The following is a 72,089-nucleotide window of genomic DNA, read 5'->3' as shown; positions in this document are numbered from 1 at the left end:
AGGCAGAGGGACAAGCAGGCTCCATGCAGGACTCAATCCCGGGACTCCAGGAACACGCCCTGGGCCAAAGGCAGGAGCTAAACCTCTGAGCCACCCCGGGATCCCCTAGAATTTACTTTGTAATACCTTTTTATGCACTCAACAAATTTTTAAGAGGCATTCCTTCAGTTCATTAGTTCATTCCCACCAGATAGGTTGTACTAATTCATCTGCTTATGCCAGTAGTCAGCATATACCTATTTCCCTAAAACTTGGTACTTACTGGATGTTAACATATAGCATTTCCAAGCAGGGTTTGATGATTTTAGGAGAGCAGCATGGCCTGGGACAGGATAGGATGTCTGAGTCTTGATCACTGCACTCTCCTAGGATTTTCTTAAGGGATATGTATGATACATTATTGCGTGGAAATAAATGATCATTTGGTTTTACAGCTGTGCAAATACTGGCAAATCTACAATGCAGAGGTTTCTGGCAACAATTGAGTGGGCATGTAGTGCTAGTCATTACATGCTTTGGAAATAATGGCTAAACAAAAATTTTCAAAAATTGTATATCCTGGGACACCTGGTAGCTCAGTAGTTGAGTCTCTGGCTTTAGCTCAGGGCATGATCCGGGAATCCTGGGACTGAGTCCTGCATCAGGTTCCCCTCAGGGACTCTGCTTCTTCCTCTGCCTATGTCTCTACCCCCGTCTCTCTCTGTCTCTCATGAATAAATAAAATTAAAAAAAAAATTGCTGATCCCTTGATATTTATAATGCTCATTTGAAATCTCCAAGAGATTCTATAAAGTAGCTGACACAACTTTTATTTAAATTTTTATTTGGATACAATATTTCAGACTTAGAGAAGGGTTGTAAGAGAGGTACAAATAATTCTTACATTCTCCTCAGTCTGATTTTCCAAATGATAACACCTGCTCCCCCCCCCCCCCCCCGCCTCATGCATGCACACACGCACACACACAGATATTTTCTTATTTTGGGGGAGGTATAGAAATTATTGCAGAATTGTTGCCCTTACAGACTTGAGTGGTCTTAAAATGAGGATATTCTCTGATGTAACCTCTGCATACTTAACAAATAGGAAAATACCATGGATACACTCTTAGCTAATTTTATGGACCTTATACAAATTTCACTAATTGTTCTGAGAGTGTTGTTTATAGAAGAATTCATGATCATTCCTTACATTCAGTTTTCATGTCTCTTTTGCCTTAATCAGCAGAGTTCCTCAGTCATTTTAAATAGTACAAATAGTGGCCATCTATTTGTAGAAATTCTCAATTGTGCTTTTGGCAAGAATCATCATTTCACAAGGTGTGAGGTTGATTTGTTACTGGTGATGTCAACTTTGGTTAATGTAGCATATGTCAGGTTTGTCCATTGAAAAGTTAATGTTTAGGGACGCCTGGGTGGCTCAGAGGTTGAGTGTCTGCCTTTGGCTCAGGGCGTAATCTTGTTTCTGGGGATCAAGTCCCACATTGGGCTCTCTGTAAGGAGCCTGCTTCTCTCTCTACATCTCTGCCTCTCTCTCTCTCTTATTAATAAATAAGTAAATCTTAAGAAAATAAGAAAAAAGAAAAGTTAATGTTTAAAAAAAAGTAAATGTTTTTTTTTCTTTGTGAATAGTGGTGTGATTGAAATATCCCTTTATTCTGCAAAATTCCCTCCATGATTTTTATCATGCATTGATGATTCTTGCTTATATTATTATTAGTATGATTTCCAAATTTTAATTTTCTTCTTCTGTATTAGTTGGTTTTCCACTGTAAGGAAGAGGCTTCCCTCAACTGCAAATGCTGGCTACTCACCTATTAACTGAGTAATCCATTAATGATATTTGAGATATGGGTCCTCATTCTAAGCAATAAATGGTAATCCTTTACTCTGTTTATCAGTGCTCTGTTTCAGACTTGGCAAAGCCAAGCGTTGTAAGAGAGGGGAGAAGGGGAACCTAAGTAGCTCATTGTTATTTAGTCAGTAGGTGGGAGTTAAATGATGCCATTAGAACAATAAACGTATGAGATATTAAAATGTTAAATAAGAGATTAGGACTACACAATAAAAATGGCCTAAGTATGACTTTAACAACTAGAGAGAAATTAGAAACTTTTCTAAATATCCCACACATATTATCACTAGGATAATTGTTCTTCTTTCTTTTTTTTTTTTTTTTTTAAGATTTTATTTATTTATTCATGAGAGACAGAGAGAGAGAGAGAGAGAGAGAGAGAGGCAGAGGGAGAAGCAGGTCCCATACAGGGAGTCCGACGTGGGACTCGATCACGGTTCTCCAGGACATGCCCTGAGCTGAAGGCAGTGCTAAACTGCTAAGCCACCAGGGCTGCCCAATAGTTCTTATTTCTACTGTTAGTTTTATTCATATTTGATCTCATTTCTCTGCTATGTCTTCAACTGCTCTATGTCCCTTGTCTCTAGCTGTGTAACTCATTCCCTAGACTTAAAATTTTCCCATATTAAAAAAATAGGGGAAATCTTTGTTGCTAATGCCTACATATTTTTTTCTGGAAAGTCCCAGATTTGCTTCATATTTACTAGGAAGTACCTGCATGCACGAAATAGGTTAAAGGATGTGTGTGTGCCCATGGCACTGTAGCATTTCAAGAGACAGTACTATAGTAGATAGGACCTTAATTTCCAGAATTAGACTCTCTCAATGTCAATCCTGACATCAGCACTGCAGGATGGTTGATACTAGGCAATTGTGCTTTGTGCTTCTATTTTCTTAAAAAAATGGGACCTATGAGGCCATCATAAAAATAATGCCTGTATTATCACTGTTGTTTTTACTATGACATATCCCACCATATTCTTAGAAGACTTTAATTTTTATATGCACCTTTAGATTAAACCCTTTGAAGAATGTTTCCACATGTTTGCCTTGTCTTTTCATAAGTGAACAAAGAGAGTGGCACAGATAGGTTCAATAGATTTTTTTGGAAAAAATTATTTCATGATTTGACTTGACCAGTCATGGGTGAAATTATGTACTTGTATATATACCATGTAATATGAGAGATCACATATTTCTGTTGGTGTATATTGCTGCTAAAAAGATAGCATTACCCTGTCTCCGTATTAAGATTTATGTGTGTAGGTGGATGGAGCTCATGACAATAGTTTTCAACCAGCTTGATAGAACATTAAAAATTATTCTATATGGTCATAATTAAACTATCCAACATTTTAATAATTTATGCCTTGTAATTTGTATCATATGAAAGAAATATCCCTGAGCTATACTTGTAGTAAATAGTTATTGCTCAAAGTCTTTGTTCAGATTTTTAAAGATTTATCATTGGAATGTGTGACAAAATGATACTGGAACTGAATATATGAATGTCATACTTCTTGCTTTATTTTGAAAGATTATTAGTGTTTAAAACGGCAGTCATCACTAAATGTATTTTTGATTTAGATTTTCATAGAATGCTTGTGTTTCCTACACTGTGATTAGTGTTTTTATGCACTCCCCCCGCCCCTTCTGCACACAATAATTTCCTCATCAGTTTGTGCTTATTTGAACTTGAAAGAAACAGTTGACATCCTTATAATTTTTTCTTCAAATTCAATGGTTTCTAATTCAGCAACATAAAACAAATCTTACATATACTCAGTTTTTTTTTTTTTTTAAATAAGAATCGGGTTTCCTACAAAAAATGTGACAAGTCTTGCATTTCACTAAAAGAACCACTGTTACTAGGTTAGGATAGAAATACTTGACCTGGAAATCAACATTTGCTTCTGAGTTGAAATTCCTGGTTGAGAGAACAGGAAAATATCTTCAGTTATAGGATTCAGAATGTAAACAACCCATGGATATTTAAGGAAAGCTGTTCCTTTAAACATAATAGGTAAAAAGAATTACAGTAAATTGAGAAATGGTTCAGTTAGAGAGGTTAAGATTTGTGAAGTGATGTATTTTTTTTATAAAATAAAAATATAACTATTATAAAGGAAAATAGAACACCATAAAATAAAACGGATTTCAGAATATTTGAATGACTTGATCATTGTAATATGATCATTGCAATATGGATAAAAAATTTAGTTTTATCAAAAATCCATTTGTAAAGACAGAATTATAAGAGGACACGATGAATTAAGTGGGGCTGTGTTACGGGTAGGAAGTAGCAGATAATGCCTCATTCTTCTTGTTGATAATTTATATTCAAATATGCTGTTTAAAGCCTTAAAATTAGCCATCAGGAATTTGGATGTATATATTTCAAATCACCAGAGGAAAAATAAGAACAAAAGTAAAACCATGAAACAAAAGGGAGAACCAAGATAAAAAATATGGAAAGGAAATATCAAAATATTTCTTACTGCTCTGTGGTTTGATTCCCTCTTCCAAGCACCACAGAAGCTGTTTCACAAGTCAAAGAGACAGACCACACTAAGCGAGTGCCCACCCAGCTGTGGGAGCATCCAGTTGTACAATGTATTAAAAATGTTTTTCTTACGGGGTGCCACTGGCTCAGGTGGTAAAACATGAAACTCTTTATCATGGGATCATGAGTGGGAGCCCCACCTTTGGAGTAGAGTTTACTTCAAAATAAGTAAAAATAAAAATATAAATTCCTGAGAAAGTGCAATAACTCACCTGGTCAAAACACTAAATTTTTGCTAGATATGTAAAATTCATTTTTTTTGTCAAAATGTTTTAATTGAAATGAACATACAGAAAGTACACCAGTGGAAGCTAACACCTGTCTCAGGAATGATACCCACACCACTGAGACTGTCCCTGAGCTGCCAGGCATGGGACCATCATGCATGCCAGTTTTCCCCACCATTAGTTGTTTTTCTATTTCTGAATTTTATGTAAATGGAACCACTCAGTATGTACTCTCTTTTCCCCCTCAGTATTATGTTTGTGAGATCTCTCCATGCTATTGGGTGTTACCAATCATTTCCTTCTATTCTTACTGATTTATAGTACTGCAGGACTATGTTGCCAATACCTAATATATTTGTTTCCAGCTTTGGACGATAACAGTACCACACTTCCTCTCTGTGTATAGCATATACCCATAGAATTTTCTGTTGAATTTATACGTCAGAGTAGAATGGCTGAGTCATGGTACATGTAGATATTAAACATTACCAAACAGGTTTTCACAAATATTGGTTTAGGTGAAAACACATGAAATAAATGATTCAACCATTTTGACCCATAAAAATGTCATTTTATGACAAGTCCACATTTGTTCCACATCATCTCCCTCACTTGATATTTTCATTCTTTTTAATTTTAGCTATTTTTCTGATATGTATCACTGTAGGCTTAATTAACTTTTCCCCAATAACTAATGAGATTGAGAACGTTCTTAGATGTTCACTGGCCACTTCTGGCTTCTGTGTCCAATTGTTACGGCATCTTTCCTGCTGTGTTTGGCAAGAGTATTGGTCAGCTCCAAGCCACTACACCTGAGCTGGAAGTGGAAGTCTGCACTCTGGATTTTGGAGCATTGCTACAACTGTTTTTTCCTGTTAAAAAATTTCTTACTAGTGTTGTGTGTTGTTTTTTCTAAAACTTTCCAGTTAAACCAGTCCTCAACATAACATGCGTCCATGAGATGTCAACAACAGATAATTAGTAAATGAATGACTTTCAATTTATTCTTTTTTGTAACATTGTAATCATTTTGTATCATTCCTGTTAAAAAATTTCTTGCTAGTGTTGTGTGTTGTTTTTTCTAAAACTTTCCAGTTAAACCAGTCCTCAACATAACATGCATCCATGAGATGTCAACAACAGATAGTTAGTAAATGTATGACTTTCAATTTATTCTTTTTTGTAACATTGTAATCATTTTGTATCATTTCTGTCCCTTAAAAGCAAACAAAAAACTCAATATTGGTAAATTTATTTCTAGTGATTTTAGGAACAGTTGTAATAACACTAATGGAAGTGATGAGAAAAAGGGGATATTGAAATTATAAAATTGAATAGCCTACCACCTTCTCACTGTAAGCTCCTTAGAACAATCATACCTTTGAAAATGAGCATAAGGGTGACTGAATTGCTTTGTGAATCAAACATTTCTATCAAATCAAATATTTCAGATTAGGCCTTTTAGGGAATATTACATGTTTTAATGCTAGCACTTGAAGAAATCTCTGAGGAATACTGTGAAATATTTGACAGGAAGTTTATGTGAAAATATCCTATATTGTTATTTGAGAGACAGTATAATCTAGATCCTATCTGAGGTGGATTAGTTATTATAACACCAAAAGTAATTCATTATACTGTGTGTTCATTTGTGTGGAGGTTTATAGTTTGTTATTCCAAAATAATGTTGGTAACATTGCAACATTGCAAGTATTTGTCAAAATGACAGGGTTTTTAGTTTTTTATTTTGACAGATAATTTTTATGTGTAGATGATAAAATGTATGTATGAAATTCTGTTTCAGTTTTTCCTACCTTTCTGGGATTTCTTATTTACCCAAGGAAAAAGTCGATATAATTTTTCTCTCATCACTAGTATTTATCTTTACTAAATATGTATTTACCTTTTTATTACTTTGCTGAACTTGACATCAGTTAGAAATTGATGACTTACTAACCTAATTTTCACCTAGGATATATTCTGATTTAATTATGAATCTGTGCTATTCAGAGGGGGAAATTGGCCATTTATGTTGAAACTGATGCCATGACTTCTCAGTACATATTAATATTATGTAAATTTGGGGGCAGCAGTCACTCTGGAAAAGAGTGAGTGGAGATGAGGGGTAAAAGAACCAAAGTTCCATACATTCTAGGTTCTCTGCCTGAATTATTTTATAGTCTTTATCTGCCTTCTCTCATTTAATCCTTATAATGACATTATATTAAAAAAATTCCTGCAATACACATACTACAAATTACGAATTTTATAAATGTTAATTTTTGCATAAGTATGAAGTTGTAGAACCAGAAAAGAAACTTAAATCTGTTTGCCATTATATTGAATTGCTTCACAGTAAAATTTTAAAATATTGGTGTGGTAAAGGAAGAAAATTATTTTTCTTGAAACCTCGAATATTCTTAAAGTATGTACCTCAGTAAATATAACATATACAATTATAAAGTGAAAGAATACTCAATTAAATCTGAAATTTAAGAGATTGTTTTTGGCAACCCCTAAAATAAATGGGAAGCTAATGCTATGTATTTATGAACATTTGCTTTCTGAGATGACAAAAGGATCATAATTTTAGAATTCTTAAATATTTTGAGAAACCAAATATTTGGTTTGAGAACTTAAAACATGCAAATTCTTAAATCTGAAATCAGCCAACAATGTCCTCTTAACTGTGTATGTGCTTGGACTAATCATCATTATATGTCAGATTAAGTGGTGGGTTTGAATAAAAAGCAAACAGCAGTAACTCCAAATTTTAGAATGTTATTGTAGAATTTTATCCTTCAGAAAATAAATTGTCCAGAAATACTTCTTTTGCTAGCTCAGTGACATTAAATAAGGTATTGTGTGTCTCTACTTTCTCAGTGTAAAATATGCTTGAAATGACCTTGTTTGGAAAATCAAATGAGTTAATAAATGTAAATAGATTAGAATTAAACACTTACTGTTCAATATATATTACCTATCAGGATGATGCTGGTAAACTTATTTCAATATGCAACATCTTCTGTTTCATGATTGATTCTAGAACTACTTCCACAAGACTTTTTTTTTTTTTTGTTAAGATGAGCAATTGTAACTCACATTATCATACTATATTGCTTTCAATAGATGTTTTCAACCTTTTAGCTTTGTATGTTTATTTTTTAAAAATTTAATTAATTAATTTTAGCTTTGTATGATTAAAGAAAAGCAGAGTGATTGTGGTGAAACTGGGGTGGGAAGGCCTGAATAGAAACATAAAAACATCTACTTTTCGGAGGGGCTGTTAGTAAATTCTGAGGCTGTTTGGAGAATAGTTTCAAAACAGTTACTACAAGCAATAAAAGAAACTTTGAAGTGAAATCTTGCAATGTCACATAAATTTTCTTAATCTTAAGCACGAATTTTCGTGCTTAGATAGACTGAAGCTTACTGTAAATAGACTGGTAAACCTTAAGAAATTTAGAAATTATAAAAATTAATTGGTGCTATTCAAAACAATTTGTGTAAAAGAGCTTACAAATAGTTGTTACCCTCTCAATAGTATCATAGAAAGTACAAAAATTTAACAACTTTATCCTTTTAAAATACCTCAACTAAAAGATACTTCATTTATCCAGTTATAAAATGTACAGCTAAAAATAATCCATTACTAACCATGCAGAATTAAACTGGATCTAAAAAATAGGTATTTAAGGGGTGCCTGGTTGGCTCAGTAGGTTGAGCGTCCATCTCTTCATGTTAGTTCAGTTAGTTCAGGTCATGATCCTCAGGGTTGTGAGATCCAGTGAGGTGTACAGCTTCCTACTCAACATGGAATCTGCTTGTTCCTCTTCCTGTGCTCCTCCCCACCAACTCGTGTATGTGCATTCTCTTTCTCAAATAAGGTCTTTAAAAATTAGGTATTTGAAATAGGCACTGTCCTATATGAATTGTAACAGTTCAGGTCATAGACTGTTAGAACCCAAGAATTAAACTAGTTTGGAAATCCAAAGTAGCATTTTGGAAGATTGAATTGAAGAACACACCAAAACTACAAAACCCAGGGAAAATTGTTCACATCCCATAGATTTGTATATTTATCATATATTCTGCCAAATGACAACAAAATATCTTTTAACAACAAAGCCTCCATATTGTGACAATTTTATGAGGAAAAATGTCTTGATAAATGAGTACCATTTTGAAATTTGAATGAAAGTAGGGTTGGAAGTGCCTTGCTTTAGGGATTGTGAAGCCAGTTAGTTAATAAACCCATGAACATTGCTTGCTGTATTTGAAGGTGAGGAATAGACTTACCTAATTAAAAATATGGGTTTCTTCTTAAATGATTCCAAATCCTAGAACTCAATATGAAGATCTAATAGGAAAGCTAGAATTAGAAATGTAGAATATGTGGATGAGGAGTGTATGTTGAATAAGCAGAAAAACAAGAATAGGGAAAATAGAAAATTATGAATATTTTTAAAATGGGACTATGGCAAATACTTGTTTAGTAAAATAATTTTTTTTAAATAAAATATTTTTAAATATGGGAATCAAAAAATATATTTGAGGCCTTCTGTTTTCAGAGGAAACATTAAAAGTACTTTTTATTTTTTTTACTGAAGCATTGTTTATCTCTTCTCATAAAAACCTTTTTGTAAAAACCTGCTCAGTGTTTTAAGTATAACTTTTCACTGCCAAAACGAAACAAATGTGTTCTGTCTAAAATAAAACAGGAAGCAAGAGCCTTTTCAGGGAAATTGCAGTGTGCCAGATGACTCGAGTTAATAGAAATATTAAAACAATCCATGCTGACTCCAAACGTTGCCATTTCAACCAATTCCTTCAAATATGACTAGTACATGGAGGGCTTTAGGGAGTCTATGGGAAGAGTAAATGTATTCACAGCACAATAAAAACAGTGTATATTATTATGTGTATGTTTAGAGTTCCTTTCTAGTGTGTTTTATGCAGTTTTAAAATATGGCATCCGGGGATCCCTGGGTGGCTCAGCGGTTTGGCACCTGCCTTTGGCCCAGGGTGCGATCTTGGAGACCTGGGATCGAGTCCCACATTGGGTTCCCTGCGTGGAGCCTGCTTCTCCCTCCTCCTGTGTCTTTGCCTCTCTCTCTCTCTCTATGTCTATCATAAATAAATTAATTAAAAAAAATAAAATATGGCATCCCCATTTATAAAGACTTTATTCCCATCCCATACCCGGATGCTATGTGCTGCAGATCAGAAAAATAGTGAAGGGGTCCAAATTAAATTTTATTCTTAAACCTTGCTTAGTTTGAGTCTCCAAAATATATTTCTCCTTATTTCAAGCCCCTTAGCCACTAATGGGGATGGTATTGTATTGGGTGGTTTGGTGAAACAGTTAATACAAAATGGTACAATACTTGTCAAATATGAGTAGTTTTATTGATGAAACATAACTAATACCTGCTTTGTTTGAATGTGATGAAGGGAATGTTAGAGAATCATTCGAGGGTGCAAAGTATGTGACACAGATGTTGAGACTAATGACTCATTTGACTACACTTGTAGTCACTGTGATTTTCCATAAAGTTAAGCACCTTTTTATACATCTGATAAGACTGGTCTACTACCCGAGGGGGAGAGTTTTCCAAAATGTCACTAGTGTCCTAGACCAGCTTTTAATGTTCTAAACTTATTCTGTGATAAATAGAAATTGACATATTTATTTCGTACTATTTACTACCTCCCAAAGAGTTTCCAGGCTCATTGCTGCTTGTGAAGAGAGAAAAATACAATGTCTTCCAGGGATCTCTATGGACATGGAAAACAAAATATCCTTTTTTTTTTTATTATCTCCTAAATAGGTAGGTCCTTAAAATTCAGCAGTGACGCTTTCCACATGTATGAGCCAACCATCCTTTCAACAATGTTTACTGCCAAAATGAGAATCTATAGAAATTCTTGCCTGAGGCTGAATTTCGTTTGATGATAAAATATCAAAAGGCATTTTTTAGAATAGGAGGGCCTTAGTTTCACGTTTCAATTGCTTCCATAACTTAATTTTTTTTCAATGCTTGAGAACACTGTAAATATTCATCCTATCACTTAAAAATGTGTAGGATGAATCCCTCACCACTTCTCCCCCTTCCATTACTCCCAAACATATCACCAACAGGTGCACATAACTGCCCTGTCCAAATTAAAGCCATTGTGTAAGCTTCAATCGTAATTGGAACTCGGCTATTTTTAAATAAAATATTTTATTGAAATACACAATAGTAAGACAAGTGGCGAATACCAGGAGTTCCTTTATTTTGGCTCTGTGTCCTTTGCAGGATTCCTATCTTTTTATTATTTGAGAACTTCATTACTTTCTGATGCTACAAGATGCCTCAGGTTCCTTTTGTACTTTCCCTATTCCAGTCCTAGAACAAGCTATTTCTTCAAGGAGCCCCTAATCCTTTTATTGGAGAATGGTATTAGCAACCACAATGTGGGTACTGGATTTGCTTGAGATACCACTGTTTCTAGGTCTCTTGAAGAGAAGAGGTAACGTGTGTATGTCTACCTACTTGTATACCCGGATATCTGTAATTGTTTCTGTTTTTCCACCTGTACGCATAGTAAGTAAAACCAGTTTACATTAATATCTTGACTACCTTGTTCCACAGGACTTATCCCAGATTTTTTTTTTTCCTTACATACTGTAACTTCTCTCTCCCAGTGTGAGGATTTCTTTTTTTCTTGGTGGATTTTTTTGGGATTTTTTACACAGATCATGATGACATTACAAATAAGAGGCTCTTATTTTTTTCTCTTTATTTTCCTGCTTTATTGCATTCATTAGGAGATGTTTAGTGAGAGTGGTGAGTGATCTGGCTTGTTTCAGATCTTAGGAGGGAAGCATCAGTCTTTCACTCTTAATTGTGCTTAATAGATTCTCCTCATGCGGTTAAGAAATTCCCCCTCAGCTCCTAGTTGGCTCCTAGAGTTTTGTAAAGCATGGATATTGAATTTTGTCGATGTGTTTCTTGCCTATACTGATACAATCAGAAGTTTTTACATGTAGGTATATTTATATGTTGAACTACAATGACTTATTTTTAATTTTGAAACACATTCATAGGGTGAACCCTGTTATTTTGTCATGATGTTTTATTTTCCTGTATTGCCAAATTGTATAGTGTTTTGCCCATGTTGATGAGAGGTGATTAGGAGTTATAGTTTAAAAATTTTGAATCATTTTGTGTTAAGATAATACTGGTATCATAAAGTGAGTTTGAAAGTATTTCTTCTTGTGTATTTTATGTATTTAAGAGAGAGACAGAGCACAGGTGGGTCCCTGAGATCATGATCTGAGCCGAAGTCAGATGCTTCACTGACTGAGCTACCCAGGTGTATTTTAGAAGAAGTAGGGAAGAATTGGTATTACTTCTTTAAATAGTTGGTGGGATCTACCAGGGAAACTATTTGGGTCAAGAAATTGCTTTATTGGAGATTTGTAACTGCAAATTATATGTTTTATTTATTCGTTGATGAACTTACTTATCATTATTTATTATATATTTGAGAAAGTCTTTATTCTCCTTCATTTTTGGAGCATCCCTTTGCTCCTGGAGGTAAAGACTTTGATAGGAGAAGAGGCTGAGAGGATTTAATAATGACTTCTCTTCCTCTTTCTCTAGCAGGGACCCTGGAGAACTTTCTCCAGTTCTTCCTGTAGAAGCATAGAGAGGCTCTGGAAGAGAAGCCCGTTAAAATGTGAGGTCCTCCATATAACTGTCCTCCCCATGAGCTGGTCATGCTCATCCTACCCACGCTCGGCTTCTAACAATTCATCAAAATAACTATTGATATGTTCCTACTGGCTTATGGCACCTGGTGGCTTCTGGTTTAAGTAAGTGAATCTCTGTTCCTGAATCTCCCTGGATTCACTTGAATTATTAAGTTTTTTTCCTAATAAATATAAAGCTCTTTAAATTATGTTTCATATTGAGTGAGTTGGGGGTACTTTCTATTTCTTGAGGAATTCATCCTTTTCATCTGTGTTGTCAAATTTACATGTATGATGTGTGTGGTGTCACCTTCTTGTCTGCAGTCTCTGATACTATCTCTCTGTTTCACTTTTAAGGTTAGTAATTTGTATCTTTCTTTTTTTTCTTTGTAAGTCTTGCTAGAGATTTGCCTGTTAATCTCAAAAACCAAACTCTGGTTTCATTGATTTTTGTCTATTATTGTTCTGGTTTCAATTTGTGGATTGTTGCTTTAATTTTTATTCATTTCATTTTGCTTGTTTTAGGTTGCATTTATTGTTATTTTTAATATCCTAAGGGAAAAGCTTAGGTTATAAATTTAGATCTTTCTTTTCTTCTAATTTATTTACTTAGTGCTATATACATTTCCTTGTAAGCCCCAATTTATCTGTGTCCCACAAATTTTGATATGCCATATATTTATTTTCATTTAAAACTTTTTTTGGCAATTGCTTAAGACTCTTTGACCCATGTAGTACTTTCTGACTATTGGAAGATTATCAGATGTGTCTGTTACTGCTTTTTGGCTTAATTCATATGTAGTATAAAAGTGTATGTTGCCTGATTTCAATTTTTTAAAAATGAGATTGGTGCCGTGGAACAGAAAATGGTCTATCTGGTTAATGGTCCATGTAATATTGAGAAGAATGCTTATTTTGTTTTGCTAAATGGAGTGCTCTTATTAGGGTCATTTAGGTCAAGGTATTTGAAGTGCTGTTCAGGTCATTTATTACCTTTTCTACTTTTCTCCCCACTTGTTGGATCAGTTATTGAGAAAAGGGTGTTGAACTTTCCAAATAAAGTCATGCATGTGTCTACTTCTCTACTTCAACCCATAAATTCTTGCATACTTTTGAAGCTTTCTTTTAAAGTACATGTGAATGTAAAGTTGTACATTTCTTGAAGAATCAATGCATTTTTATTATGTAATGTCCTTTATCCTGGATAATTTCCCTTGTTCTAAAATCTGCCTTTTCTGAGATTTCTCCTCCAGTTTTCTTTTGGTTAGTTGCATTGGGTTTTCACCATCCATTTACTTCTAACCATCTAAATCCTTATATGTTTAATGTGGGTTTCTTGTACACAGAGTATAGATGGTCTTGCTTTTGTTTCTTTTTTTAAAAAGTATTTTATTTATTTATTCATGAGAGACACAGAGAGAGGCAAGACATAGGCAGAGGGAGAAGCAGGCTCTCTATGAGGAGCCTGATGCGAGACTCGATCCCAGGATCCCTGCGATCGTGACATGAGCCAAAAGCAGACAATCAACCACTAAGCCAGCAAGGCTCCCCTTGCTTTTGTTTCAACTGGACTACCTTTTAACTAGTTTAGAATCTTTATGTCTAAAATGATTATTGATAAAATTGGTTTAAAATCTACCATGTTGCTATTTTTCTGTTCACTGAATCTTTTTTTCTCTTGTCCTCATACATCAGTTTTTTAAAATTGCATTTAATCTATTATCTCTATCTCTTTTTGAAATATTTGAAATGATTGTTAGATTGATGCAATGTCTATTTTTCAATAACTGTGGAACCCCTCCTTACAATCATATACCATGTCCCATGCAGTGAAATGACTTTATAAAGGTATATTCTAATGGTTCCCTTCTAACTCTTCTCCTTTGGTGATCCTATATTTCAGTTTAGATATGCTCAGATGGTCGTGATACTGTAGGTGCTTGTCACTTTCTCTCTATCCCTAGTTCTATCATGAATTAGGAAAATTGATTGATTTTGTTTTTCCTTATTGTATGGGTAGAAGGAAATTTGCAGCCCTCTAGATCTTTAAGCTGAAGCTGGAACATCTTTTATACATATATAAAATCTAACCTATCATGTCATTCTACACTTTGGCTTTATTACCAAAGATCTTGGTGTCTCTCAAATCTTTTTTTTTTTAATCTTCTTTGAAATCCAAATTGGCTATTCTTCATCTCCTTTTGGATATCCCAAGGAAAGACACCATAGGTCCATTATGCTTTAAAATGGAATTCATTGTGTTCTCCATCTTTCTTCTATAAAAACTTCCATATCTCAGTTAATGGTCTTTCCAAATACCCAATGTAACATATTCCTAGACTCTTTGGTATATCTGCATGTAATCATTCATCAAGTACCTCTAAATAGATATCTTTTGATCCCAAGTCCATATTATTACTGTTATAATTAAGGGCATTTTTTTCTCTTCTTCCCTTCAGTGTATTTTAACTCTTCCTCTAGTTTTAAAATATTAAGTTTATTTTTTCTTCTGAAACACAATCTCTTTGTGCCACTTGCTTAACACCACTGAGCTTTTGCTAATGCTACTTTCCTTCCCTAAAATACCCTAACAGTTTTAAGCAGAAATTTCCTTTCTAATAAGCCCCTAAGTTGTTGCTTTGAATGAGTCTACAACTTTCTTCTGATTCATTTTCCTCTGGGAACACTTAGCAAAGCTCCTTGACTAAAGTGAGTGCTGCTCTGGAGTAATCAGAACACCAGATCCATGCCTCTGTCTCAAAGCGAGGCTACACTGTTTCAGAAACCTGTATGTAGGTCCTTTTCCTGACAATAAGTTCAGTCAGGTCAAGCAGTCTTTGTATCTCCAGCATTTGAGGTTTTTTTTTTTTTTTATTTTAATTTTAACCTGAAATTGAAGGGAAAAGAGAGACAGTTGACACTCCTGAGTTCCAACATCATTGCTCCAGAGAATACAATAGGATTTCTCACCGGAATTCATGTACACATGGTCACTGGATTTTGTGGTTTAAGCTTGGGGCTTTTTTAATTGGAATGTTTTTAATGCTTACAATTTCTAACATAGAATGGTATATATGGGCAAAGGAAGTCACTTTTTTCCCCTCACTTCCACATTTCTACGACACCATGGGATGCTGCGGCTCTAACTACCCAAGACGAGTGAAAGCCAGTGGCTGGGCACACTTTACCACCAGGCTCTGTTCTGATCCTGGCAGCTCTGCTTCAGTTCTCTAAACTAATTATGCTGAACTGGGTGGTGGCTGATGGATCCTGACAACTGTCTCCTGGGAGCTTGTGGGGTCAGAGTTTATCCACTGGCAGCTCTACCACACAGACATTTAGCAGGCTTTCCAGGAGCACAGGGGTTCTTACATTATTTATTCTTCGACGATTTCACGTTTATTTAATTTTCCTCTCAGCTTCACACATTGCCATTAAACTTGAACAACCTATTTAGACTTCAGAATCAGAAATGATTTTGGATGGTTAAATAATTTCCTGACATGGCATGATGCTCTTCAAATTATGTAAATAGGAGTCAAATAAAAGAAGTATCACACTGGAGTCAGGTTCTGGGTAGGCAGCAGCTCCACTGTCAATGTGCTTCAGTTGTGACATGCCATTTTTCCAGTTCTGTGTAGCTTTCTTGAGCATAAACTGCCAATACTGTGATTGATCTTGCAAGTGTTGTATCACACAACAGGCACAAATGTAGTCAATCCTTTTTCACAGTTAAAGTTCGTAAGATAAACATCGGTGCCAGTGTCTAAATGTAAGAATAAACTATTCTGCCCACTTGTGCATCTATTGTTTGTCTCTTAATTAATGTTCATGACTCGATCTAAGAAACATTTTAAGTGGCACCGTCTCCCAAAAGTGGCTGCACTTTACCTGTATATGAGCGGAAAACTGATGTCTGACAGGTGATAGGAAAAATACAATCAGGAAGGACATGTGTTTTAAAGATTGCCCAGAAGATATTACAAACATTCTATTTTAACATCAGGTGTATACATTGTGGTTCTCCATGGTTTTAGATAAAAAATAATAATCATACCTGATTTACGGTTCATTTGCTAGATGATATTCAGATTATCTGATACTTGAAGAAAAAGGGAATATAAAACTCATTTCTGATTCAGGCAACTGAGTCACTATTTTAAAATCTCTGGTGCAGTTCATTTCATACCTGGACTGAGATCTTGTGATAGATTCGTTAGTTTCTACGTTACCATGGCAACAAGTCATTATTTCTAAAAGTAATTTGACACATCTCAAGATTTTGGCCCTTCTGTATTCCTATATGGTGCTACAAAGAAAAAGTGTTATTTAACTTTAGAACTATTTCTAGTAGAGGCAGCAAGGGAAAACTACAATATTTTTTTAAAAACTGCTAGCCCTAGAGGAAGCTTAATTGAGATTTTTAGGAAAAGTAGTCTATTGGGCATAAATCATAGTGATACAACATTAATTTTCTTAATCTTGCAGGCTTTGTAAAAAAATGATATATGATTAGCTGCATTTTTCCAGTTAAAGCTAAACACAGTAGAGTCTATAACACAGTAAGAACCATAAACCCATTTAAAACTTCTTCTTGTATATAATGACAAATCATAGTATTGAGTTTTTACTGTGTGAGGAGTCAGTTGTAGGGTTTTACTTATTTGGCATCATCTCATAATCTATTTTTCTCCTTAAAGTTTTAAAAGTAGATAAAGAGCAGAATAAATATCATATAAGGATTGTTTTCATTGGACCCTGTTATGTACACGTGGCAATTATCTTCTAGTTACCAAGGCTCCAAAGATATCCACCATTTTCTTAAGCTTCTTGAAGTAAGGTCACTGGCAAAAATGGAATGTGATATTTAAAGAAATTAATTCACTAATCCCTCCTGAGAAAGGCATTGTACTAGATACTTTATAATATTAATTGAGCCTCATCCATAAAACTATAATATCGATGTTTGCATATCTGTTGTATAAATATGTATATATATGGACTCAGTAAATGATGTAAATTTTCAATCATTAATGAATGACAGAACTAGAGTTTTAACGTGGTTCTTCATGATTCGAGTGTTTGCGTTCTTGCCAAGCTGACAGGTAGCTCCTGTATGCCTTTATTTACTCTAAGTAATTATGTTATCATCTCATCTGATGTTACAAGAATGGAACCCCAGGCAATTATATTTTACTGATTAGAGGAAGAAACAGGGAAAGGTTAAAAAGGAAATATAGGGATAATTCTAGGCGCTCTTCTGTAGAGTGCTCAAATGAAGGTTAATACTGGTCATCAGCCATCAGAGCTAACTGGGCTCTTGAAAAGCAGGCTTTACACAGGGACAAAAGAGATGAGGGAAGAGAGGTTCTGCCCTCAAGAGGGCATTATTTTGAAAGCAATTTGGCCTATTGATAATTTATCAGTGATAAGCACAACTGATTGCATAGTATCATAAATGCTTTTGAACGGTATCACTTAAGTGATGTATATGATGTATGTGGAGATATGTATTTTTTCAACTTAAGAATTATTTTGATATTAACCCAAGTCAGTGCCTTATTAAACAGCATCTTTGCAATGGGGATCAAAATATTTTCATGTGAGAGTATAAGCTTCACAAGGTCATTAAGGCAGCATTCACTTTGATAGTTGTATATGTGCTTGACATATAAGTGGTTCAATGACCTAGTAAATTGCATGAATGGCCAAGTTTCTTTAGTCTTTTTGAAGATTTTATTTATTTAAATTTGGGGGGTAGGGGAGATGGAGCTCTTAAGCAGGCTCCACTTCTAGCATGGAGCCCAATGCAGGGCTTGGTCTCATGACCCCTGAGACAATGACCTGAGCTGAAACTAAGAGTTGGATGTTTAACAGAGCAAGCCACCCAGATGCCCATCTTTGGTCTTTTTGTAGATAATAAGATGTATTGTAGTAGCTAAAGAAAATGAACATAACCATAATAGTGCACACTGGCATGTACCGTATCACATATGCCTTACTCTTGGGCTTTCTCACCCACTGTTGTGAGCTACTTTAGGCAAGGGATAATGTTTATTCTTTGTATTGTCAAAGGCAGGGAAATGGCTTGTCACAGGGAGATTCTAAGAATTTGTTGTATTAATTGATAAATAAATCATTTGTATGGTTTGGAAAAGAAGGAGATATTTTAAATATGAGAAATTACTTATCTCCTATCACAGTTTTCTATTAAGTTTATTCTTTGAGTATTTTATAGAGTGGTGGATAAAACATAACAAATATGAATTAAAGATTGACTAGTTAAGTTGGAAAATATGCCAGTTAATAACAACTGAATATTTCCTTATCAAACTTTAAACATGTCAAATATATAGTACTTCATTCAATAAGAGTAGAAAAGAAACACAAAGACATAAGAAATCTAACAAATGCATAATCAATTCTTAGCTGAATACAACTTGTTTTAAATTAGTTATTGTGAATTCTTCTTTAAACTATATTCTATCATCTATATCTCCATATATAAAACAATAAAACACAGATATTCCTGATTACATAGGTCCTGACAGGCCATGCAATTTAATATTTACCAAACTATAATAGATGAAACTTAGGTGATAATACTTAGGAATAAAATGTATTTTTTTACTTTCCCAAATAATTGCAACCGTAGTATAATGATTTTTAGTTATTGTTTTAAATTTAATATAATTTTGTGAAATTCTTAATGTCTTTCTTTGAGAGACTAGTAATGAATTACTGGATAGTAGTAATGAGTGAATAAGTAGGAAGTTAATAAAATGTTCTTAACTGTTGGTGATATTATTAATACATGAACTATTTCCCATGAATAAAATAGATTTAATTTTCTTTCATTGGATATATTTTATATATAAATGTTTTAATTCTAGTTAACCTACAGTGTAGTATTAGTTTCAGGTATACAATTTAGTGATTCAGCACTTACATACAACACCCGCTGCTCATCACAAGTGCACTGCTTAATCCCCATCACCTATTTAACCCATTCCCCACCCATGTGCCTTCTTGTAACCATCAGTTCTCTACAGCTGAAAGTATATAGAGTAAGTTTCTTTCTTCTTTGCTCATTTGTTTCTTAAATTATACATATGCATGAGTGAAATCATATGGCATTTGTCTTTCTCTGACTTACTTGGCTTAGCATATTACACTCTAGCTCCATCCAGTCTTTGCAAATGGCAAGATTTCACTCTATTTATGGCTGAGTAATATTCCATTCTCTCTCGCTACAGACACACACACACACACACACACATGCATACATATACACACATGCACACACCACATCTTTATCCCTTCATCAGTCAATGGACATTTGGGTTGCTTCTATAATTTCACTATATAAATATGCTGTTATAAACATCCAAGTACATTTATCCCTTTGAATCAGTATTTTTGTATTATTTGGGTAAATACTTAGTAGTGCAATTGTTAAATCATAGGATAGTTCTATTTTAATATTTTGAGGAAACTCTATACTGTTTTACACAGTGGCTCTACCAGTTTGCATTCTGACCAACAATGCATCGGGGTTCTGTTTCTCTGCATCTTTGCCAACACCTGTTGTTTCTTATGTTGTTGATTTTGCCCATTCTGACAGGTGTGAAGTAATAGCTCATTGTAGTTTTGATTTGTATTTCCCTGATAATGAGTTATATTGAGCATCCTTTCATGTGTCTGTTAGCCATCTGGATATTTTCTTTGGAAAAATGTCTATTCATGACTTCTCCCCATTTTTAATTGGATTATTTGTTTTTGGATGTTGAATTTTAAAAGTTCTTTATATATTTTGGATACTAACCCTTTATCAAAATAAAGTGAAGGAAACAATCAACAAAACTAAAAGGCAACCTACAGAATGGGAGAAGATAATTGCAAATTACACATCTGATAAAGGGTTAGTATCCAAAACATGTATCTTTATTACCAAGGAAAAATGTCTGTTTATGAAGCACCCTTTATCAAGGTGGTATAAGTAGCATAATAGCAATTTAATGGGAAATAAGAGTTGTAACCTGTGAACCCCTCAAAATGAGGGCAATAAAAATAATAGGCATTAGTACCCATTTGACTAGTTAATATCCATTTAAAAATATGTTGAAAGGCAGAACAGATGAAAGGAATGATTGTGAAGAATAAAGATATTCATTCAGAATAGTAATCTGTCTACAGTGGCATCTCACAAATAAACAGCAAGAATCTATTGTATCTAAACAGTTCTTTATGTAAAACTCAAATCTGGTAGATATGTTTCTCCTTCTGAAAAAGGATAGGAGGCAATGGGGACGGGAATATGGGACTATGTAAATAGGGACAGCTTCTCTGCTAATTTTAGGAGTAAACTATAATTTACCAAAGTTAATAATTATCATATTCTTTTAAAAACAGAGTAACTAAATAGAGCTTTTATAAAAGCTGACCAAATGCTCGTCTAGTATGAATCTTTTCATAATTTCTGAAAAGTACCATACTATATTAAATACACTTCATTAAAATGATGCAACTTTTAAAGGGCTTTGTTTTTCCATCTGTGCATGCTGGAAGCACTCCTTTGAATACTGAATAACAGATGCCATATGCAAGCTTAGTAGATAAAATCAACCCTTTATTACTATTGCTGTGAAGACATATTTCTATGTCCAAAAGCTCTACAATTAAGATTTTCCATATGTGAGACCAACTGAACAAATACTTTTATGCCATAATCAATTTTCTGTTAAGGTGTCAACAGAATTTATATTGTAACAGTTAGCTTAATATCCAGTAATAGTACAGGTAAGCCTTGAACTTTGTGTAGTCAAGTATCTGAAAATGAAATTTTGTATGTATGCCATGAATTGAACAGCAATGTGAAACAACTATAATTTGATATATACAAGTGGATGTTTCCTAAACCTGAACTATTATTTCAAAAGTATTTTAATCCAGTTGTACTTGATATAGACTTATTTGAATAACAGCTTCCCAAAGTCTCTCAAAGAGACTGACTGAAGAGAATCTGAAAATTAATCTTAATTCTGACATATCATTACATTCATTAGTCTTTGTAACACAGAGAAGGAATTGGGGTCAGTAGAGCCGAGGAGTTTGTTTGTCCTTCCAGCAAGAAATTCCAGAATGTTGTGTTTCTGTAACTGGGACCTTTGGTCTTGTCACTTTGCTTGGGTTTCTCACATTTTTTTTTTTCTGCAGATGTGAATGCTTCCAGTGTGCAAACTCGCTTCAGACACAATTGTCTAAGAGAAACTGTGAGGGCAACCTGTCCTCCTGTGGAGAAAAGTTAACATCATTCACGAAAGGATTTCACTGCCAAGAGGTCCTTGCTGCACAATTGTGGCAGGCAGAGCAATGGTCTGTAGATCTGAGATCACAAGAAATACCATCTCCAGATAAGAAGGGGAGTATGCAAAGAACCACTGGTTTCTTATTTACCCTGAGGAGGTGATGCTGGTAGTATAAGCTGACATTTACTGAGGCTAGCTCTTCATTACTTCAGCAATTACTGATGAGCACTGGACACTTGGCAAACACCATCCATGTGGTGTAAATTCAAGGGCAAACAAGACAGGTGAAATCTCTGTCCTTATGAAGTTTATATTCTGTTGTGAGGCGGACAATGAATTCAACATGAGAACTCGGGTGGAGAGACAAACTTATTAAAGTCAGTGAAATCTCATTTTAGATTTTGATTCTGTCTATGTTTTCATCTTGAACAAAGTAGTTAAATCTGGAGCTCCATCTCAGGCAAGATTTTATGGGCTCTAGTAAAAGTTTTATTGACTTATCTCAAATAGTGTGAGTTTATAATAAAGATACAGATAGAAATATGGGAGACAGTTGGTAGACCTCAGGCAGGCTACACAGTACTTTCAGAACTGCAACAGATCACAATGCATCAAATAAATTATTTTTCTCCTCTACCAGCCATATATAGATCCTCCATTGTGGCAGATACCAACAGCTCATTTAACCAGTTTTTAACTCCTCATTTGCCAGATTCTGTTAAGATAATTGAAAACTTAAAAAGCAGTATCTTCATTGTAATTCTGAATGACTGTGTGACACAGTACTGGAGATTACGGAAAGCCTTTGCTTCTATTTGTATTTATTTCTTCTTGATTGGTACTGTAGTGGAAGGATCCCAAAGACGGGGACTCTTAATTTAGACACTGATGTTCTTCAGCAACTGATCCAACAGGAGGAACAGGCTTCTTATATGAGAAATACAGACCTCTCTTTTACTCATTCTGAGTTAGTTTCAGGTTTTTGTGTCAATTTCTGCTGTTATTCGGATACTCTGTATTCTGAATGCCTTTTTCAGTCTTCAAGAGTGCCAGGTAGAGAGCACACATGTTAAGATTTTTGTTATATTTTTGTAGAATCACTGGATACTTGTCAATTTTAGAATACTGGATGATGGGCAGCCCAGGTGGCTCAGCGGTTTAGCGCCGCCTTCAGTCCAGGGCCTGATCCTGGGGACCTGGGATGGAGTCCCATGTCAGGCTCCCTTCATGGAGCCTGCTTCTCCCTCTGCCTGTGTATCTGCCCCCTCCCCCCCCCCATGAATAAATAAATAAAATCTTAAAAAAAATAGGATACTGTATGATGAGAGTCCTTAGAGATCATTATGGCCTATAAGATGATGCTAGGAGCTGCTAAGTGTGTGTGTGGTTTTTTAAAATATTTTATGTATTTATTCATGAGAAACACAGAGACAGAGAGGCAGAGACACAGGCAGAGGGAGAAGCAGGCTCCCTGCAGGGATCCCAATGCGGGATTGGATCCTGGGACTCCAGGACCACACCCTGAGCCAAAGGCAGATGCCCAACCGCTGAGCCACCCGGGTGTCCTGTATGTTTTTTTTTTTTTTTAATTGGAATAACTGTCTCATTGAGAAACGAGAGAAGACATAAACATATTTCTTTTTGAATATTTTATTGGCATAAGAACACTTAATATGAGATTTACCCTCTTGAAATATTTAAGTTTACATTATTTTTGAATGCAGGTCCAAAGTTGCACATAAAATCTCTGGAGCTTGTTCTTCTGAAGAGGTATTTATGACCATTGACTAATAAGTCCCTTCCCCCCTCAATCCCTAGAACCATTATTTCATTTTTTGATTCTGTAAATTATCTATTTTAGTTTCCCCATGTAAGTAGAATCACTGCAATATTTGTCTTTCTGTGCTTGGCTTATTTGAGTTAGCTTAATGTCTTCAAGGTTCATTCACACTGTTGCATATTGCAGAATTTTCTTTTCTTAATGTTGCAAAGTAGTCCATTGTATGTACAAACCACACTGTCTTTACCCATTCATTTGTTGAAGGACATTTATGCTGTTTCCGTGTCTTGAGTACTATGAATAGCGCTGCAATGAACATAGGCATGCTAATATTTGAGATTCTGATTTCAGTTCTTTTAGATAAGTGAGATTGCTGGATAGTTTTTGTATAGTCTGAGCTGGTTATAATGCAGTTAAGTTTCATATTAAATCTGTATACTTAAGCTTCTTCTACTTGATGTTATTTTTATCCCAATTTACATCTATTCATACTGTTTATTTTTGAACATGTTTTATAGTTATTTTGAATACTTTTGTCTTTTAACTTTTATACTAGAATTATAAATGATTTACCTACCCTTGTTACATAAATACGATATTCTGTATTTATATATTTATCTATACCAACAACTTTCTTACTTTCTTATACTACTAAGTTGCTGTTTATCATCCTCTCTTTTCAACTCAAAGAACTCCCATTAGTAATTTTTGTAGGGCAATGCTAGTGGTGACAAACTCCCTCAGCTTTTTCCTGCAAAAATCTTTGTCTCCTTTATTCTTGAATGATATTTTTGACAAGCAATAGTATTCTTAGTTGGTAAGCTTCCCCTCCACACTCCCCAGAACTTTGAAAACATTATCTCATTCCCTTCTGGACTGTACTGTTTCTGCTGTGAAATCCGTTCATAGCCTTATGGGACTTCCTTAAGTGACAAGTTGCTTTTCTGTTGGTGCTTTCAAAAGTCTCTCTTTGCACTTTTGACAACTTGTTTACAATGTGTCAGAGTGTGGATTTCTTTAGATTTCTCTCTTTTTAGTGTCATTTGGGCTGCATTGATCTGGTTGTGTATTTCCTTCCTCAGATTTGAGAAGTCTTTTGCCATTATTTCTTTGTGTAAGCTTTCTGATGCTCTGTCTTCCCTCTTCTGGGACTCCTATATGTATATATTGGTTCCTTTGATGGTATCCTATAGTCCCTTAAGCTTTTTCATATTTTTTTTTCTTTTTGTTTTTCTTACTGAATTATCTCTAATGATCTTTGAGTTCATTGATCCATTCTTCTGCTTTTTCTTTTTTTTTTTTTTAAAGTATTTTATTTATTTACTCATGGGAGAGAGAGAGAGGCAGAGACACAGGCAGAGGGAGAAGCAGGCTCCATGCACCGGGAGCCGGACGTGGGATTTGATCCTGGGTCTCCAGGATCGCGCCCTGGGCCAAAGGCAGGCGCCAAACCGCTGCGCCACCCAGGGATCCCTCTTCTGCTTTTTCTAATCTGAATGTTGAGTCCCTATTATAAATTTATCAGTTCAGTTATGTATTTTAGGTCTGTGATGCTTGTTTATTATTTGCTATATATTTCTTCTTTCTTTATTATAATTATGCATTTGTTCCTGTATTCTCTTAACCTCAATGAACATCTTTATGACAGTCACTTTGAATTCTCTTCAGGTGAATCAAATAGTTCTATTAAGGTCAGTTTCTGGAGATTGGTCTCATTTCCTTGTTTGGAATATTTTAACCTGATTCCTCATTATCACTGATGTACTCTTTTGGTGTCTGCACATTAGAGAAAGCAGGTACCTCTCTGATCTCACAAAATGGCATTGTATAGAAGACCTTATTCAGTCAGTTTGGCCAGAGACTCTGGGGGCCTTTATCAACTCTTTCCCTCACCAATTAGAAGAAGGAAGCCAGGATCTTTGGCTTCTTGCCCTGTGCTGAGCTGGGGAGGTGGGAACTGTGTTGTGTATTAGTACAAATTGCCATCTTGGTTCTCCCCCAAGTGGTTATATTGTGTTAGACTCATCAGAGCTCCAAGACAAGTCAAATACTCATTCTTTGCACAGCGCTGGAGAATTTGTGGTTTTGGACCTGTGGATCAACTTCTTCTTCCCAGAGGTGAGCTAAAACTCCTATATTTTATATCGGCCTTCTCTCTACTATGCATGGGAGAGGATCTTTGACTTTTACCAGTTTGAAATATTATCTCTGTTCTCCCTAAGGTAGCTAGCCAATACCAAATCTGTCAGATGTCTAGGAGAAACATACTCATTCTTTGGTAAAAGTTGGAGCACTGGATGCACAGATTAAGCCCTACCCTCTCCTGGGTGAAGCTGAGAGCTACAGAATCTTCCTGATCCTATGGCACTGTGACACAGAACAGGGACTTTAGTGAGCTGGTATCTCAAGTCTCCCTAGCAGCTTTAATAAATCTGGGTTCATGTTCTTTTGGGATGCAGAAGCCTTTTGTTTAGGTTTTGGATTTCTGACAAAGAGAATTTGTCTATGAATTTTTTGCAGCATTAGTGATTTTTGGGGGTAAGGAGGGCCCAGGGTTTTCTACTCTGCCATCTTTCTATTGTCACTTTTATGTGAAAGTATTTTCTAATTCAGCTTTAAAATCCATCCAGTAAAAATTTGATGACCTTAGGAAATGGGATTTGCTTATTGCAACACATTTTCTCCTGACAAGTAATCCTATGCTTTTCCTTCACACCATGACTTCACTGCAAGAATTTTCTAACATTGGCTTACTGTTTTTGTGACTTCAGTGAATTTGATCTCTAATTTATTTTCTCTCAACTATTTTTAATGTGTGATCTGATTGTCCCTTCTTGTCTTTAGAAGGTAATTATATACCACATGGGTTTAATTCTGAGACTTCAAATGTCATTTATAAATATTCTTAGGTATTTAGAAAAAATTTACCCAATAAAGCATTTAAATATATTAATGCATTTAACCAAATGATAGGTGCAAGTTTACAAAAACTCCACATACAAATGACCAGACACTGACAGCTTGAAATCTAGTAAGGCATAGCATTATCTCTGCTAATTGCTGCCACTGCAAATTAATGGAAGCCTTTTAAATCTCTTGACAGTGGTTATGCAACTTTCTACAGATAGGAAACTCTAGGCAGAACGTAACAGATGCAATCATTAATATGCAGCTGCATATGCTTCAAAGCTCATAGTTTTGTGAGTCTTTCCCTGCCTCATTATGTCTCATAGCCAAAATAGATCAATGAGTCTTCCATCTAAGAAACTGTGGAATGGTCCAGTTTAAATAGATCTTACTCCTTTGTTTGAAGTTTGAAGTTAAAACTTCAAAATGTAAAAATTAAACTGTATTCTCTTGAAAACCATTCTTGTTTTCACAAAACATATGGTTTATTATTGTAAATTTAGAGCTAAAATTATTTGTTCTTGTTCCACTTGCAAGAGTATTTAAAATTCTATGAATTCATATGGAAGAATTGATCTATTCATGCAAATCATCACTGTTTACAGTGTTTTCAGAAAGAGAGCAGATACATGTTACAGAATTTGTTTTAAACAACAATGAAATTTTCTAAGACTCTTGCATTTTGTAGCCATTTAAAAATGTGTACTTATACAAACGTGTGTTTGTGTACGTATGCACAAATATATACACATGTATGTGTGTGTGTATATATATATATATGCACATGAAATAAAGACACTCAGGACTAAGCAAATAAATAATATGACTTGTATTTTCACTGTTTCATATTTATGTGAAAACTAGATTTCATGTACTCACAAACCTAAATTGAGATGTCAGACCATCTATGGAGGACTTTCAGAGGGATGCTCTAGTGTGTTTCCATGTGGTACAGAATTTATCTTTTCAGGCTACTCCCCCACCACAAACAACTAAAAAAAAATTCCACAAATTCTTTGTAGAACTAGTAAGATAGCAACACCCCCAACGCACCAGCAGCTCTGGGGTGAAAGAAAGCCCTAACAGGAATCACTGCTGTCTTCCTCTCTCTCTCTCCCACATGATATAGTTCGCCATCTGATCAGGCATCCTTTTGGATCTGCATTCAAAATGTCAAGACCTCACCACTTCTGATCAGCATCCTGTGATATCTCTCTGGTTGGAGTCGATAATGTCCTTTTCACTCTTATCCCTACTCTCGGTCTCCCCATCCAGCCTCTATGCCAAGTTGTTCCTGCAAACCAGAGCGATCTTTTCAAAAGATCGTACCTCTTCCCTTCCTGAAGCCATGCAAATCTCTCTCTTAATAATGAGAGCATTTGCATCATTTTTCCTTTTCCTAGAATGTTTTCCCCCAGGTTGATATATGGTTCACTCCCTCTCTTCCTTCAAGCTTTGGGAAATGTTACCCTGTTCATTATATCTCTTCCCTTAACATTACCGATACCCCTTATTCTATTTTTGTGCTAAATGTATCACTTTAACATATAATATTCTTACTATGCTTATTTTTTGTTGTACTTAACTACATCACTAATGTGTAAGTTCCATAAAAGAAGGGAGTTTCTGTTTTGTTAACTAATATATTCCCATTCTTATGATGGTCAGAGAGGGATTCAAGTGACACTGATGCTTACTTAGGTAACTGGTAGAGCAAATGGTGGCTGCGAAGGATAGTAAGGAGAGTGACCTGAAAATATTAAGACTACACAGACAGTGCTGCAGGTCAGTTCATTAAAGCCTGAGAAGTGTTTATGGATTTATCAACAAGGAGATTTGGGGAATATACATGTGTCTTATTGAACAAGGATCTTTTACTGCTGAAAAGTGATCATAAATGTATCATAGCAGGGATACCTGGGTGGCTCAGTGGTTAAGCATCTGCCTTTGGCTCAGAACGTGATCTCAGTGTCTCCGGATTGAGTCAGGCATCAGGCTCCCCATGGGGAGCCTCCTTCTCCCTTTGCCTATGTCTCTGCCTCTCTCTCTGTGTCTCTCATGAATAAATAAATAAATCATTTTTAAAAAGTGCAATCATAGCAATTACATATATAATATTAAACCAGGTACCAGATTTTTTCTAAGTACCTTACATATGAACTCAATTGATCTTGCAAAAACTGTGAGATATTCTCATTATTTCCATATTATAGTTGAAACCAAGGCATTGGGGATCCTTGGGTGGCGCAGCGGTTTAGCGCCTGCCTTTGGCCCAGGGCGCGATCCTGGAGACCCGGGATCAAATCCCACATCGGGCTCCCGGTGCATGGAGCCTGCTTCTCCCTCTGCCTGTGTCTCTGCCTCTCTCTCTCTCTGTGTGACTATCATAAATAAATAAAAATTAAAAAAAAGATAACTAGCCAACATCTTAAAAAAAAAAAAAAACCAAGGCATTAAGATATTAAGTTACTTGTCAGATGATAAGTTGATGAATGGTAGAGCTAATATGCAAAACAAAAATGCAGATTACACAGCCTCTATACATGTATTTCATACAGTATAATTTTGTCTAATGTATACATAGATGTAAATGTTTAGATATTTTATATGTGCATACATATATACATTTATATTTACATGTGCAAATCTATGTGTAGCATAAAAAAAGATAGGAAATATGCCAAAATATTCAATGATTTTCTGCCTTTTTAAAAAGGTTTTATTTATTTATTTATTTATTTATTTATTTATTTATTTATTTATTTATTATGAGAGAGAGAGAGAGAGAGAGAGAGGGAGAAATACAAGCAGAAGGAGAAGCAGGCTCCATGAAGGAACCCAATGTGGTACTCGATCCTGGGACTCTGGGATCATGCCTTGAGCCAAAGGCAGATGCTCAACCACTGAGCCACCCAGGCGTCCTGATTTTCTGCTTTTTTATATTTAAAAAAATATATTTTCTTTAGTAAGTTTTGTATTTGGGAAATATTAATGAGAACTATGTCAGTGGGGATTAGGAGATTAAAATGAATTTGAAATGTATTTGTAGGTTCTTAAATTTTAATTTAAGGGAGGCTCAAACATCTTTATATATTATGGAAAGAGTACTGAGGGAAGTTGGGGAGAGAGCAAGTGACAGACAATAAAAATATAAAATACAAGAAAGAGGTAATTGATAAGAATGAAAAAGTTCTCTGAGATCCTGGTAGGTGAGATCAAGAGCACGTGTAGAAGATAAACTGATGAACACCTATTTCATTTTAACAAGGAGGAAGAAGAAACATGTGGATGCAAATGCTAGAAAGCTGAGGGAATTTGAGAGATTACTTCTCGGTTGTTCCATATATAGTATAAAGAAAGATAATATTTTCAGTATTAGAGGTGAGTTAGGAGATGCTTTAGAATAGGAAGAGTTTAAGCAGACAATGAGAAAAAAAAAGATAAAATTCCAAGGTATGGAATATATACTGTGTCTCAACTTTGAACTAACAATGTACATAATACAAATAGCTTCTGTCATGTGATGACCAGATATTATTATTCCATTTCTATATGAAATTTAGGACAAGTAATTTACCCAATGTCACACATTTAATAAGTAGTTTTGCCAGTATTTATGCACAGGTAGTCATGTGCCACGGTGCAGGTGTTTAATCACTAAAGTGAGAGCCTCCATAACAGAAGAAATGAGTGACTAAGGAAACAGAAGAAAATATAGGGATGTGTTTGAAGACACAATTGAAATTAGAGTTCTGTTTCTTATGGTCTCTATTTAGTAAAGATGTGTAATACTTTTTTTTAAGCAATATTCAGAATCCTCATTGCAAGGGTGTAGGCTAACGTTTGAATTGATTCATTGCTGCATTGAATTTTGTGTTGGAGTGGAGAGCAGGAGGGGAGTGGGATGGGGAGAAAAGTCTTGTTGATAAATAGGTTACAATAAAATACATAGTGATGATTTATTTGGGAATAAAAACCCAAGCAGAATCTAAGTTTCTCTCCACCCTAGCATCTGCCTTATTTCTGAACACTTTGGACGATGATGTCTTGGTGGGCATGCCAGGCCTCCTCGGACTCCAGGGGATCTCTGTTCTCCTGGCCAGTTATGCAGGTACCATCTTGGTTAGAAGGAGAATGCTCCAGTTTATGTATTCTTGCACCCAGTAACTGTATATAATTAAAATGTATATAATATAAAATTAAAACTCTTGATTGGCCTCCTAGTAATTATTAGTGGCATAATTTGTTCTACTTATATAGATAATTTTAAGAAATCAAAATTCTGGAATGTGATATGCAGTACATTTTCCATTTAATTTTCCTAACTAATGCTAGTATATTTTTAAGAAGTTTCATAAAGGGAGCAATATAAAAATATGAATTTGAGATCCTATACACCTATTACGCATGTCGATGTGTCGATGTTGGTTGCCTGTAGTGATGACATTCATGCAAAAGAAAGGTGGAAGATGAGTAAAACACTATGCACGTTTGTAGTTATTAAAAAAATGCACATATAATGTGATCCCAGTTAAATAATAGGTGTGAAAAGGCATTTGTTTAGGTTTACTTGTAAGTGTAACCCTGCTTTCTGTACTGCACTTTTGTGAGATGTAGATGGTACCTGCTTATCTTTCATGCTACATTCTGGATTTCCATCCCTTGCCTCCTCATCCAAACACACCTCCTCAAGAACCTAAAGCATAAAAAGGTAAAATATACTTTCAATTCATGGTGGTACAGTTTTCTAAAGCAAAGTTTAACTTTGCAGACCTGCCTTCAGTGTAAATACCCAATTTTTCTCTCCCACAACAGTTATATCCTCGTGTTCACAGTGTAGTAAACATCATGCCAGGGCTTTGGATTGTTTTGTTTTGTTTTGTTTTTGTTTGTTTTTTAGCAAGAAGGCTTTTAAGTGGTGTTAAGGTTAAATTATGCAATGTAGCAGAGTTCAAGCGTCTCCTTTATGAGTTGCTTGTTCTTTTAAGAGGCATTTTATCTTCAATCTCTAATACAAATATTTTTACAAATCTCAATATTTTAAGAAAGAGGCCTCTCTATACCTTTTGTGGAAGGAATACTAATAGCCTGGGTCCCTTACAAGATAATTTGGCTTTATTATGCAATGGGAGGGATTTTCCCAGGAGTATAATTAGGTGTATGAATGAATTTCTGACCCTCATTTTTTCCATGTGGATGACTAGAACCATCATAGGAGCTCACTTCACATCCAAGCTATCACTGATATGTGGGTGTACGTCTTCTTCTACACACAGCTTTATAGGTGGTTCCTCAGGCAAGGAAATGGATAGAATTTTAGTAAACCTACCCTCAGTAAACTTACCACATTCTAGAATCTAGCCCATCTTGAGTAGATTTTAATCCTGGAATCTGATCTTATTAGTCTTGCCAAACACACACACACACACACACACACACACACACACACATACACGACAAGTAAAGCCAATATATCAATGTGTTTATTTAGAAGAACAACTCTTTTAAACTAGAAAACTTATGTTTATGCCAATCTTTCTCTATATCTGCAGTGGAAGTTAAAATATGCTATTTGTTTAATTAAAACAGTTATAGGACTGTAGTACTTAAAGTTCACAAGACAAGCTCTCCCTTTACATGAGGATATATTTCCAAATAATATTTCTGCAGAAGTAAAAATATAATAGAATGAGAATGATTTCTTGATAGATTCATAATAAAAGGACTTCACATTCCGTGACTGAACAGCTCCTGTTTTATTATCCTCCATACCATGAGATATGAGTAGCATGATACCAGCTTCAACTGAATTGTGTCCTTCAGAAAGATCAAGTTCTAACCCCATTATCTTCATGTGACATTATTTGGAAATAGAGCTTTTAGAGATGTAATTAGGTGAAAATGAGATCCTATGCATGAGGATGAGTTTTAAACCAGTGATTGGTGTCATTATAAGAAGAGCTTGTGAAAACCCAGAGAAGAGCTACCGATAGGAAGGAGGCCTGTGATATTGGAGCCAGAGCTAGGAATGATGTTAGCAACCACCAGAAGCTAAGAGAGGCTCCCTGAGAGTCTCTGTAGGGAGGTGACCCTGCCAACACCTTTGCTTTAGACTTCTAGTCCCAGAACCATGACAGTGAATCTCTCTTGTTTTAAATTCACCCAGCTTGGGATCCCTGGGTGGCGCAGTGGTTGGGTGCCTGCCTTTGGCCCAGGGCGCGATCCTGGAGACCCGGGATCGAGTCCCACGTCAGGCTCCCTGTATGGAGCCTGCTTCTCCCTCTGCCTATGTCTCTGTCTCTCTCTCTCTCTCTGTGATGACTATCATAAATAAATAAAATTTAAAAAAAATAAATAAATTCACCCAGCTTGTGGTGATTTGTTTCAGCAATCCTAGGAAATTAATAGACTCCCCTTGGCTTTCATGGCAAAAACTGAACTCCAATGTAGTTCTGGTGTTGCTCTGTTATAATAGTAAGTGAATCCATTAATTCTAATCAGACTTGTGTAAGAAATTTTAAAGAGAAAATTGCATAACTGCATCTGCCTAGAAATTCCTTTGCATCAACGTTGGCTTATTTGTAACTGAGTACAACATTTAATGACAAGTTTTTTTTTTTTTTCTTGTTGCTTGGAAGAGGTGAGTAATCAAAACATATAAAGCCTAAAGTCAGATAAGCGTCCATTTGAATAGGGAGAAATGGGTAATAGACGAGGAAACAAAAATACAGGTGCAAGTGCACATAGACAGATGGAAAGAAATAATGGGATGTATGTAAAAAACTCACTGGAATAGGAGTCTAAGCGGGGCTTTCAGGAAAGTCCTTGTGAGCAGGTTACCTTGGAGCTGAGGTCTTAACAGAGCAAGAATGCTTCAAGCGGAAGAAATGATGAATCCTAAAACTCCAAGGCAGGGGCAACTTTACAAGTTACTATAAGGGAAAGAAAGCCAGTGCATCTTGACTGTGGTATATATTGCAAGAAGGATGCTAGTAACGAAGTGGGAGAGAGAGTTGAACAAATCATGGTGGGCATCATATAGTTCATGTGACAGATTAGATGTTACTAGAATTTCATGGCTTTGAAAGGTTTCAGGGAAGAATGTGGGGCTTGACCTGTTCACATTTTTGAAAGATCATTTTGGAAATTGTTTGGATTGCATGTGCTAAGTGTATGTGAGTGGCCACTGGTATCTGAATTAGGTTGTATCTGTTGTCCACATGGCTTATAATAAGATGGTTCTTATGAATGCAAAGATGAGAAGATTTCTGGGATTTTTTTTTTTTTTTTGAAGTTGTGACTTTAGGTTTTGATAGTGGAATTGGGTTGGGAAGAATGCTTGTGGGGAACAAACAATTGAGAAGGGCTCCAGATTTTTTTAGTTTAAGCAGCAGGATGTCTTTGACTAGTATGTAGAAATGTCTCTAAAAACCACAGTTTTAAAAGGTGTGTGTTTGGGGCATCTGGATGGCTCAGTCACTTAAGCATCTGACTCTTGGTTTCAGCTTAGGTCATGATCTCAAGCCCCAAGTCAGAGTCTGGCTCCATGCTCAGCAAGGAGTCTGTTTGAGATTCTCTCCCTTTGCTTATTCCCTTAATTGTGCATGTACATGCACTCTCTCACTCTCTCTTACACTCTCATTCTCTCTCTCTGTCTCTCTCTATATATCTATAGATAGATAGATGATAGATAGATGATAGATAGATAGATAGATAGATAGATAGATAGATCTCAAATCTTAAAATAAAAGTGTGTGTGTATGTACCTTCCCTATAGACATTTATGCCAAGAAAAGCCTCTGGGATAAAACATGAGATCAAGTTGGAAAAGATAGATTGGTATTTTCAGAACATACTGCATTGAAACAAAGTTACTGATGCCTGTTTGTATTTTGGACCAGTAGTGAAATACTCCTTTGTGTCTATTAAAATTAGAAATAATATGGATGTAATAGAATGAAGCTATAAAATACTAATACCAGTGAAAAAAAATCTCTCACTGAAGGCCAAATAAGAGTTCTTGGCTAAACTAGCAGACTAAAAGCTGCTGGCAGGTGCCCTAAGGCAATTCAGGAGATGAAACAAAAATTCTTCACTGAGAAAAATTTTCCTAAAGGGAAGGTTATAGGCCAGACACCCTGGTCAGAGCTTAAAGGTCATATACTCGAGAAATTCGGCGAATGATTATGGAGGTCAGTGAGACACAAGGAAGGGTCCCTTATGCTCCAGCCCCCAGGCAAACACTTGCTTATTTCACACCTGAGAGGAGAAAGGTGAGTCTTGTACCTTCAGACTTCACCTGTTGGCCCCCTGCACATCTCCTTAGCTGTTGAACATAATCCCTATTTCTAGAAAATGCCTGCAGCCATAAGCTTGTTGTTATATGTTGTATAAAAAGACCTGATGCCCTCATTGAGAAAGACATCTCTGGTTGGCTGGTAGAGAACCCTAAATCATTACTCCTTTACTTGTGATTTGATGACAATAACACCTTATCTTTGTATCATCAATTATGAGATCCTTCTGTTCAAAGTTCTCTGGACTCTTATGAAACCTTCAGATGGGAGTGGATCTTTCTCCTACAGTGAAAGTAATAAGCTGACAAAGTAACAGCAATGAAGGGAGGCTAGGGAGGAGTAGTGTCTTCCTTGTATCATTCCTGGAAGCTCTAAAACAGAGTCACCATGGTTGCAGTAGACACATTCATCGTTTTGGGAACCATTCACTGCATCCTTTGTGCTTGGCTGGCATTGGGTAACCAACACAAATGAGGCATTGGGTTATTGATTAGTTGGACACAGATGGTTAAAGAAAAGGAAGTGGGAGGCCCATGCATCAGGTTCTTTAAGTCATGATTGATGCCGAGTATGGGAAAAAAAATGCCCACACCAGTGTTCAGTTAGTGATGTCGCCCAAGTTGAGGGCAGAACGATGATGAGAGTTGACCTGATGAACAGGGGAGGAAGCACATTCCGGGGAGAAGGATGCAAAAGTAGGGGGAAGACATTGAGGCATGAGAGAACATGAAACTGGTAAGAGAAAGCAAACCAAAATTTCTTAAATATTTTAAGCAGTGAATCTCAATATAAAGGAGGACATGTTCTTAATTTTAAAACTTCAGATACCTTCTTTCTTCATTTATACTTAATTGCCTAATATTGAGCTAAATTTAGTTTGTTTTACATACATAATACATATATATTGTTATTCTGAAGCTTTAGTGGAATACATTTAAAATCTGGTGTTTGATATAATAAAAAAGAAAAAACAAGTATATGATTCAGTACATTAAAACAGGTTAATCATTTCGGAAAAAAATTCAAAATAAAATTAATTTCATATGTATTAATATTTTAATTGAAAATGAAATGAGGGAAGTACAGATTAAGAGAAAATACGATGAAGAAACTGTAAAATTAGAGCAGGTTATGACTTTTGTTAATTTCCTTGAGTTATAGGTGACCAGGAACATATCAGTTGTTGAGCAATTTTGGTTTATCATGTTTTGCAACATGGAAAATACGTATCTTAGTGTCTATGGGATGTCTTAGAAGAATGTTGGAAAGAACTTAGAAGAGTTAGGCTTATTAGCTGATGTAGGGGGAGAGTTAAACAAGTGGGGCTTTGCTGTGGATTGGATGCTGTTAGGAAGCAGAGTATGATTGTGTATCTTAATAAACTTTATCTGCAAAGAGAGAAAACAAGCATGACCAAAGCTGTAATTGTCAAAGTAGCAGTGATCATGTATCTTAACCAGATTAGGAGACATTTGATCACATTTGCAACTTGGATAAAGTTTATTCTGAGTTCAGATATCATTGTTGACTAGTCTTGTATTTATTTGGATCCATCTTGGTCAATGAACGACATTCTGATCCTGAAGTTTTATGAACTTACTGTTTTCAAGACGGAATACTAAGGCCCATCTGACAAAGATCTTGCATATCAGGGGAAACTTTACTCTTTTTCACTTTCAATTTGTGATTCTAATGGAAGATACTAAAATGGAGAAGATGGATAAATATTACTATGTAAACATTTCTAATCTATAGAAGAATGTATAGACAGAATTTAAATGTTCATGTTAAAGTAAGGATAATTGGGATCCCTGGGTGGCACAGCGGTTTGGCGCCTGCCTTTGGCCCAGGGCGCGATCCTGGAGACCCTGAGTCGAATCCCACGTCGGCCTCCCGGTGCATGGAGCCTGCTTCTCCCTCTGCCTGTGTCTCTGCCTCTCTCTCTCTCTCTCTCTCTCTCTCTCTCTCTGTGTGTGTGTGTGTGTGACTATCATAAATAAATAAAAATAAATAAAGTAAGGATATTTTTTATAATGTATAAGGCAGGTTAATAATTTTAAGTATTTTTACAAATCAAGGTGGTAGGTAAATTCTTTAGGAATCAAAGAAAAGAGATAGGAATTTAATAGGTCTTTGACTGAGATTCACAAAACTAATAAGTGTGTATTCTTGAAAAGTAAATCCCACTAGTAAGTAAAGAGATCTAAATTAACGTAGCAGTGGTATACTGCATTTTGTCTGTAAGTGCAGTGAAGATTGATAATAACACTTTTAAAAGGGTTATAGGCATTTCTGTATGTAATTAATTGTGATGTAAAGTGTAACGACCTTAAGAAGTACTTTCCTTTTGATCCAGCAGTCTGATTTCTAGGAATTTATCCAAAATAAATAACCTACAAATGTTATGGGCTCAAGCACAAAATCGTGAGCACAAAAATACCCATCATAATATATTTGGCCTCTGGTTTTGAAACTCTTTGAATGTGCACAAAATTAAAATTCTATACTGAGCCCTCCATGTACCCATCATGCAGCTGCATCAAATATCAATTTTGCTAAGTTTTATCTATGTGTATCCATCTTCTTTGATACTCTGTAGTATTTTGAAACAAATATTAGCACACCATTGAATCAGTAGATATTTCAATGTGCATCTGTAACTTGTAAGATCTTTTATTTATTTATTTATTTATTTATTTATTTATTTATTTATAATTTTTTTTAGATCTTTAAAAAAATAAGCATGTCATTTTCACACCCCAAAATTCTAAAGTTACTCATGATGCCTTTATTAACTTTTCATTACCAGTTTACACTCAGATTTATCCTATTTCTAAGTGCTCCCTCTTAACAGAAACCAAGTGAAGTCTTCATCTTACAGCGTTCTTTTTTTTTTTCTTCAATGCCAATGATTTGTTGGGGAAATCTGGTTGTTTATTCTGTGAATGTCTCTCATCCTGAATTTGGCCGATAGCTTCTGTGTAATATCACTTAAATTATTCCTTTATCTTGGGTATTTCCTGGAAATTCTGAGAGACCTAGAGGTTTTATTATATTTGTTGCTCAACTTTTGGAATACTTTGTAGGTGGTACTGAGAATTTTCTATCGCTTTGCTATTGCACAAAGTACAGAATGTCTGTGTATATCACTTTGATGTTAACATTGATTAGTATTATAAGGTGGCATTAGTTATTAATTCCTCAACAATATGTCACATGATTTAGCATTTTTTGGTAATTATATAATCCATATGTTATTGAAGAATAATACTTATTTAATAGTTTAAATGAAAAACAATCTAAATTTAATGTTAGAATATTAGATAAATTTATTGATGTCCTATAGTGGAGCACTATAAAACTAAGGGAAAAAGGTGTATACAAATATTCATGAAATTATTTAACATTTTTCATGTATTTTTTTGAAAGTCATACAAACGTTTAGTATAATCCTGTTTCTTGGAAAATAAAACATATACTTATGTAAGTATATGTTAATCTGTAATATTTTTATTTTGGAGTCCTTATGCAAAATAATGGTTATTTCTACAATGATTATATGTACTAATTTATTTAGTATATGATCAAGTATGCTTTCCAAAATGAGGATAATTTGCCTGAATTTAAAATATATTTTAAATAATACAATAAGAAACTAAACATATAAAATTATATTTTCTTAATGCCTATCCAGTAAAAACTATTGAGTATTTTTCAAACATTAAATTTACTTCCTCATAATCAGATCTGCCACTCTGATTAGGCATCAGTTTTGATTTCTTTGAGTCACTAGATGAGGGGGATACCCCTTGAAAGATCCTTCCTTAATTCTGACTGAAGTGTCTTCTCTAAATCTACACCTGACTCCTTATTTTGATGTTGTAACTCAGGTCATCCAAGATCTCCAGATAATCCTCATTACAATCTCTCTTGACCACAAAGTAAAGGTCAGGCTGAGCCCTTAGCTTCCAGAATGAAAGCCTCAAGGCATACCTGGCTATATTCTGACCATCAAAGTCCTAATAAGCATTGCACCTAGATCATTTTATTAAAACTCTACTTCCAGTTCCAGTAATGGAAATATTGAGGAAGAGGCATTGAACATAAGGCTCTTTTTTGAAACTAGTGTCTAGGATAGTGTGGCAAGGGGGTGGGGGCAGTTACTACTAAAAATGGTTGTCATTATTAATATGTAATATCCCAACCTGGAGTTCTGTGCTGCCCCCAGTCCTCCAGATAATTTATTTATGTTGAATTACCTGCCCTTGAGAAAAAGCTCTTAATATTCAATGCTGGTCAAATGTCAAATGCCACAGTAGCTAGTCATCTATTCACTGAATAATGTTGCAAAGGAAATGTCATTTACACAGTGAAATTAAATGGGTGCCAAATAAATAGTGTCACACATTGTTATGATACCTGAGTCTTGCAAAGTATTTATTTTGCAGTTCACTATCACCTACCAGAAGTTAATTATTTTAATATAGAGTTTACAGAATGCATAACAGTACTGCATGAATTCCTTTAGTGGTAGGTAGAAATAACAAGTGCCTGAATAATAATTGTTGTAATTGCTCTTTATAAGAAACTGCTGAATATTGTATGAAACATAATTGTGGATGTATAAGTATAGTGTCATTTGATGAGGGTATATGTCTCATTTACATTTCTTAATTATTCAAGAAATAAAATTTAATATAATTCTTGAGAAATAGATCTTTAGAATATGAATGTGTAACATAATTTAATTACAGTATTTGGTGTACAATGCAAATCTAGGAATGTCGAATAAAGAAAACTCTTGCTGTGTAAGTATAGTGGAAAAACCTGTGATTGTTAGCATAGATTAAGGAAAACTCAAGTCATTGTTATCTATTTTTTTTTGTTTCAACCCAATTAATGTTACATTGAATCTGGCATTCTTAAGGACATAAAATAGAGGAGTTGATATACTGAAGTGATCGACAAAATAATTTTAGGTTTAAATTGAAGCAAATCTTGTCACTTTTTGGGAGGAGAAATGGTAACTTTGAAGTTTCTGAAATCTCTTCTTTGTTTAAAAGCATAATAATGTGCCCTCAAGTATTTGGATGTATAAGAATTGTCAAAATATGGATTCTCACTCTTGGGTAGGTTAATTCAATCTGATAGAATCTTCTTAGCACTGGCAGCAAAGAACATGGTTCCTAACAGATTCAAACTAACCCTGTTCTGATTATGAGTGTCATGCTATCAAAGTAAATGTTTTTAACCATTGCATTTTGCAGATAATTCAACATGCCCTGATTTTGTTCTATGGATTGGTTATAATTTGTCTCCATTTTAAATTCTCTCAGGACAGAGGCTACACCCCTCAGAGGGCATGCTTACGTAATCTGTTTAATCGTTCTATATCTATAAGTTAATAAACTGATTGGTATGCTGATTTTTTGGTCCCTGCATCTGTGTCTGCAAGATGGACCTGAATCTTGGATGGGTTACAAAGCAAGCATCCAGTCTGTGCATGTGGTCATCTGTCTATTGTAGGAATTGCTAGGGTAGCCAGTTTCCTAGATCAAAGCTTTCCAGTGGGTGGGTTGCAATTTGTGCTGAGCTCTTGATCAACTGGGGCAGCCGGAGCTTTGGATGGTAAACTGCCTTTTCTATGTCCTCCAGGGTGTGATATATATTATCCCTTTTAAAATTTTATTTATTTTTTAATTCTACGATAATTAACACACAGTGTTTATATTAGCTTCAGGTGTACAATATAGTGATTCAGCAATTCTATACATTACTCAGTGCTCATTATGTAGGTGTACTCCTAAACCCGTACACCTATTTCACCATCCCGCCACCAGCCTCTCCTAGGACAATCATCAGTTTCTTCTCTATATTTAAAGACACTGATTTTTTTAAAAGATTTTATTTATTCATGAGAGACACACACACACACACACAGAGGCAGAGACACAGGAAGAGGGAGAACCAGGCTCCATGCAAGGATCCCAATGAGGACTTGATCCCAGGAATTGGGTATTATGCCCTGAGCTGAAGACAGACGCCCAAACACTGAGCCACCCAGGTGTCCCAAGACACTGATTTTGCTGCCATTTTTTTCCTTTGTTTTATTTCTTAAATTCTACATATGAGTGAAACCATATTGTATTCCTTTCTTCTATTAATATTTCACTCTAGCATTATACTCTCTAGATCCATTCACATTGTTGCAAATAGCAAGATTTCAGGGTTTTTTCTTTTTTTTTTTTTTGAGGCAGAGGTAATATTCCATTGTGTGTGTGTGTATATATATCACTTCTTTATCCATTTATCTATTGATGGATACTTAGGTTGCTTCCATTACTTGGTTATTGTAAATAATGCTGCTATAGACATAGGAGTCCATGTATCTCTTTGGATTGATGTTTTTGTATTCTTTGAGTAAACACACAGTAGTATGATTGTTAGAAGGCAGGGTACTTCTATTTTTAACTTTTTGAGGAACCTCCATACTGTTTTCCAGAGTGGCTTCTCCAGCTTGTATTACCATCAAAGTGCAGGAGGGGGTCCTTTTTCTCCATATTCTTGCCAACACATTTCTTGTGTTGTTGACTTTAGCCATTCTGACAGGTGTGAGGTGTTACTTCATTGTAGCTTTGATGTGCATTTTCCTGTTGTTGAATATCTTTTCCTGTGTCTTAGCCATCTATATGTCTTCTTTGGAGAAATGTCTGTTTAGTTCCTCTGCCCATTTTTGGTTGGATTGTTTGTCCAATGGGTGTTGAGTTTTATAAGTTCTTTATGCACTTTTGATATTATCCCTGGATCAGATATTATTGGCAAATATTTCTCCTCTTCTCTAAGTTGCCTTTTAATTTTGATTGTTTCCTTTGCTGTGCAAAAGCTTTTTATTTTGATGTAGTCTCAGTAGTTAATTTTCGGTTTTGTTCCCTTTCCTCAGGGACCTATCTAGAAAAAAAGTTGCTATGGCTGATGTTGAACAAGTTACTGCATGTGTTCTCTCTTAGAATTTTTGTGGCTTCAGGTCTCACATATAAGTCTTTAAAGCATTTTCAAATTATTTTTGCATGTGGTATATGAAAATGGTCCAGATTCTTTTGCGCATCGCTGTCGAATTTTCCCAGCACCATTTGTTGAAGAGACATTTTCCCACTACCTATTCTTTTTTTAATAAGTTATTTATTTATTTATTTATTTATTTATTTATTTATTTATTTATTTATTTATGAGAGACACAGAAGGCGAGAGGCAGAGACACAGGCAGAGAGAGAAGCATGCTCCATGCAGGGAGCCCGACGTGGGACTCTATCCCAAGACTCCAGGATCATGCCCTGGGTGGAAGGCAGGTGCTCAACCACTGAGCCACCCAAGTGTCCCTCCCACTACATATTCTTAGCTACTTTGTCAAAGATTAATTGGCTGGTCGTGTAGTTGTGGGTTTATTTCTGGGTTTTTAATTCTATTCCATTGATCTATATGTCTCTTTTTGTGCCAGAATCATTCTGTTTTTATTACTACAGTTTTGTAATATAACTGTTAGTTCAGATTTATGATGCCCCCAGGTTTGTTTTTCTTTTTGAAAATTTCTTTGGCTATTCAGGGTTTCTGTGGATCTTTAAAAATTTTAGGATTGGTTAATTCTTTGAAAAATGCTGTTGGTATTTTCAGAGGAGTTGCATTAAATGTGTAGATCGCTTTGGGTAGTATAAATATTTTAATAATACTTGTTCTTCCAATCTATGAGCATGGAATATCTTTCCATTTCTTTGTTTCATCTTCCATTTGTTTTCATCAGTGTATTATAGTTTTCAGAGTACAGGTCTTTCACCTCTTTGTTTAGGTTTATTCCTAAGTATTTTCTTATTTTTGGTGCAATTGTAAATGGGATTGTATTTTTAATTTCTTTTTCTGCTGCATCTTATTGGTGTATAAAATACAATGGGTTTCTATATGTTGATTTTGTATTTTGCTACATTGCTGGATTTGTTTTTCAGTTCTAACATTTTTTTTTGGTGGAGTCTTTTAGGTTTTCTATATCTAGTATCATATCATCTGCAAGTAATGAGAGGTTTACTTCTTCCTTACCGATTTGGATGTCTTTTATTTCTTTATGTTGTCTAATTGCTCTGGCTATAGCTTCTGGTACTATGTTGAATAAAAGTGGTGAGAGTAGACATCCTGTCTTTTTCCTGGCCCTTGGGGAAAACATTTCAGTTTGTCTTCATTGAGGATGATGTTGGCTGTGGTTTTTTCATATAAGGCCTTTATTATTTTGAAATATGTTCCTTCTAGTCTCCTTTGTAGACAATTTTTGGCATGGAGAGTTGTACTTAGGTGCTTTTTCTGCATCTATTGAAATGATCATATGTTTTTAATCCTTTCTCTTATTGATGTGATGTATCACGTTGATTGTTATGTGACTATTAAACAAGCACCTTTGATCCTGGGAATGAATCCCACTTGATCATAGTAAAAGATCTTTTTTTTTTTTTTTTTTTTGAGATGTACTGTTGGATTTTGTTTGCTAATATTTTGTTGAGGATTTTTGTATCTGTATTCATCAGGGATATTGGCCTATAGTTCTCTTTTTTTATCTTGCGTCTGTATCTGGTTTTGATATCAGATTAATGCTGGCCTCATAGAATGAATTTGAAAGTTTTCCTTGTTCTGTTGTTTTGGAATAGATTGGAAAGAATAGGTATTAATTCTTCTTTAAATGTTTGGTAGAATTCACCTGTGAAGCCATCTGGTCTGGACTTTTGTTGGGAGTTTTTTGAATACTGATTCAATGTCTTTACTGGTTATCAGTCTGTTCAAATTTTCTATTTCTTTTTGCATCAGTTCTAGTAGTTTGTAAGTTTCTAGGAATTTACCCATTTCTTCTAGATTTTCCACTTTCTTGGTGTATAATTTTTCATAATATTCTATTCATAATATTCATAATATCATCCTTTTGTATTTCTATGGAGTCCATTGTTATTTCTCTTTTTTCTGATTTTAATTGAATTATATCTCTTTTTCAACTAGTCTTTCTAAAGGTTTATCAACTTTGTTGATCTTTTCAAAGAACCACCTTCTGGTTTCATTTTGGTTTCTATAGTATGTATTTCTGCCCTAATCTTTATTATGTCCTTCCTTCTGCTTTTAGATATTTAATTTTTGTAGCTTTAAGGTGTAAAGTTAGGTTGTTTGAGATTTTTCTTTTTTGAGGTAGATATGTAATATTCTATACTTCCCTCTTAGAGTAGCTTGTGATGCATCCCAAAGGTTTTACACCATTATGTTTTCATTTTCATTTGTTTCCATATACTTTTTAATTTCTTCTATTCAGGTTATTTCCAGGTTGATCCATTCCTTGTTTAGTAGCATGTTGTTTAACCTCCATGTATTTGTGGTCTTTCCAGAGTTTTCTTGTGATTGAATTCTAGTTTCATAGCATTATAGTTAGAAAAGATATACGATATGACTTTAGTCTTTTTGAATTTATTGAGGTTGGTTTTTGGGCTAATATGTGATCTATTCTGAAGAATGTTTTGCATGCCCTTGAAAAGAATGTGTATTCTGCTGGTTTAGAATAGAATGTTCGTGGGGCACCTGGGTGGCTCAGTGGTTGAGCACCTATCTGCCTTTGGCTCAGGTTGTGATTCCAGGGTCCTGGGATTGAGTCCTGCATCAGGCTCCTTGCAGGGAGCCTGCTTTTCCTTCTGCCTGTGTCTCTGCCTCTCTCTCTCTCTCTCTCTGTTTCTCATGAATAAATAAATAAAATCTTTAAAATATTAAAAAAAATAAAGGCACCAAGACAAAAGAAGACAGTAATATATAGAGGAAACCCCACAAGGCCAGCAGGAGACTTTTCAGCAGATACTTTCCAAGTCAGAAGGAAGTGGCATGACAGATGCATAGTGCCAAGTGGAAAAAATCTGCATCCAAGGACACTCTATCCAGTAAGGCTATTATTCAGAAAAGGAGAGATAGAGTTTTCCAGACAAATAAAAACTAAATAAGTTCATGACAACTAAACCAGACTTGCAAAAAAATATTAAAGAAGACTCTGTGAGTGGAAAGGAGAAGCCAAAATTGACAGGATAAAGGTAGAAAACACAAAAGCAGTAAAAATGAATATTTCTATAAAAAATCAGCCAAAGAACTCATAAAATGAAAGTATATAAAATATAGTAGCATATATCTAAAATGTGCAGAGGAGAAGAGAAATAATGAGTTCAAACTTAAATGACTATCAATATAAACTGCTATATGCTATATGCAGAAGGGGTTATATGCAAACCTACAAACCACATATCAAAAACCACTAATATATGAATAATAAAAAAAGAAATGTAAACATATCACTTAAGAAAATCAGCAAGGCATGAGAAAAAGACAAGATCAGAAAAAAAATCTTCAGAAACCACAACAAATAATAAAATGACAATAAATACATATCAATAGTTACTTTAAACATAAATAGACTAAACTCTATAATTGAAAGATAGAGGGTAACAGAATGGATTAAAAGAAAAATAAGACCCATTCATATGCTGCCTATAAGAGGTTCATTTTAGACCTAAAGACACTTGCAGATTGAAAGTGAAGGATGCAGATTGTTTTCCATTACGCTGTCTTTTAGGCCATTAATTTCTTCCTCTGCTTCTTCCTTCCTGTTCTTCGTTCCATCAAGTATGTTTCTCATTTCATTTATTGAGCCCCTATCTCTGCTTTGTTATTCCTTAGCTCCGTGTTAAGCATCTCACTCATATCTTCCCTTCTTTTCTCAGGTTCAGTGAGTATCCATAGGATCATTGTTTTAAATACTCCCATCAGGCATATTACTTATATCTGTTTACTTACATCTTTGGCTGTGGCCTTGTTTAGTTCTTTCATCTGGGATAAATTTCTCGTCTTCTCATTCTGCATGAGTTTCTGTGCCTGTGTCTCTGTGTAAGGAAACTCTGCTATGTCTCCTGTGTTTGAGGTAACAGCCTTATGAAGAAGAGGTCCGATAGCCCTGCCGTATTTCATTACTCCCTGGGTGCTGGCATTTCCAGAAGTGTCTCCAATATATGCAGGTATGTTCTGTTGTTTTGCCCTGGTTCCTTTATCCTTCAGGCCAGTTATCTGCAGAAGTGCTCTTTCCCTTTTTGTGGGCAATGTTTGGTCCCTGCCCTGAATGTAGTATGTTTTAACTAGATGTGCTCTTGGTCTTCTTGTGAAATGACACCTGTCACCACCACTGCCAGTATCAAGGCCCTATAAAACGTGTAAGTTGGGAGACATAGTATTGGCAGGGATGTGGACTGGGCTTCTGGGGGAAAGGGGCCCACTGTTCTGGGACTGGGGCAAACATGACTGGGAAGAGGGGTAGTTGGAGGAGCTTGGTATAAGCAAGTTAGGTGGTGATGCTGCACTGATTCCCAAGGTGGTCTTGTGCTTATGTTGAGAGGCAGGGGAGGAAGATGGTGTCAACTAGTTCCTTTGTGCCTGGATGTGTCATTCCTTAAATGCTGCCTCTCTAAGATATTCTCTGAGTTGAGCGAATAACTTTCTCACTATGTGCCCCAGGCCCTCTTCACATCACTATTTCCACACTGTATGTCCCTGGGTTGTTTGCTCACTTTCTCTCCATGAGCAGCATAATGCCCTCCATGTTCTATTCCAGCCAAGCCTGCTGACCTTTAAAACTCCAGTCTTTAAGCCTCGGTGGTTGTTGAAATCATGAACTTTCATCTCTCTTGGATTCCAAGCCAGTTGCTATTGGGATTTGTCTTCCCTGTGTGCTCTCCTGTGTGTTAGCCTTTCTCTTCCCCTTCTCCATGACCTCAGCTCCCACCCCACCACAGTGGCCATAATCTGTTTCCCAAGCTGCGTCTCCAAACTTCTTCCCTTCTTTAATGTGTGTGACCTCTTTTCTACCTTTAGGTATAGAGTTTGCTCTGCCAGTCTTCAGGTCAATTTATTGAAGTATTTAGGATGATTAAATAGTTACCTGTATTCCTGGGATGAGGCAAGCCTAGGATCATTCTACTCCACCACCATCCTCCAACCATCTAATCTCTTCTTCATTTTTGACTTTGAGTCTTCTTCCTTTTCTCTCTCTTTCTTGCTAAAATTTATCAATTTTATGGATTTTCTTAAAGACTAGTTTTGGCTTTATTGGTTATTTTATTATTTATTGTTTTGAAAAATAATTATTTCTGCTCTAATCTTTATTATTTCCTACCTTCTACTGGTTTTTGCTTTTGTTTTTAAGATTTTATTTATTTATTCATGAGAGACACAGAGAGAGGCAGAGACACAGGCAGAGGGAGAAGCAGGCTCCATGCAGGGAGCCCGATGTGGGACTTGATCCCAGGACCCTGGATCATGGCCTGAGCTAAAGGCAGATGCTTAACTACTGAGCCACCTAGGTGCCTCTGATTTTGGATTTTGTTCTTCTCTTTCTTGCTTCCTTAGGGGTAAAGTTTGTTTGTTTGTTTGTTTGAGGTGGGTTTTTTTTATTGAGGCAGTGTTCTATAGTGTTTTCATTTTCATTTCTCTCCATATATTTTTTATTTCCTCTTGGATTTCTTGATTGATGCATTCATTTTTTAGCAACATGTAATTTAGCCTCCATTTATTTATGTTCTTTCCAGATTTTTTTGCTTGTGATTTCTAATTTTATACCGTTGTGGTCAGAAAAGATATATTATTTCAGTTTATTGAATTTGTTGAGACTTTTTTTGTGTGGCCTAATGTGTTATCTATTCTAGAGAATCTTCCATGTAAACTTCAAAGGAATCTCTATTCTCCTGTTTAAGGTAAAATGTTCTGGGGGATCCCTGGGTGGCGCAGAGGTTTGGCGCCTGCCTTTGGCCCAGGGTGCGATCCTGGGGACCCGGGATCGAATCCCACATCGGGCTCCCTGCATGGAGCCTGCTTCTCCCTCTGCCTGTGTCTCTTCCTGTCTCTCTCTCTCTCTGTGTGTGACTATCATGAATAAATAAATAAAATCTTTAAAAAAAAAAAAAGAAAGAAAAAAAAGGTAGAATGTTCTGTATATGTTAAATCCATCTGGTCGAGTGTGTCATACATAACCACTGTTTACTTTTTGTTATTCTGTCTGGATAGTCTATCCAGGGATGTAATTGGGGGTGTTAATGTCTGTCTTGTATTATTGTTATATTCTTTTTTAATATATCAGCTAATAGTTGCTTTATGTATTTGAGTTCTCCCAGGTTCGATGCATAAATATTTACAATTGTAATATCTTGTTGGATTGCTCTTTTGTCATTCATTAGTGTCCATCTTAGTCTCTTGTTACATCTTCATTTTATTTATTTATTTACTTATTTAAATATTTTATTTATTTATTCTTGAGAGACACAAACTAAGAGAGAGGGAGAGACACAGGCAGAGGGAGAAGCAAGCTCCATGCAGGGAACCCAACATGGGATTCAATCCCAGGACTCCAGGATCATGCCCTGGGTTGAAGGCAGGCACTAAACCACTGAGCCACTCAGGGATCCCCTACATCTTTGTTTTAAAGTCTGTTTTGTCTAATGTAAATATTGCCACCTCAGCTTCTTTTTGCATCTCATTGCATAATAAATGCTTTTCTATCTCATCACCTCAATTTGCATGTCTTTAGGTCTGAAGTGAATATATCTTATAGGCAGCATACAAAAGGGTCTTTTAAAGGATTTTATTCATTTATTCATGAGAGACAGAAGAGGGATAAGCAGGCTCTCTGCGAGGAGCCCAATGCAGGACTTCATCCCAGGACCACGGGATCACAACCTGAGCCAAAGGCTCAACCACTGAGCCACCCAGGTCGCCTGGGACTTGTTTTTTTAATCCATTCAGTCACCCTGTGTCCTTTTTTTGGAGCATTCAGGTCATTTACATTCAAAGTAATTATTGAGGGCAGCCAGGTTCACTCAGCAGTTTAGCGCTGCCTTTGGCCCAGGGCATGATCCTGGAGTCCCAGGATCGAGTTCCATGTCAGGCTCCCTGCATGGAGCCTGCTTCTCCCTCTGCCTGTGTCTCTGTCTCTCTCTCTCTCTCTCTCTCTCTCTCTCTCTCATGAATAAATAAATAAAATCTTTTTAAAAAGTAATTATTGAGAGGTATGGACTTATTTCCATTTTACTTACTTTACATTTTTTGTGGTTCTTGTTCCTTTCTTCTCTTATCATTTGTCTTGTGGTTTGATGGCTTTCTCTAGTGATATGCTTGGATTCTCTTTCTTTTTGCATATCTATTACAGGTTTTTGATTTGTGGTCACCATTAGTTTGATATATAACATCCTACACTTATAGCAGTCAATGGTGAGTTGATATTTGCTTAAGTGAAACCCATTCTAAAACCTCCAAATTTTTACTCCCTCAGTCCCCATGGTTTATATATATGGTGTCATGCTTCACATAGTTTTATTTTGTGAATCCCTTCACTGATTTTTATAGATACACTTTATTTTACAGCTTTTGTGCTTCAATCTCTCTACTAGTTTTATAAGCAATTAATCTACTTTTATTTTTATATATATCTGTGGAATTCTTTCTTCACCTACATTTCTTAATCCTGCTTAATATTTCTTGGAAAGCTGGTTTAGTGGTGATGAATTTCTTTAACTTTGGTGTGTGGGAAAGTCTTTATAACTCCTTCAATTTTGAATGATAGCTTTGCTGGATAGGGTATTCTTGATTGGAGGAATTTTCTGTCAGCATTTGGAATATGTCATTCTACGCCAGCTAGCCTGCACTTTCTACTGAAAATCAGCTTGTAGCTTTATGGGATTTCTCTTATATGTAACTGTTTTCCTTTTTCTTCTTGCTTTTAAAATTCTCTCTTTATTGCTACTTTTATCCATTTTAATTATTACATGTCTTGATGTGGACTTCCTTGAGTTGATTTTGTTGAGAGCTCTCTGCCTCCTGGATCTGGATGTTGATTCCTTCTCCAGATTAGGGAAGTTTTCAGCTATCATTTCATTAAGTAAATGTTCTGCCCCAATTTTTCTACCCCCTTTTCTACATTTCCTTCTTCTGGGTTCCCTATAATGCAAATGTTATTACCCTTGGTGTTATCACTGAATTCCCTTAATCTGTTCTCATTTATTTTTTTCCTTTTTTTCTATTCAGCTTAGTTGCTTTGCATAACTTTGTTTTTCAGGTCATTGATCTGTTTTTGCTTCCTCTAATCTAGTGATTCCTCCAATGTATTTCATTTTCAGCTTTTGAGTTCTTCATCTCTGATTGGTTCTTTTTTATATTTCTATCTCTTGTTAAGGGTTTCACTGAAATGCTCCAGTTTTTTTTCCAACTTCAGAAAGTATCTTTATGATAATTACTTTGAATTCTCTATCAGACATATTGATTATCTTTGTATCATTTAGTTCCTTTGCTGTGATTTTGTCTTATTTCATTTGGAACATACTCCTTATCTCCTCTTTTTTGTCTAACTCTCTGTTTTGTGTATTAGAAAAGTTAGCTATGTTTTCTGTTCTTGAAAATAGTGGCCTTATGAAGCACATGTTCAGTAATGCCATGTCCCCTGGGCACTAGAACCATATGCTTTACATATTCCTAAATATCTAGGGTTATGTGTGCCCTACTGTTGTGGGTGAGCCATATTTCCCTTCAGTCAAGTTGGCCATTGTGGCTCACTTTCCATGTTGTGAGCAGAGTTTCATCCATGTACTTTTAGGGGGCCAGTCTCAGGCTGTCTTGGGCTTGTAGTTGGGTCAGACCACAAACCTGCCTTCAGCCCATTTGCTGGTGCAGTCACACCTAACTACAGGGCACTGTCCTTGCATTATTCCCTGAAATATTTTCACTGGTGGCTGGAGCCCTCAATCCAACCAGATGTCTGCCCCTACTCCCATCCACTGCTGAGGCTGCAGTAGATCTGGTGTGTGTAGTTATCTTCCTTTCTCCCCAAAGTAGATGTTACTTTGGAATAACACTCGTTGCTGTTTTGGCTACTTGCAGAGTGAGATGAGTCAGGAGATGCTTTGCAGAGACTCCTGCTGTGTTGTGCAGGTTGGATGGGGCAGTCTTTAGGAGAATGCAGAGATATTAGCAAGGTATGAAGAGAGTGTGATCCCAGTCCCTACCAGGCTTTCTTCTTATTTTACATTTTACTTTTTGAGAAGCACAAACATAAATAGACCATACTTATAATCATGACTAATGTAACTTTATCAAACTTAAGAAATGAAACCTTAAAGTTACAGTTTAAGCCCCTTTTCCACTCCTCTTTCATCTCATCCCCTCATAAATATATCCTCATAAGTAAACACTATCCTGTATTTGTTGTTTTTCATTTCCGTGTGTGACTTTAAACTGTTCTAACAGAGAAATACACTTATGATCATCTAATATTGTTTTGTATGTTTTAAAACTTTCTACAAATATCATTAAATCATTTAAAAACTAGGGTTTTAAACCCTAGTTTTGCTAGGGTTTTGATATTTATTCATGTTGACAGTTATAACTTCAGTTGATTTATTTCACTCATGGAACAATGATGGCTTGCATATAAAGTATATTAATTTCATGTCCTGTGGTCATCTTACCGATTATCAATGTTTTGTTATTTTAAACTCTGTTGCAACAAATTATGCATATTCTTATGTGTACCTTCATATATCTATGGAAAATTGGGTCTTAGGACATATTCACACCTCCAGATTTACTAGATATAATCAAATGACAACAGTGATTATAACAATCACTTCTTCCATTAATAGCATTTGAATGTCCCTATTTCCTTACAGCTTGTTGGTACTAGTTATAGTTGGGTCTGTAGTTATTTTCTAATCAAGTGGGTAGAAAATGTAATCTTGTTTTAATTTGTTTTTCCCGATTATCAATGAGTTGGAACACATATCCATATTGCTAATGGGTATTATGATTTCTTCTTCTGGGCTTGCATGTTAGTTTTTTTTTTTTTTTTAATTTTCAATTTTTTGGGGGGAGAAGAGCTTATATAGATTTGTGGATATTATTTAAAAAGTAAGTATTTCCTGGGATCCTTGAGTGGCTCAGTCAGTTGAGCATCTGACTCTTGGTTTTGGCTCTGGTCATGATCTTGGAGTCATGGGATGGAGTCCTTCTTTGGGCTCCATACTCACTGGGGAACCTACTTGAGGTTTTCCCCTCTCTGTCCATATCCCTCCTTCTCTCTTGCTCTCTCTCTCTGAAATGAATTAATAAATCTTAAAAGAAAAAGTGTTCCTGCCATGAATATTTCATCAAACATGCTATAAATGTCTTGAAATCTGACACTTCTTTTTCCGGTTTATAGTCTTTTGTTTGTTTGCTAACTGGAAGATAGGGATTGGGTGCTCTGTGTATGTGTGTATTTTGCTTCCCTGTATTGATATTTCTCTAAAAGAGTAGACATTTTGCTTTTCCCATTATGAGCTAAGATGTTCTCTTCCACTGTTATCTTGTGCTTCTGTGAGACCTCCTACACCTTCTTTATTACACAGTGGTAGATGCCATCTTACTTTGGGTGCCTAGGTCATTAGGTCCCTTTTTCATATTTGATTATTCCTCATATTCTGACCTCCATCGTTCTAAATTATAATGCATCTTCCCAAATTATAATACAAATAAAACCCTTCATTTTCCTGTTTCCCTTGTAGCTACAATGTAGATGTGTTGTCTAGGTCACTCCAATCACATAGGAAAAGAGGAAAGTCTCTTGTGGGAGACTTTGGTTCAGACACAAGGCCCCTATGGAAATGAATTCAGCCTGAATTCAGTCTTTGCTCAGCTAGTAGGAATGATAAAGGATGCTGAGTCACCTGGTGTCTGTGTCAGTAATTGTGCATCACTGGAACAGCTTGGTGACTTACTCCTGTTACCAGAGATGGCAACACCCTCACACTCACAGACAGTGACATCAGTAACTCTCTTTATAGTTAGGACCAACTTTTTTTTTTTTGACAGCAATTTTTTCCAAGGCATATCTATTTTTTTTAATTTATTTTTTATTGGTGTTCAATTTACTAACATACAGAATAACCCCCAGTGCCCGTCACCCATTCACTCCCACCCCCCGCCCTCCTCCCCTTCTACCACCCCTAGTTCGTTTCCCAGAGTTAGCAGTCTTTACGTTCTCCCTTTCTGATATTTCCCACACATTTCTTCTCCCTTCCCTTATATTCCCTTTCACTATTATTTATATTCCCCAAATGAATGAGACCATATAATGTTTGTCCTTCTTTGACTGACTTACTTCACTCAGCATAATACCCTCCAGTTCCATCCACGTTGAAGCAAATGGTGGGTATTTGTCATTTCTAATAGCTGAGTAATATTCCATTGTATACATAAACCACATCTTCTTTATCCATTCATCTTTCGTTGGACACCGAGGCTCCTTCCACAGTTTGGCTATCGTAGCCATTGCTGCTATAAACATCGGGGTGCAGGTGTCCCGGCGTTTCATTGCATTTGTATCTTTGGGGTAAATCCCCAACAGTGCAATTGCTGGGTCATAGGGCAGGTATATTTTTAACTGTTTGAGGAACCTCTACACAGTTTTCCAGAGTGGCTGCACCAGTTCACATTCCCACCAACAGTGTATGAGGGTTCCCTTTTCTCCGCATCCTCTCCAACATTTGTTGTTTCTTGCCTTGTTAATTTTCCCCATTCTCACTGGTGTGAGGTGGTATCTCATTGTGGTTTTGATTTGTATTTCCCTGATGGCAAGTGATGCAGAGCATTTTCTCATATGCATGTTGGCCATGTCTATGTCTTCCTCTGTGAGATTTCTCTTCATGTCTTTTGCCCATTTCATGATTGGATTGTTTGTTTCTTTGGTGTTGAGTTTAATAAGTTCTTTATAGATCTTGGAAACTAGCCCTTTATCTGATAGGTCATTTGCAAATATCTTCTCCCATTCTGTAGGTTGTCTTTGAGTTTTGTTGACTGTATCCTTTGCTGTGCAAAAGCTTCTTATCTTGATGAAGTCCCAATAGTTCATTTTTGCTTTTGTTTCTTTTGCCTTCGTGGATGTATCTTGCAAGAAGTTACTATGGCCGAGTTCAAAAAGGGTGTTGCCTGTGTTCTTCTCTAGGATTTTGATGGAATCTTGTCTCACATTTAGATCTTTCATCCATTTTGAGTTTATCTTTGTGTATGGTGAAAGAGAGTGGTCTAGTTTCATTCTTCTGCATGTGGATGTCCAATTTTCCCAGCACCATTTATTGAAGAGACTGTCTTTCTTCCAATGGATAGTCTTTCCTCCTTTATCGAATATTAGTTGCCCATAAAGTTCAGGGTCCACTTCTGGGTTCTCTATTCTGTTCCACTGATCTATGTGCCTGTTTTTGTGCCAGTACCACACTGTCTTGATGACCACAGCTTTGTAGTACAACCTGAAATCTGGCATTGTGATGCCCCCAGATATGGTTTTCTTTTTTAAAATTCCCCTGGCTATTCGGGGTCTTTTCTGATTCCACACAAATCTTAAAATAATTTGTTCTAACTCTCTGAAGAAAGTCCATGGTATTTTGATAGGGATTGCATTAAACGTGTAAATTGCCCTGGGTAACATTGACATTTTCACAATATTAATTCTGCCAATCCATGAGCATGGAATATTTTTCCATCTCTTTGTGTCTTCCTCAATTTCTTTCAGAAGTGTTCTATAGTTTTGAGGGTATAGATCCTTTACCTCTTTGGTTAGGTTTATTCCTAGGTATCTTATGCTTTTGGGTGCAATTGTAAATGGGATTGACTCCTTAATTTCTCTTTCTTCAGTCTCATTGTTAGTGTATAGAAATGCCACTGACTTCTGGGCATTGATTTTGTATCCTGCCACGCTACCGAATTGCTGTATGAGTTCTAGCAATCTTGGGGTGGAGACTTTTGGGTTTTCTATGTAGAGTATCATGTCATCGGCGAAGAGGGAGAGTTTGACTTCTTCTTTGCCAATTTGAATGCCTTTAATGTCTTTTTGTTGTCTGATTGCTGAGGCTAGGACTTCCAGTACTATGTTGAACAGCAGTGGTGAGAGTGGACATCCCTGTCTTGTTAGGACCAACTTTGTAGTTAGGAAATGGTTCTTGGACACTGAGACCTGAGCCTCTTTTTCTCAAGGTATCAGGGATTCTGGGAGTTTTTAGTGTCCACAAATACATTTCTTCTTCCTTAAACTAATGTAAATTACATTTTATGTAACTAAGAACAATAACCAATAAGTAGCTTCCTAATAAGATCCTATGTCTGTTTGAAGGAATGCTATAGACTTTGTTCTTTGGAATAGTTTTGATTTTTCCTAACATCTTTCTCTTTCATAGACATTTTTGAATCTGCTTGCCAAGTCACTATAAAAAGTCTACTGGAATATTTACTGGATTTTCATTGTATTAATGAGTAAAGAAAGAAAATGAACTATATTTGGCATTGAGTCTTTATATCCCAAATTGGTGAAACTATCAATTTATTTAGGTCTTTTTAATATTTCTCAATAATAACTTACACTTCCTTCAGGTAGATTTTATGAGTGCTGTGTTAAGTTAATTTTTATATGGCTTTGAACACATTAAAGATAATGTGATTATTTTAAATTCCTGCTTTTCTAAGAGATTTTATTTTTAAATACATGTTGCAGATCCATTTGTATATCATATAGATTTTCAGGTATTGAAAATACTATACACTTAGTATGAACCATAAGGATATCATTTTTATAAATTTTTGTTTCAGGTTGCTAATTATTTCTTTAGGTATGTGTTTCTAAGTTAAGTAAAATTGACATTTGTTTTTTTCCCTATTTTTCTTATTTTGACATTGGGGTTGTATTTGCCTCATACAAAAGTAGAGTTCCATTTTTCTATTCCTTGGTGCAATTTTTGAAACACTTCTGTGACTTATTTCTACAAAGCCATTTAGATTTCCCCCACCTCCCAGGCCTTTATATCTTTTTTCTCTCTTAATAAAGCTGTATTTTCATCATTAATTGAATTATTATTATAGAAACATTCATATTATTTAAACTTGATTGACTGTTGGCTTGTATTTGATATATTTTGGCATATTTTTCTAGGAAATCACCCTTCATACCTAACTCTTCAAATGCATTTGCTGATGACATTTATAATATTATACCTAATATAATATAATATATGTAATTAAGTTATAAGTTAATAACTCTAAGTTTTTCTATTTTTGATGGTTTTTATTATTTGAGAGGGAGGACAAATGGGGGAGATAGGGCCAGAGGGAGAAGCAGACTTCCCGATGAGCAGGGAACCAACATGGGGCTAGATCCCAGGACTCTGGGATCATGACCTGAGTCAAAGCCATATGCTCAACCAACTGAGCCACCCAGGCATCCCTACTCTAACATTTTTCTAATATCTGATATAGTTATACTTCTCATCCTTTTGCTGCCTTATAACTCCTTTAAAAGTCTTGTCTGAGGTTTCCCACTTTATTATTTTTCCCAAATAACCAAAGAAATAGCATTTATAAATATTTTATCTTTTATAATTTCTTCTCAAGTTCATCTTTACCAAATTTCTCCCTCATTTCCTTTCAATTTGGCCACACTTTTTACATTAAATATTTAGGCATTATTTTCAACACTTTTTTCTCCTATTAACTCATTCTATAAATATTTAAGTCTCAAAAATTCCCTAAAAATACCACTTTAATTAACTACATCTAAATTTTGAGGTCATCTGCCCCCCCACTCAATGGCGACTTTTTTTTTTTTTTTTGCTTTAAGGTTAATCATTTAATATATTAACATTTTCACTTATAAACATACAATTTGCATATACAGGGAAAAACAGTTTCTGTGGACACAAGAGAGTATGAGAGACAGGGAAGCAAGCAGAAGATAGATCAATTCTAAGGGGAAAAATGGAACTACATTCCATTCCTATGTCTACATAAACTTGGGAAGGAGAAAGAAAACTGAAACAGGATCGTAACTAATGTAGAAAATAAACTTGAGCCGTTTGTAAATTTTTGGTAGTATTTTATTATTTTTTTGGTAGTATGTTATTATTTTTTAGTTACAAGTGTTTTATAATCCCACTAAAATTTCTTCTTTCACAGAAGAATTTTTTTTTAAGATTTTATTTATTCATGAGAAACTCAGAGAGAGAGAGGCAGAGACACAGGCAGATGGAGAAGCAGGCTCCCTGCAGGAAGCTTGATGTAGGGACTCAATGCCAGGACCCTGGGATCATGCCCTGAGCTGAAGGCAGACACTTAGCCACTGAGCCACCCAGGCATTCCTCACCAGTTTCTAGGTGTTTAGAAACAGGTATTTATGGATCCATGTGCTTAGTATGTGTGTCTTAATTTCCAGACATATCTTTAAATTTTTATTGATCTTATTGATTAGTTAATTTCATTTCAGTAAACATTTTATTGCAGTATAAATTAGAAAATTGCCCAAATCATGAGAGTATGGCTTAGAAACTTTCTTGAAGTGATTAACTGACTACACAGCTAGCATTCAGATCAAGAAAGAAAACATCCTCCTATTTTCACAGTCATTCTCCTATCAGATAAGAAGTCACTACCCTTACTTCTGCCTGCTTCTCATTTTAATATATATAGAGTATATTTATTTCTTTATTTTTAAAGATTTATTTATTTATTCATGAGAAACACAGAGAGAGGCATAGACACAGGCAGAGGGAGAGGCAGGCTCCATGCAGGGAGCCTGATAAGGGACTTGATCTTGGGATCATGCCCTGAGCTGAAGGCAGCAGCTGCTTTACTGAGAATGTCTGCCTAGCACTTTATCACCTTGCTCTGTTGCTACAGACTTGGACATATTTCTTCAGGGAACTATATTTAGAACAAGTTCTCTACCATACTGAAGTCAGAATTTATCTGCTCATGTGTCCAGTCTCCTCTCTCCTTCCCCAAGAAGCAGCCAAAGAGACTGTTGGTGGCTCATCCCCTATCTTGACTCTCTCAAGCTGGGATTCTTGGGATCCTGTACTTTGCTATATGTGACAGATGTATCCTGGGGAAAAACTAAGAGCATCAGCTCACATCTCTATGGCTCTCTGTCCCCTAAAGTATTGGATCTTCTCACTGTTTATCCACTCACTGATCTCTATAGATTTTCCTTGTATTTTCCAGTTGCTCTGGAAGAAATGAGTCAGAAATAAGCCACTCTAACCTTCTCCAAATCAGAAGTTTTCTGACAGTTGAAAATTGATCAGAAAATGTGTTCCATAGTGTCCTGAATTTGTTTTTATGAAAATTTCCATATAGTTATTTTTTACTTTTTTCTTGGTATTTAAATGAGTGTATATTTTCTAGCTCTTAGGTACATGTCTCCATAAATATAAGACTCTTTTCTATTTTTAATGTAGTCTTAGAAAAGTATAGTTTTTATCCTGTGTGATTGAAGAGTTTTATCACTCTAGTTTTTTTTTTTTTCCAGACTTTGCTGTGTTGGTTTATAGTTGTTCTAATTTCCTTGTGAGATGAAAAGTTTATTGGATGGTGATCCTGTCTCCCAATAGATGATTTTTTTCCTTCATGCCTACTCTGATTTTGGTAAAGCAAACCAACTACTTTTTGGAATAGCTCCCCCACCCCATACTTTCACTGTGAGAATTTCTGATACCTTATGATTTATGCATATGTGAACAGTATGTGAAAGGATTATGTTTTTGCTGTTTTTCTTTATAAGTTGAGGGAAGCCAAGATATAGTTAAGGGACATCACATAGCATGCTGAAGATAGGCTTCTCTGTGGAAGCAGGATTTGGATCTAAGAATGGAAGGGGGCAGAGAATGTTCTAGGCACAGTGAAGAGCTGGCACAAGGGACCAAGGAGGAAAACATTAGTGTTTTTTTTTAGAAACTGAGCAAAACTCAGTCCTAACCCATGCTATATCCAAGTTCAGTGAATTTTACCAAGTCTCTTTCACTGTAACCTTCAGTTTCTTCTCTATAAAATGGGAGCAAGAGTGTGTACCTCACAGTAATGGAAAACTGATAAAGACTTATATGGTTTCTAGTTAACAAAATATTGTTTCAGGTGATAATTATAATGTTATGTAAGATGTTAACATTGGGAGAATCTACATAAGGAGTATTGGAGTACTCTTTGCACTATTTTTTACAATTTTTCTTTAAGCCAAAAAATAGTTAAAAATCCCAAAATTAAAAAAAAGTATATAGCAAATCTGTCCAAATGCAAATGCCCCAGAGGAAGAGAAAGGTGATCAGTATGCTAGGCAGTATGTTTGTGACTCTTTAAAATCCTTGGGAATTAGCCATTGTTCCTCTCATTTTATTTTTTATAATTAATTAAAAAATTAATTAATTAATTAGAGTGTGCAAGCCAGGGGAGGGTGGAGGGAGAGGGGGGAGAGAGAATTCCAAGCATACTCCACACTGAGTGCAAAGCCCGATGTGGGGCTCAATCTTATAATCCTGAGAACATGACCTGAGCTGAAAGCAATAGTTGGACACTTAATTGACAACCACCCAGTTGCCTCCTCTCTCATTTTATAGAAAAGATTTAAAGCCAAAAACAAAACAAAACAAAAACAGCACTCTCAATTTCCAATTTCCTGAGGTTTTGTTTTTGTTGGTTTTTTTTTTTCTGAAATGAATGACTTGCATTTTGCACGTTCCCAGTATTATGAAGATACTTGATAATCACATGACATCCTTCCTTGGACTATGGTAGTCATATCATAGTGTGTGGTGTTATAGATTGATATCCAAATATTGAACCACCCATGAGGTCCCAGGATAGAGCCCAATTATTCATGGCCACATGAACACATGGCCACATAAATTTTGCTACTGTGGTGGTAGATTCCCTTGCTAATATTTTGTTTAGAAATTGTGCATCCATATTCATAACTATATTTATCTGTAGTTTTCTTTGATCATTATTGTACTTTTTTGTGTGTGTCAGTATTCTACTTTATAATGAAACCTCCTAATCCCTTTTATATCTAAAGACTAACTTTAAAATTGCACTTTTATGTATGAATTTCAATTCTAACACTTTGTTAGATGGTATCTCCAGGTACTGTCTCCTACCCATGTGCCATTACAATCCAAGGTCTGTGATGACTTGATCTGGTTCCTGTCCCATTTCCACCCATTGTTTACCTACCTAGGCAACTTTAGCTTCAGTTCAGACTCACTACTGCTGCTTCCACTTTTATCGTTGTTCTTGTTCCTTTGTATTTTCTGATTATTATTTGAGTTTAGTTTACTACATTTGGTCAAGCTACTTTAGTTGTAGAATGATTTTTTGCGTGATTATTAATAAAAAAAAGTCCTCTGTTTATATTTTTAAAGGAAATCTACATCAGTTATCACATTACAATAAAAATTTTAGGGAATTTTATAAGCTGTTTTGACTACAGCTACAGAAGTAACATTTTTGCTGCTTTTATGCTATCGTGAGCTAGAAATAATATAGACTTTATCAGATATGCTTCTAGGAGAGAAATATTTCAATAAGGAATTAATCATGTTTTAAAAATAATTTTTCACAGTGAATTTAAAATATCTAAATTTTTAAAACATGTTTTTCATGTTATTCTTATTTGCATGATATGTTAGGTAGAACATAAAAATACAAATTGGGACACCTGGATGGCTCAGTGATTGAGCATCTGTATTTGTCTCAGGTTGTGATCCCGGGGTCGGGGATGGGATCAAGTCCTGCATCAGGCTCTCCACAGGGAGCCTGCTTCTCCCTCTGCCTATGTCTCTGCCTCTCTGTCTCTCATGAATAAATAAATAAATCTTAAAAGAATAAAATGCAAGTACGCATTTTTATTTTTATAAAAGTTATAACAGTTAATTTTATATATAATGTTTTTAAAAATTCAAGGTTTTTTCTTTTACATAGATTTATGAAGAGAATAAGAATTACTATATAATAATATCATGAAAATTACTGATTCTTTCTATTAGGCCTTAATGACTTAATAAAATCATAACAGCCAAAATGCAAAGTCTTTTTAAGGAATAAAGCTTTTTCTATGAAACCCAGTATTCATGGGAATGCTAAGACAATATTGGAATCTCCCATGGATTGACTATGCATGTTTTTTTAAGAAGATTTTTATAGAAATTGGGATAAGGGGCTTATTATGAGCAAAATATTTGAGTTTTTTTATAAATCTTATTTTAAGATAATCACATATTTTATATTAGATGACTTTTCTCCATTATTAGCAACCTGTCCAAATCTTTCCATTGTTAGCAAACTGGAAATTTTTCTGGGGTGAAAAAAAGTAGCATTTTATGACTCCCAACTTAACAGAAAACAGTTAAATGTTAAATATAATGCTAAAATGTGTATTACCTCTATGACAACATAGTCAATTGATTGTTATCTCGGTAACTTTTTCTTTGATATCTTACTTTTTATATTTTTCCCAAAATTTTAGATGTATATGGATATATGTATTCCTCTAAATTATGTATAGTTAATATAAGCAATATGTATATTAGACATATATTGTTGATTTATAGAAAAATATAGATAAATATTAGTTACAGCTACGTATATTCTTTTTGACTTTTACCTGATAATATATTACTTGAATGATACTTAGAAAGACTGACCAAATAGAAAAAATTAATATGTATAGGCTCAAATGATAGCTGAAATGCTCACTTTTGGTTCATTGGAGTATTCATTTTAGTTGATAAGCCTACTTAGATCCACTTGGTTAGTTGTAACAAAAAGGTAATCTTCAAATACATCAAGCATGGTCTTTAAATAAGATAAGATACAAAGACCTATAAATAGATTGGAAAATAATATTAATGCTGAGCATAGCACTATGAATAAAAAATGTTAAGTGTCAGCTCAACCTTTACAAATGCTTTGCTACAGTGCTTCTAATATATACCTATAATAATGATAATACAGAAGAGTTTCCAATTAAATTATGTTAGTTTTATTAGGAAATGAATTGATTCTGAATTCATTAATTTATAAACATTGAAATGTAGTAAGAATGAGGTCTCCACTAAATTGCAGCCAGGAATAATAACCGATAGACATTTTGCATTTAAACAACTAAGTGATGCTTTTTCAATGTTGAGAAGTGGACTCAGTGGAGCAATTAGTTAGATACTAACCTTTTTTATAACAAAGTGGTATGGGAAAATAGGCAATAATTCAGTGTTCAAATACATTTTAAAAGTTTTCTAACTACAGACACTCTGAAGATTGGAGCTATCCTGCAGCATAATATGTAATTTTATACAGTTGCTAAAGATAAATGATCTTTCCTGATCAAATTATATGAGGATGAATAATTTTATACTATGTAATTGGTGAGCTGGATAATTCAATAAGTCCATTTGCTATGGTTGACTTCTTTTCGCAAGTAGGATTTCTATAATGAGGAAGGCAGTTTTGTCAAAACAGCTGCCAAATAGCAATAGCATTAGAAAATTAATCAGTAAATTAATTAAACATTCTCTGGATGTAAAACATGTTACGTACTGGAAAATGTAAGTAGTTTGACAACATTTGTAATGTTTTTATCAGAGAATTGTAGAAAACAATACAAATATGACACCTTTTTATGAATATAAGCCACTTTGTAATGAAAACATCCTATTGAAAAGTTTTCTTATTGAAAATATCCAAATTCTGGGGATCCCTGGGTGGCTCAGCGGTTTAGGCTACCTTCAGCCCAGGGCCTGATCCTGGAGACCCAGGATCAAGTCCCACGTGGGGCTCCCTGCATGGAGCCTGCTTCTCCCTCTGCCTGTGTCTCTGCCTCTCTCTCTCTCTCTCTCTCTCTCATGAATAAAATCTTAAAAAAAAAAAATGTATCCAGATTCTAACATCGTTTTTAAACATTATTGTAAATTAAGGCATTAATAATATTTTGTCTAAACTACCTATTCTGTTTCCTATTGTTTCCCTTTACACCTACTCCAGTAGGTTTTCCAAATGTATATCTGAGAAAAACACTTATCATGACCACTACTTTGATCTACTTGCAAAGTAACTATATATGTACATATATATTTATAGTTATTAGGTATACGTATATATTTATATTTATTAGATAATTACAGATATCAGTTCATACTTGCACATCATTCACACATACAGCCTGTGTGTTATCTTAAGTAAAATGTGGTTGGGATGAGTCCCCTACATCTTATGCCTTAATTTTTATTTTTTTATTTTTATTTTTTTTATGCCTTAATTTTTAATAATAGATTAGAAACACAATTGAAAAGTTTAGGAGGGGGAAACCATCCCCCCTACTCCGTCACATACCACCAAGAAGCACTGAGTTCAGAGCCCTGGAAACTGCTACGGTTTTCGAAGAACTATGAACATCAGATCTGTCTGGTCCCCACAGCTTCACAGCAGATAGATAGGAGTGAAAATCAGCAATGCCGAGTGGGTCTCGAGGTGGAGCCGCACCACAGAAGCATCACATGAGATGATGCCTGGCTGTCCGTTATGTGCCCCATGTCAGTGGTCTGGCTTCTGTCCCGCTGCTCCCAAGACTGAATTGCAAGCCTTCAAGACTCCTGAGTCCCTTAACCCTGTTTCTCATTGCTCTCCACCCACCCAGAAGAAAACATGCTTTATATTTTAGAGAACAGTGGGGCCATCCCCCTGGTCTACTGGTTTCGCTCTCTAAGTCTCCTTTTTCTTCTCATGGGAGGGAATTATATTTGCACCTGAGCCATTTCATCAGCCTGCTTCCTTCCCATTGCCTTTTATTTTGTGCTCATGTGATGGAACTAAAGTGAGTTCGCTCCTTGGTGAGTTACAGATAAAGACCACACCAGGTGGAGTTGTCACACGGAAGAGCCTTTATTTGCCAACAAATAAGGAGATAATGAAGAGTAATTTCCAAAGCTGTGACTCCTGAGCAGGGGTGAGTGGGTTCTTTCTACTTAGGGTTAGGATGAATATTCAGAAAGGGGAATTTTGCCATGGTTATGTAACTGGATCTGAGGCCACACGTGTACTCAGGAAATGTGTACACATGTGTCCTATGTTATGTTAATGAAGCTTGTGCTCCTAGGACAGAGACTTTAAAATCATGATGAAGCAGAGGTACCTGTCTGAGAAGGGCCTGTGGGCTTGCTCTGAGAGCTCGAATAAACTGATTAGGGTCTTGAGCTCATTATCTTGGATAAGGAATACAGGGCCTTACTTCTCCAAATGTACTGGGAGTTTCACCACTGATTTAACTGTCTCTGATACAATTAGGCTATTTCTTGGCCTGGTAGAGACTGTTAGCTTTTGCATTCTCTTTGTTTCCTTAACTACTGGAGTCTTTGCATTTCTTTGTCATTCTGACACCTCCTACCAAGTTGCTTCGGCTGGTTGGGCAGCGATCCTGTTGGAAGGGGGGTGCATAGCTGGGGAACTAAATGACTTACGTCTTAAAAGTTATACTTGTGTTTCTAGGGACACTTTAGTCTTTCTTTTTATACTTCTTCTGTCCCTTTTAGTCCAAAATGGCAGTGCGTTTGCCAACAATTGTTTTCTCAAGAACACTGGATTTTACTCCATTAGATAGAAGCTACATGCAAAAATCTCTTTGTGATTATCTTTTTCTCTATTTTTGCCTCTTGCATAGATGGCCAACAGTGCCCTTAACTCATCCTAGAAAGCCTCTGGTTTGGTGACAAACCTCAGCATCTAGCAGTTTTTTTTAAAAAAACATTTTATTATTTATTCATGATAGAAATAGAGAGAGAGAGGCAGAGACACAGGCAGAGGAAGAAACAGGCTCCCTGCTGGGAGCCATCCTGAGACTCGATCCCGGGTCTCCAGGATCGCACCCTGGGCCAAAGGCAGGTGCTAAACCTCTGAGCTACCCAGGGACCCCACTCCCCCATCTAGCAGTTTTTGACACATATTTTCAGTAATTATTTGGTAAATTAAGTATAGCATTGTAAAGTACATATGGGGTTATTCAGTGTTCTTCGGGTTTTAGATAATAGGTTAGTTCTTAATTCATAAAAGTTTTATGTCAACTTAAACATTACTTTTTATTAAGAATGACCAAGGAAAATCAAATGTTAAAGGTGCTTTATGCATATTTAAGTTTCTAAAACTCAGCGCCACACATTCACGCAGTACAAGCTCAGAAAATGTTAATTTCTTCAACACATGGTGCAATAAATCAGATGGAGGATGAGCCACCCCAATCTGCATCTGAAATAAGATAAAATATTGTAAAAGCTCATCTTGGGCTCTGCAAACCAGATGTCCCCCAGATTCAAATACAGAATGGTTAGCTTAGAATGAGGCTGTTCACTTCGTGCCTCTATTATTTCTCCTCTTTAGGATGGGAATCATAACACTTTCATTTCCAGTTGCTTTGGTAGGAGGTCAAATGAATTATTACATGGAAACTGCTTAGAATTGTTCTCAGCACAGTAAGCACCATGAAAGTGTTAGTAATTCCTGTGGGGACCTCGAATTCCAAGTAAAGGGAGAAACATTGCCTGCCTAACATTTAGCTGCTCCACATAGATTTTCTTAGAGGTCATTTCCCTATTGCCGCTTCTCCTTGTCCTAACTCTCCACTACTGAGAAGCAAGAATATTGACATAAGTCTCTGGGGTTTTTTTCTTCCTTTTTATTTTTAATCTTAGACTTCAAGAGTTTAGAAGGACCACAGAATATCTTAGAGTAGAAGTCTTCAGACTGACAATACAGGAAGAATTTGGGAGAATTCATTCCCAGATCTTTAACTTTCAAGTTCCCTAACATCTGTCAAGACTGTGTTTGAGATCTTTGAATTTTCTCTTTCATCTCTTTTCCCAATCAACGTGGATTGTCCTACTTTATTAAAGAAAAATATTGGTTACTTGATCATTGTTCCTCATGGAATTGCCTAGGAAGAGTGCCTGGAGGACAGGAGAGATAGGAATATGTCAACGAGGGCACTGTCGTCTTTTCAAAGGATGGCAGTAAAGGTGGCTCCCAGGCAATCTGCAACAGAGGCACTCGTTTTAGGAGGAAATACCCCAGGACAGGACCACACTGTGAATCAGAGAGCTAGGGCTTTCAGGGAGAACGATTTAGGGAGCAATACAAAAGATTCAGAGAGACCAGTGTCCTGTCCTGATACCTAAAAATGCCTGTGGTGTGTTCAGTGGAGAACAGTGGCAAGAATGTAAAATACAAAATCTACACGGAGGATAGGTCCATGTGAAAAGCACCTGGAGGGAGAGAGAGTAAATTAACAGCTCTCCTGAGGCTGCCCCCAAGCCCCACACTATTTTGTCTTCTCCACTCACTTTCCCTTCAGTCAGTAACCACCCGTGGATTCTAACCCCATCCTTGGTTTTGCCTGTTTCTTAACTTTATTTAAATGCAATCATATGGGGTATCTGAGTGGCTCAGGCAGCCAAGTGTCTGCCTTTGTCTCAGGTCAGGATCCTGGGGCCCTGGGATGGAGTCCACATATGGCTCCCTGATGAGCAGAGAGCCTGCTTCTCCCTTTCCTCCTGCTTGTGCTCTCATTCTCTTTCATATAAGAAAATAAAATCTTTTTTTTTTTTAAATGCCATCATACACTGTTTGCCTTTTAGTTTTTTCTTTCACTCAATGTTAAGTTTGTAAGGTCTATCCGTGATGTTGCCCAAATCTCCTCACAAATATAAAATCCCAGTGGTGAAATATATATGAAAGAGATAAATCTTTTAATGTTATATGAAAATGCTGATAATATTTTTGTGGTAAGATGATTCACAAATAACAGGGAGGCAGGGGAATGCAGTATACATTTGCAATGAAACCAAGACCAGAGGTGGGGGTTCCCTTTCTGATTCTGCACCTTCGTCAATCCATGATCATAGACAATTATATTTTTAAGTCACAATTATTGATAGTATTATCAGTTAGCTCTTCTGTATCCTAATTCAAGGAGCATGATTGAATTAAGTCTAGAGTTCACTGAGCTATAAGTATCTTATGATTATGTATTTTGTGGTTCTGGGGACTTCGGACCTACATTCATCTTGCTCAGTTACATTTTCATCATATATATATATACCTTATAAATTAGCAAGCAAAAGCAAATTTAGAGGCTTACCTTATGATAAATTATACTTATAATTACAACTAGTTAAATTACAAGTTTTTGACTATCACTTCAAAGGAAAGAACAGACATTCTAGTAAATGCTGAAGTGCCAATTATGACTTCCATGAGGGAAGAGATGCTCTTGGCACATAAGCAGCTTGCTTTGCTTTGTCTTTGCTTTGCTTTGATCTCGTTCTGTCTTTTTTTCCTAACTTATGTTCCTTAATTCTTTATTCAGCGAGCATTTAGTGTTCACTTCCCAGATGTCAAGCCCAGTACTAAAGGGTAAGGATACTAATGAGGCAAGACATCATGGAGATCATGGTGGAGTGAAGGAGACAGATAGGCAAAGAACTCATAGGCAATGTGATAAAACTGAATTAATGACTGAGCTGTATTTGACTCTGCTTTTAACACGTTTGATTTTCAGGATTTTCAAAAAGGGCAAACCGCTGAAATCTTTTGTTGAGAACAATTAAGCACCCTAAAATGTATTAAACACCTACTTTGTTCCAGAGACTGTCCCAGGCCTCACTTGCAATAGATAAATTGTAGGCATATGTTTACTCCGTTCCCCATTCCTTCCCTCTCTTGAAGGGATACATGTATCTCTCCATGGATCTTCAGGTTGGCCACATGACTGCCATTGTTCAATGAATGTGGGCAGAAATGACATGGTGCCATTTTCAAGACTAAACAGGCACCTGCCTTTTCACTTAGGCCTTTGGAAGTTTCTGACCTTTGCCACGAAGAGTATGCAATCCAAGTAGACATCGTCCCTCAGATTGAGATGGATAGAACAGAGCTGCTCCAGACTTTTGCTAATTCATAGCCAGATAGAGAGGTGTGCAGTTTAACTGCAGATGAGCCTCACAAGAACAAATGCCATCAAGATTTGACTGGTCATAGGGGGTGCTAAACCAGAGATGCACACACTGCCCCTGTTCTTATGGAAGTAACGTTCTGACAGATAATTTGCATACAATGTGGAAAGTCTTGTGGGAGAGGTTTGCTCTAGAAACACACAGGAGGCAATAACTGAGGTGAGTCTTAAGGTCAGGGAAGTCTAAAGCCAGTCAGGGAAGAACAGGTTAGAGGGAATTGAATTCTGGGAGGGTAAAAAATTCTAATGGAGGGATCAGAATCTACAAAGAAGCATGAGAAATAATCCACATCCAGGGAAGCCCAAGGTGTTGAGTGGTGCTAGTGTAGACAACACCAGGGGAAGAGCAATGAACAAAGTGGAAAGATCTTCCAGCCCTCCCTTCACCCGAGACTCAATGAGAATCAACATCTGTTCCTCCGCATGTTTCTCGTCTGTGTTTAAAGAAAATCATAGAGTGTCATTTTGTCCTTGATACTAAATTGTGGCTTTAATCATGGAAATCTCGAGGACATCCAATGACACGTAGGAGAACCGAGTTTATGAGACTATGAATGCAGTTGTGGGAAGGTTTATTTATATCATACCTAAAAAGAACTAACTAAAATGTATTTTTGGGTAAGTATACTGGTGCCTGATTCATTTGATTTGATCAAGCTTTTAATACAAACAATCGGGTTAGTTTAATTCAATATATAGTTTGACTCCAGAGTTCATTTATGTGATTGATTCATAATTTAATAAAAATGGTCACACAAAACTATCCTGTAAGTATAATTTAACTGATAGAAATTTGGTATTGTCTCATTGTATTCTGCATAGAAGTGCTGTTGTTTTCAACACTAAAATTACATAGCTTACTCTACACCCAGTATCCCCCAAATATTATGTATGAGTGACAGGGACAATTTTCTGGGCAGGGTATCCAACATTTTCATCAAATTATATTAAAAAAATATATTTTTTCCTAATGGTGCCTTTTGCTGCTGCTCAGCCTCTTACCCTTGTCTACTCAGATAATGCTTCTATCAGCGTGTTTTGGGAAAACAAAATATAAATTGTTTTAAAAATACTATATTATGGGGCTCCTGGGTAGCTCAGTTTTGGTTAAGTGTCTGCCTTCGGCTCAGGTCATGATCCTGGAGTCTTGGGATCCAGCCCCAGGTTGGGATTCCTGCTCAGTGAGGAGCCTGCTTCTCCCATTCTCCCTCCCCTCACTTGTTTTCTCACTCTCTCTCTCTCTCTCTCTCTCAAATGGTTAAATAAAATCTTTAAAAAAAAAACAAAAAACACATTATTTGTAGCCAACATGCACCCATTCTGGTAAGCTTTTTTAGATAAAAATTCCATGCATTTAGACACTTTGAATTGTTCAGAAATGTGTCAGTGACAATGACAAACACAGACATAAGAGGAAGTTTTCTTTAGCAATGACTTGGTTACTGATTATGCTTATGAATATAATGGAAAAGCTATTTCACTATTTATGGCTGTAAAATCTCCATTGCACTGTACTACGTGATATATATTTTTAATTATTCAGCTGCTGAAATGATGCTGCAGTTTTATGTTGTTAGGCTGTAATATGAGGTTGTCATCGGTGGTAGTTATAATTCAGGAGATAGAAGCCAGAGGGACTTTCACCCTGTAGGATTTTTCAAACCATATACTGAGGCTATAGGACAGTAAAAAGCAAATGATTGACATGAATGCTTATGTCAATTATACAGATATAATTTTATTATTTTTTTAAAGATTTTATCTATTTATTGAGAGAGTTGTGTGTGGGGAGGGTCAGACAGGGGAAATAGAGAATCTCAGGCAGGTTCCATTATCAGTACAGAGCCTGACATAGGGTTCAGTTCCAGGACTCCGAAATCATGACCTGAGCCAAAACCAAAAGTCAGACACTGAACCAACTTAGCTACCCAAGTGCCCCTACACACATAATTTTAAAACCTTTATTTTTTTATTTCTAATTAATGTCAGACACAGAAAAGTTGCTAAAACAATATGTAAATTTGTCTTACATCCCTCATCCTCCTCCCCAGTGACATTATTTTACATAGCCATTGTACAGTTATCAAGAAAATGACCTTAACATTGGCATATTTGTATTTTATTTTATATTTTTTTGAGAAAAAGAGTGGGGAGTGTGCAAGTTGGGGCAGGTGTGGGAGGGGTAGAGTGAGAGGGAGGGAGAGAATCTTAGGCAGGCTCCACTCCCAGCACAAAACCCAATGTAGGGCTCTGTCTTGAGACCCTGAGATCATGACCTAAACCAAAATCAAGAATCAGATTTAACTGACTTAATTGACGGAGCCACCCAGATGCCCAAATATTGGTATATATTTAGTATGAATTCATTCTAATTTCACCAATGTTTCCCAATTATGTTCTTTATATCCAAGTATTCCATCGAAGATGCTCTATCGCATGTCATTATCTCCCTTAGTCTTCTCCAGACCATTACCTCTGTCTTCCCTTCTCCTCCATGACCTTGACACTTTGTAGACTCTCTCCTTTTTTTTTTTTTTTAAGATTTTATTTATTTATTTGGCAGAGAGCACAAGGAAGGGGAGCAGCAGAGGGAGAGGGACAAGCAGACTCTCTGCTGAGCAGGGAGCCCGATGTGGGGCTGGATCCCAGGACCCCAGGATCATGTCCTGAGCTGAAGGCAGCCACTTAACCAACTGAGCCACCCAGGCATCCCTGTAGACTGTCCCTTAATTTGGGTTTGTTTACTGTCTTCTCAGGATTAGAGTAGGTTTATGCACTTTTTACAAGAATACCATAGAAATTATGTTGTGTCCTAGTCTATCATATCAAGGGATTAAGGATATTCATGTATCTATTACTGCTGATTTAGTTAAGTGGGCATTTACTGAGTTTTTCCATCCTAAAGTTACTATGTATCTCCTCATGGTTAAGTATCTTGGAGGAGATTCCTTGACACTATGAACTCTATTTCCCTATAAACTTACCCATTAATTTGAGCATCCATTAATGCACATTATCTGAAACATGAATTTTTTTTACCTATTTATGATTCTCTGTTTTCCACTTTTCTATTAATTGTAATTCTGTGAGAAAGAGTTGTCCTCTTTTATATATTTAATTATCCAAAGATTTGTTTATAACAGTAGGGACTCATGGATATTTAGATATTTTGTTTCTCAAATTATTTCAAGTCTGGCCCTTAGGAACTCCTTCAGGTTGGCTCTTATATTCTTTAAACAAGCCTCCTCCACACATTTTTTGTTTTGTTTTGTTTTGTTTTGAGAAGTGTTTTCTTATTTCTGGCATCACAAAATGGTGTTCCAGGCTCATCTCACATTTTCCCTATTCTAGTCCTGGAATCAACCACTTTTCCAAAGAACTCTGGTTTAGAGTTGAGAGTGTTTAGAGACCAGCATCTGGGTGATAAGTATACTTCATTACTAAGTAAGTTATTTCTGCTAGCCCTCTCTGCAGACAGAGCTAGTACATATATTTATACATATTAACTCACTGATATACAGAACTATAGTTTTGCATCTATAATACTTATATAGATTTAGAAAACAGGAGTTTATTAATTTTTAGTGTGTTTATATATGTTCTTATAAATAATATGTATATTTCTTTAAAGCTCAAATGCAACACAAACTCTTTTCTTATGAATTAAAACAGTTTTTTTAAAAAATTATTTTAGAGATCGAAAGAGTGTGTAAGCAGGGGAGAGGCAGAGGGAGAGGGAGAGAAAATCTAAAATAGACTTCCTGCTGAACATGGAGCCTGTGTGGGGCTTGATTCCATGACTGAGATCATGACCTGAGCTGAAGCCGAGTTGGATATTCAACCAACTGAGCCACCCAGGCGTCCCAAACACTGTTTTCATTAAACATTTTCCTGAATATTTCATGTGATGCTTTCCCCATTCCTTTCCTTGCATTAATGGCTTGTCCCTGAAATAGATATTGTCTCACATCTGCATATTGAAATTCCATCTATTCTTCAATATTTAACTGAAATGTCAGTTCATGCATGACAATATTTGTTACTTCTCCATCTTTTGCATCCATTGTGCTTTCCTCATATTTCTCATGTGGTTTATTGCATCATTTTTTAAAACTACTTTATATGCCATTTGATTAAAAGAGAGATTTGAGTTTTAATTTAATTTGTGCTTAATACTTTCAAACCTACACTATCTAGTCATTGTAAACTTTTTGAGGAGACATCATTTTCTCCTTTTTTTATTATCTGACATGTTTAGGTCTGTACTTGGGATATTGCAGAGGACATCTATTGTTTTATTCTACTCACTGTCCCTTCAAACATGAACTATTCCTCATGCCCAGTAAATACACACCTCTGGGGGGCTACCAATCATAAGGCTTGTATTAGAGTTCTCCAGAGAAATGGAACCAATCAGAATAACATAATAATAATGTAATTACATGTAATAGAAATTCTGCAATATGTATAGGTCTGTCGGTCTAG

The sequence above is a fragment of the Canis lupus genome, chromosome 1 (genome assembly GCF_048164855.1).
Source record: "Canis lupus baileyi chromosome 1, mCanLup2.hap1, whole genome shotgun sequence".
Classification (NCBI taxonomy): Eukaryota; Metazoa; Chordata; class Mammalia; order Carnivora; family Canidae; genus Canis; species Canis lupus.
Note: the sequence above shows the minus strand (reverse complement) of the source record.